Source organism: Sorex fumeus, unplaced genomic scaffold, assembly GCF_029834395.1.
Source record: "Sorex fumeus unplaced genomic scaffold, SorFum_2.1 ptg000003l, whole genome shotgun sequence".
Taxonomy (NCBI): Eukaryota; Metazoa; Chordata; class Mammalia; order Eulipotyphla; family Soricidae; genus Sorex; species Sorex fumeus.
Window position 1 is genome coordinate 19,770,225 of NW_026606060.1, and position 72,089 is coordinate 19,842,313.

A 72,089-nucleotide genomic window follows, 5' to 3' on the forward strand; every position below is an offset into this window, starting at 1 on the left:
ACATCCAAGGCAAGCACCTTGACCCATGTTTATCTTTCTCATCCCAAACAAACAGCAGTCATGAACACTGTTACTTAGAACTTATTGCTACTTCGTTAAAATTCCTGTAGTCACTATATTCAAGCTTGTTTGTAAACCACAAGTTTGGTATGAAAACAAAAAATAATTCTAATTTTATTATTTTTCAAAATCTCCAATCAATAATAATTCAGATGATTGAGGACACTAAATCTAGACTCTTCAAAGGTTGTTTTCACTGAGACTTAAATGAAACATTATTTGGCTGTACTGGGCTTCTAATGACCTTTTTTGGGTGAATGAATTGTGTTTATAAAAAATGTTTTACGGTATTGTAATATATTACTGCTTTCCTTTGCCTCCAAAGTGAGAGGTGAAAGTTTATGAAGTAACACACAAAAATAAATCCTATCATAGAAGATGGAAAATAAAATTATCCTTATGAAGTTGTCATATTTATTGATGCTCCCCCAGGGAAATGGAATTTAAATAATCCCACTCTGGAGACAAAAAGCAAGATAAGGCGATACTACTACCATTAAAAATCATTGAGATTTTTCTGGAGTGGGCTCAAGCTCCACCATCCAAATCATGTCCCAAACTGCATGGCAGCCTAATGTCACAGCCGGGACAAATGGCCGGTTCCAGGTCTCTGCTGCTTGTAAGAACCCCCCCCCCCACCCCAAAAAAAAAGCTCTTGAGATTGAGATGTCCTAGAAATAGGTTTTCGTGTTGGGGACAGTGTGGTGCGTGGGAACTGTCAGAGGTCTCAGGCACGAGCGCGTCTTCTGCCTGCGAAACCCCTGCGCACGGTCTGCGGCAGCCTAAGGACGACCCCGTTCCACTTTGCTGCTCGAAGCAAAGCCAAAAAAAAAAAAAAAAAAAAAAAAAAAACCACTCAGGGAAGTCACCAGAACGGTTTGCTGGTTTCAGTCCTCACAGCCAGGCGCCGCCCTGGGTTCTGAAACTACTGACTGCAGAGGGCGGGCGAGCACGGGTCGTTCCTCTTGTCCACAGAGCCGGGCGGGGGAGGCTCCACCAGCACCTCAGTGCCCTTCGGTTCCTTGTTAATGTCCTCGCGGGACGGACGGAGCGGGTCCGGGGGCCCCCAGCTCCGTGGCTCCCCAAAGCCCGTCCCCGAACTGCGGACCCAAATGCACTGAACTCTGGCATTTCTCTCTCCCCGTCCCGTTTTTCCTTCCCAACGCCCGATCGCCACCGCCGTCGGGACAGAGGGGCCTCCCCGCCGCGCCCAGCCAGGAGCCGGGACGACTAAAGCGGTGTCCGCCGCCGCTCCAGACCGGCTCGGGGCGGGTTCACTCCCGTCCCGGCTGGCCCAGTCGCTCGGCAGCGGCTGACACGAAGCGTCGCCCTCAGAAAAACATGGTGGGGGTGGGGGTGAATCGCTCCCAGACAAGCCCTCAGACCCTCACTCACGCTCCTGGCCCCCCTGGGACCCTGCCGCTTCCCTCTCTCCGCCGCCGACCCCCCCCCCCCACCCCGTCCGTCCTACCTCCCCTCGCCCTACGCCTCTGCGGGCCCCTCAGTCCCGGCCCGTGGCCATTCCTTCCGAGGCGGGGCCCCTCCGCCTCGTCCCTGCCCGCCCTGCCTCTCTCCGCAGCCGGCGCCTTCCTCCGGGCCGCTCCCCGCTCGCTCGCTCGGTCGCCCCCGGCCTCCTCGGCTCGCCGACTCAGCGCTCTTCCCGCGCCGTCCGCTGGGGCCCGGCGCGGGGCCGGGAGCGCCGGGCCGCCATGACACACTTCGGGGGCGCGCCCGGCAGGCGGGGAGCCGCGCGGGCCCGTCACTGGGCGGCGGAGCTGAGGGGCTGGAGTCCGGGGCCGCCCCCGCCGCCCGGGCGGGAACTCACCTTCTCTGAGGCAGGGGCGGGCGTCTACAACTACTGTTTCCCCCTCCCCGCCAACGCCGCCGGCCGCGAGAGAGGCCGAGGTGGAGGTGGCGGAGAGGCAGGGACAACCGCTGCCGCCGCCGCCGCCACCGAGCGGGCGGGGTGGGGGGTGGGGGGGGAGGAGGCGGAGACCGGGCTTCCTGAGGGGAAGTCTCGGCCGCCGCCGGGGGAGGACTGGACGGCGCCGGCGCCATGACGGCGAAAAGCGCGCCAATGCCCCGGCGCCGGCGCCGCTCGCCCCGCCCCTAGCCCGGCCCATCAGGCCCCGCCCGTCCGGCCCCGCCCCTTCGCCGTCTCCCCCGGAGCCTCGTCCACCCCGGTTCTAGCCTCTCTGCTGCTTGGGTGCTTACGCGCTGATCCCATATCTGAAACGTGCATCTCCAGCCTCATCTGTCTCTCTTTTGGTTAGGGTCTTTAATAGCAGGGTAGAGTGAGCAGTAACCCTGCGTCACGATAACACTGTTGTCATCAATACCTATGTGATCCAGGCTTCTCTTTATATATCTATTTATGCGTATCATTTTGTTTTTATTCTATTCTTGTTTTCTTCTCCTTTTTTTTTTTTGCTTTTTTTTTTGGGTCACAACCGGCAATGCACAGGGGTCACTCCTGACTCTGCACTCAGGAGTCACTCCTGGCGGTGCTCAGGGAACCATATGGGATACTGGGAATCGAACCTGGGTGGCCGCGTACAAGGCAAACGCCCTACCCACTGTGCTATCGCTCCAGCCCCTTTCTTCTTTTTAAAAGTTTATTTATTTATTTATTTAGTTAGTTTTTGCTTTTGGGGTCACACCCAGCAATGCACAGGGCTTACTCCTGGCTCATGCACTCAGGAATTACTCCTGGCGGTGCTCAGGGGACCACATGGGATTCTGGGAATCCAACCCAGGTTGGCCGCGTGCAAGGCAAACCCGCTATGCTATCACTTGAGCCCCTCATCATTTATTCTTTTTATGTTTGTTATCGCAGATATGTGAGGTTGGAAGAACTTTAAAATTGGTTTTGAATTTCATGAGATTTATAATTTTTTTCCTTTGTGGTGTTCTGGAATTTGTTCCAACATTTTCAGTTTCATACAAGCTGTTGCATTTAAGTGTTGCTTACCCAGTTGTCTTCTATATAATATCCCATCCATTTCCTGTTGATGGGCATGTCTCTGTGGTGCCCTATGCAAGAGTTCCCTGGAGTGCCCTCTATTTTTCTGCCTCTCTGCCATGATCCAATTTCATCATCATCTTTTGTCAGAATGCCTCACTGGTTAATCCTTCTGACACCTACCCTTCAATTAACTCTGCATGGCTGCCAATGGGTGTTGTCTCCCACTGAGTCATTGCTAACTCCTCATAGTCTACTGAAGAATGAAACTTTGTACACTTCCCTGAATGCATTATCTTCCTAGTTATCTTATCTCCCCACCCTGCTTTCATGTTAACATTTAATCACATTAAATCTTTGTTTGTTACTGTAAATACCAAGTTATAGCATGATCACTTATTTTATGAGGTGCTCCCTCTTCCTTGAATGCGTCTCCTTGCTTCCTTGTGAACTCCCCCCTTCCTCACAAGTAAATGCTGTCCTGAAGTCAGCTTTCATCATTCCATGCATTTCTTTATGTTTTTATTACACACACACATATATATATACACATATATATTCACAAATAACATGAAGTACTGTATTACTTGACTTAAAAAGTCACATAAATGTTATTGTATATGTACTGTTTCTTCTCTGCAATTTTCTGCTCACCATAATGAAGAAAAAACTCACATAGCTCTAACATATTTTATTGCTTGACTACAGCACGAACTATTTATTCTCTTATCTATGATATGGAGTTTATATCCCAATTACTTTTATAGAGAGCACTGGTTTAATGTTTCTGAGAAGTCTCTTTATGCACATACAAGTGTTTTTCCAGAATTTAGACTTTTTTTAAATTAAAAGGAAGTGTGTATTATAAAGATTTAGTGAAAACATATAAAGTAAATGTTTAAAATTTTTAAATTTAAATGTTTTAAATGTTTTAAATTTAAATTATATAATATTTTATATAAATAATATAAAATTAAAAATATAAAATATATAATATATAATATATATATATATATATATTGATGGGGTGTAACCCCATCAACGGCCAGGATCCAGAGACTACAAAACCAAACTCCCGGAAGTACTCAGCCACAAACTTCTTATTCTCTAGTTCTCGCTCTCAGAGAACCCAGCAGACTACTGAGAGTATCATGCCCGCATATATGCCTGACTGGGATCACCTGTAAAGGTGATTAGAGGCTGCTCCAAAAGCCTCCATCCCTGTGGGAGAACCCGGCAAGTTACCAAGAGTATCCTGCCCGCATGGCAGAGCCTGGCAAACTACCCGTGGCGTACTCAATATGCCAAAAACAGTAACAATGATGATCCTCATTCCCCTGACCCTGAAAGAGCCCCCAATATGTCTTCGGGCTACACTAGCACATGACAGGAACGAATGGAGATGTTACTGGTGCCCGCTCGAGCAAATCGATGAACAACAGGGTGATAGTGATAGTGATATAAAGTAATAATAGTAAAGTATAATTCCAAGCATTTATGTATGAAACACCAAGGCATAAATAGTCACATAATACTCCTGCCAAATCTATGATTTCAGGTTGTTATCTGCTGTTAACCTTATTTCAAAACTACTTTGTACAATAGGATGCTTTGAGAAAGAATTTACATAACTTTTATTGCAGCATATTGTTATGTTTTTTCTATTTTATCATTAGTCATTGTTGTTCATCTCTTCCCGTGCCTATTTTATAAATTAAACTTTATCATAGGCATGTATATATAAGAAGAATAAAAGATATATAGGAGCTATTACTGCTCACGGTTTCAGACATTCATTTGGGTCTTGGAGCATTTACCTCTAGGACTACTGTAATCTGGAAAACAGATTATGACTTTTGTGCTTTTGTAGTTCCTAACTGACCCTGTTTGTCTGCCCAGTCATGCTATTTATTCACTTCTGTATCTCTGGTCATGCTACCGTGCTCTTGACACTGAAGTGGTCTTTTCTACTTCTCCTCATCTGCCATTTCCTCAGCTGTCCTGGATACTGGATCCCCTTTGTTCCTGTGCTCTGTCATGATCTTTATATGCTCTTTCATCATGCTCTTTAAGCAATCAATGTTTTGGCGACAGGAACTTCATGCTTTCCAGCTTTATATCCATTGAATTTTATAACCTGATATATGTACAAATAAACGTGTGTGAAATGAATGAATTTAGGAATTCTTGGGAAGAAGGTTACTTTTAGCTGAAGATTTCTTTGGAGTCAGATCAAAAATAGCTAGAGTAGTGGGGAAGTCACTTGCTCTGCACATCACTGATCCAGTTTCAATCCCCCAGATCCTCTAGGAATTTTCCCTGAGTACAGAGCCAGGAGTAAGCCCTGAGCACTACCAGGTGTGCCCCTTACCCTAAATATGTTCTTTTAGTAAGAATACAGATATCAGAGAGAATCTGAAGTTTTGTTGATGATGTAATTATGCAGAATATAAAGGAATTTTACTGGGGAAGGGGATGAGGTGATACTTGACAGTGCTCAAGGGTTACTCAGGGTTCAGTGTTTCAGTGCTTGGAGAACCATGAGGTGCCAGAAATTGAACCCTGGGCTCTTACATGCTAGGCATGCACTCCAGTCCATTGAGTTATCTTCTTGCACTATCTGGGGGCTTTTAAGGAAAAAAAAAAACTTGCTCCTGTCATCCTGGAATGTGTGTGCTAGATGGATACAAGAACTTTTTCTTTGATCATGTCACTTGCAGTGATTATAAAATGAACGAATGAGTCAATCAGTGAATGCTCTTAGATGCAGTGAGTTCCTACTGGCCTATTTAACATTGTCAGGCAAGTTATTATTAGCCTAAAGCAGTGATTGGCAGATACTTTATACAAAGGGTCAGATAGTAAATGTTTTTAGTCTTGTGGAGTCTATGGTCTTTGCTGCAAACTTTACTATAGAGATGTAAATGCAATGGAAGAAAAAAGAGAGCATAGCTGCTTTTTGATAAAATTTTATTTAGGTCACTGGAGTTTGAATTTCATAAACTTTTAATGTATCAGAAAATATTCTTCTGATTTTTTCCAAGGTCATTTAAAAAGTCATACACTTTTCTTTATAAAAAGGTCTAAAGGAATCTTGCTGACACTGCATAAATGAACTTTAACTTTTAAATTTAAAATAAATTTTATGTATTAAACAAAATTTAATTAAAAAATTCACCTTTGCTTGAGGTGAAATCAAGCAACCAAGAACCATTCTTTTATAAATCAGCCCTTAGACGTAAAGGCCCTCCCGTTGATCGTCGATTTGCTCGAGCGGGCCCAGTAACGTCTCCATTGAAGACTTTGTTGTTACTGTGTCTGGCATATCGAATACTCTCGGTAGCTTGCCGGGCTCTCCGAGAGGGGCGGAGGAATCGAACTCGGGTCTGCCATGTTGGCCGCTTGTAAGGCGAACGCCCTACCGCTGTGCTATCACTCCATAAAATCTTGCCTTTCCCTTGATTTATCAATACATGGTGGTTCCTGAAGTCAGTGACTCAGGCAGTGGATCTTTCAAAGGAAGAAATTATTGGAGTTTTTCCAGAATATGATACATCAGTTACCACAGTATTAATACAGACCCATAAACTGTCCTAAATTCATCACAAATCATTAGTTTCATTTATTTCTGCACCTTTTCTTTCATGTACAAATTCTCTGAACTGCAAACATATTTTATAGAAAGGAACACAATCATGTTTTCAGAGACTCAAAGATGAGTCTCTGAAAGGTTCAGTACAATAATATGAAGCAAAGCAGTTTTTATTGCAGGAAACTTACTTAGAAAGATGTGACAAGAGACAAAGAGAGCAACTGTGTGTTCAAGAGAGAGCACAGAGTCTTCCAGAGTGGAAAAAGCAAGCAAGCAGTGATACACAGGGACAAGCAAACAAGATACGAGTTTAAGGGAGAACCCACTTGAAAAGCAAGCCTCAAGAACAATAATATGGAAACAGGTGATTCGCTAAAGATCTGGGACTTGCAATGTAGGATCTGAGATCAGACTCTACCTGAGATGCAGGTTAGCAAGTAGAGTTTACATTAATAAGATACTTGAAGCACGAGCCTATGTCTAGGTAGAGAGATAATTTTTTTGAAGGACCCCACTTTTGGCCTTGTGTCATCTTCTTAGTGAGATTCTCAGTGAGATTAAAGGAATTAGTAATTTCTGTTTTTAAAGTATGACCTAATAATTTATGGTATATGCTAGGGACCTGGCCTGACGTTGTTTAGCATATGCTAAAACAGCCATAGTGGTGCTCTTGGTGTGTGTATACCTGTGTGTTGAGATGGAGGGAAAAGAGCTGAAATAGAGCTAGACCAAAGCACAGTCTTATCATCTTTGTGCCTGGAATCTCCTAATTCAGATTTCTTTCTAGACCCAAGGTCCATTACCTTGAGTTGTCTCATTTTCCTCTCTTTAAAAAAAAATTTTTTTTTTATCTTATAAAGTAGTTCACACTATTTGATTACACTCAATATTCAAACACCAATCCCACCACCATTACACCTTTCCATCACCATATTTCGAATGTTTCCATCCGGAATCCCAATCCCTGCCCCAAAGCAGAACCGAAATATGTAATATTTCCCTCTAAGGTTGGTTGCCTTCTACTTTGAATCCCATCAAATGTGATTCGGTACTCTTGGACTATGGGTAGGGTGTGTCCTATGAAGTGTTGTGAGTCTGCAAATGTGGTCCAGGAAAAAGTTCACTGGTGGGTGAGGCTCGGCCCGAGCATGTGGAGATGGGCCATGAGCAGGGTGGGGGGTGGGTTCTGGAGGTTTTCAGCTGTTGGGGCTGGGTCCCTTGGGGCCGGGAGGGGTCTCACCCATCCCCCTCTGGGGCATCCTGAGTGAAACAGTCTGATGTGGGGTCTGGAGGCATGGTTATTCATTTTTTATCACTTTCATCTGCGCTTCTTCATCCAGAATTATAACAGAAAGACTGGATGGTTATTAACATTGGTACAATGGGTATTTAGGCTTCTTTCATTTTGGCCACACCTGGCAGTGCCTTCAGGGCTTATTCCTGGCTCTGTGCTCAGGAATCACTTCTGGTAGGTGGTTCCAGGTGTTGAACCCTGGTTGGCTGCATGCCAGACAAGCACCTTACCTGTTTTACTATCTCTTGGGCCCCTGCCCTGTCTCCTTTTCTTGAGGCAATGTTTATTTATGAGACATTTTGCTAAGTTTTCTCATCTACAGAGACATGATTGTGAAAATCTGTGGATGTAAGTCTCAATCTTAAACCCAGGCACAAAGTTATCACAAAGTTCTTTGTCCTTGTTATTAGTGTGATCTCTCTAGAAACATAGAATGGATATACTTCTATTTTCTTATGTATAACATTGATAAAATTTTTTGTGTTCTTTCTGCATCTTTTGTTCTCTGACCAAATATCTTCTTTAGGGCTAGTAAAAGATTCTTTCAAACCCCTGCATGTGGGCCAGAGTGATAGTATAGTGGGTAGGGTATTTGCCTTGTAGACGGCTGACCCGGCATTTCATATGGTGCCTTGAGCACCACCAGAAGTAATGCTCAGGAGAGTATTGCTGGGTATGACCCAAAAAGACAAAAACAAACAAATAAACAAAAAAGTTAAACATGCATTTCCTGCTTATCAGCAATTCTCAATGGAGACAACTCTACTGCTTAGGGCAATTTAGGAATGTGGAGGAAACTTTTGGTTGGCACAATGATTATGTAGTACTGCTGGCATATTGTAGCAGGGTCAGGATTAGCATAAAAGGTTTATATCCCAGTGGAGAAAGGGGGAAACTGGGGAAGGGGCAAATGGACAAAAGCTTGAAATAGGATTGTGTTGGTATGCAATGTAGCTAAGTGCCCCCCTTCTCCCCGTCACTAACCTGGTAACTGGTGCTGACATTCCATGTTTCATTGATTTTGGTCAGGGATACTGGCTGTTTTGGGAAACAAGGGGCAGCCTTGTATCTGAAGAATTTCTGCCCATCCTGTACAACCTAAGACATCAGATAATGCATTTCAGGTACATAAAACTGTGTTGATAATGATTTGAAGTTAGGATTGTTTTATACAGAACCATAGTTTTTGTACAGTCTTAGCTGCAATGTAGCTTCTTGCTAACTTTTTGGGTCATGACAGAGTTTGTTCCATGACCACATTTTTTTTTTTAGAAGTATCAATTTTTTAAATTTTTTTTGTTTAAATTTTTAATAGTGAAACATCATGAGGTACAGTTGCAGACTTACACATTTTTGTGCTTGGGTTTCAATTATACAATGATCAAATACCCATCCCTCCACCGGTGCCCATTTCCCACCACCACGGATCCCAGTATCCCTCCCCCCCATTCCCCCCATCCCACCCTGCCTCTGTGGCAGGGCATTCCCTTTTGTTCTCTCTCTCTTATTGGGTGTTTTGGTTTGAAAAAGAGGCAATGGGTGACAATCATGTTTAGTTTATAGTCTACTTTCCGCTTGCTACTCCCATCCTGGGAGGATCCTCCCAACACCTTTATTTGGTGTTCCCTTCTTTATCTTAGCTCCCCTTTCCCCCAGCATGTGTGGTTGGCCTCCAAGTCATGGAGTAAAATTCCTGGTACTAATCTAAGCCAATCTTGGGTGTTAGTTTCCTATTGTGTTACTTCATGTTCCCCAGATGAATGCAATCTTTCTATGTCTATCCCTTTCTTTCTGGGTCATTTCGCTTAACATGATACTTTTCATGTAGTACCACTTGTATGTAAATTTCGTGACTTCGTCTTTTCTAACAGCTACCTAGTACTCCATTGTGTAAATGTACCAAAGTTTCTTTAACCAGTCATCTGTTCTCGGGCACTCAGGTTTTTTCCAGATCCTGGCTACTGTAAAGAGTGCTGCAATAAACAGACAATTGCAGATGTCACTTTGACTATACTTTTTTGCCTCTCTAGGATATATTCCCAGGAGTGGTATTGCTGGGTCAAATGGGAGCTCAATTTCTAATTTTTTGAGAATCGTCCATACTGTTTTCCAAAAGGGCTGAACCAGTCGGCATTCCCACCAGCAGTGAAGAAATGTCCCTTTCTCACCACATCCGCACCAGCACTGGTTGCTTTTGTTCTTGTGGACATGGGCCAGTCTCTGTGGTGTAAAGTGATATCTCATTGTGGTTTTGATCTGCATCTCCCTGATGATTAATGATGTGGAGCATTTTCTTTTTCTTTTTTTTTCATTTTTTATAATTTTATTTATTGAATCACTGTGAGAGCAGTTACAAAGCTTTTGGGTCTAGGTCTCAGTCATACAATGAAACACCCGTACCTTCACCATTCTCCACCACCAAAAATCCCAGTATACCCTCATCCCACACTCTCCCCCTGCCTGAGGGGCAGATGATTTCCACATTACTCTCTCTACTTTGATCACATTCACTATTTCCACACCAGACCCACCATTATTTGAGATTTTACCCCAACACTCAGATCTGCTGAAAAGGCAACAATAGACAATTTGTGTTCTATTGCTGGTTATGAGTAACATATGATGTCATGTGGCTGCAGTAGGGCCATGCGGTTTTGAAATTCTGAAATTTTAACACTTAAATCTGGAAAGATTTCTGCCACGAGCCACTGGGTTTAGAGATCTGCTCCTGAGTCTCTGGAATCATGGCCGTTGAGCAGCTTGATGAGGAGCCAAAGAGGCCGTTCATGGGCGATGACTTGGGGTCTCATTAGGGTGGAGAGGACAGGCCCGGCTCCACCTCCACCCCCCATCCCGTGAGACCCAACGTTTCGTCACTGCGGGCCCAAGCCAGTTGGAGGGACAGCACCCATTCCCCCCTGGGGTGGCCCAGCGACAGTAACCTACTGCGGGGTCCGGACACATTTCTGACAAAAGCCGCTGGGTTTCGAGATTTGTTTCTGAGTCTCTGGGATCATGGCCGTTGAGCATGAGGAGCCAGAGAGGCCATTTGTGGGCGATGACTTGGGGTCTCATTAGGGTGGGGAGAACAGGCCCGGCTCCACCTCCCCCCCCATCCCATGAGACCCAACAAGTTTCGTCACTGCGGGATGACAGCCACCAAGTCGCCAAGAGGGAGCAGACGGAGGGACAGCACCCATTCCCCCCTGGGGTGGCCCGGTGACAGTAACCTACTGCGGGGTCCGGACACATTTCTGACAAGAGCCGCTGGGTTTCGAGATTTGTTTCTGAGTCTCTGGGATCATGGCCGTTGAGCAGCTTGATGAGGAGCCAGAGAGGCCATTCGTGGGCGATGACTTGGGGTCTCGTTGGGGTGGGGAGGTCAAGCCCGGCTCCACCCTCATCCCGTGAGGCCCTGTGTGTCTCATCACTGGGGGCCCAAATGTGACTATCCAGTGGCCTCAGACGGATGGCGGCCACTGGGCCGCCAGGAGGAACAGGCCAAGGCACGAAACCTATTCCCACCTGGATTGGCCCAGCACCAGTAACCTACTGCAGAGACCAGACGCATTTCTACCTAAAGCCACTGGGTTCTGAGATTCGTTTCTGAGTCTCTGGGATCATGTCTATTAAGCAGTTCAATCAGGAACCAAAGAGACCTTGCCTCTAATTATATAGCTGAGCTGGAGGTGGTTTGTGGGTGTGTTTCCCACATACCTAACTTTTGGCCGTTTACATTCTTGGTAAACTTTGCCCCAAGTTTTTGGGGTCTGGCCAAAGGCACAGCAGCAATTTTGGGGGTATCTGGAAGTCTGAAGGCGCCATGAGGCTGCTGATGCACTCGCTTCACAGGTACAGATTGACCTGCTGGCGGCACCATACCCCCGATGTGGAGCATTTTCTCATGTGCCTTTTAGCCATTCGGATTTCTTCTTTGTGAAAGTTTCTATTCATTTCATCTCCCCATTTTTTGATAGGGTTGAATGTTTTCTTTTTGTGGAGTTGAACCAGTACTTTGTATATCCTTGAAATTAACCCCTTATCAGATGTGTAGTTGGCAAATATCCTTTCCCTTTCTGTAGACTGTCTTTGTATTTTGGTCACTGTTTCTTTTGAGGGGCAGAAGCTTCTTAGTTTAAGATAGTCCCGTTTGTCTATCTCTATTTTCACTTGCTTGGCCAGTGGTGTGACATTTTTGAAGACACCATTAGCTTCTATGTCACGGTCACGGTCACGGTCCTCCCGATGTTCATCGATTTGCTCGAGCAGGTCCAGTAACATCTCCATTATGAGACTTGTTGTTACTGTGTTTGGCATATCGAATACATCACGGGTAGCTTGCCAGGCTCTGCCGTGCAGGCGAGATACTCTCAGTAGCTTGTGGGGCTCTCTGAGAGGGGCCGAGGAATCGAACTCGGGTTGGCCATGTTGACCACTTGTAAGGCAAACGCCCAACCACTGTGTTAGTGGCGCAATCGGTTAGCTTCTATGTCATGTAAGGTTTTGCCAACTTTTTCCTCAATGTACCTTATAGATTCCGGTCTGATGTTGAGGTCTTTAATCCACTTAGATCTTACTTTTGTACATGGAGTTAGGCAGAGATCTGAGCCCATTTTTTTTGCATGTAGCCGCATGACCACATTCTTAACTTATTATACTTATGGTGCTTTGCTTGTTCCCTTTGATGCCAGAGTAGCTCACAGCTTGCCTTGGGTGAATCCAGTTCCTTCGTTGGGACCTTCCTTTTGGGGGTGTTAGGAACTAAGGGCAACTGAGGCTTAAGTCAGGTAAATATGATGGATGCCCAGGAATAAATATTATTTGAAATCAATTAACTCCCATGTTACAAAGGCATAGCATCAACTGTCTTCCTGTATCTATAAAAAAAGGATATTGCTAAATCATGCAAATCACATAAGGGAAAGAGAAAAGCAATATAGGATTATTAGTACTTGATGGAATTGGGTGTGCCTCAGGGGCACTGTTTTGGGAGTAGCTCAATAAATCTAAACTCCCTGCGAGAGGAGCAAGGACAACCTAATGTTATCCAATAATTCACCATTTCAGAAAACTTTGTCCCATTTCTTGGTTTTGTTATACTTAAGAATGTTCATGGTGAACACATTGACATCTTTTGTTTATAGTGAAATTACTATTTTATTGTTAGTTAAAATTTATTTCTCTCTCTAGTTCTGAAAGTGGAGTTCTATACAGGACACCAACATAGTCAAAAGAAGGCCCTCTTTGGGGTTATAATTTTACCTTTACAAAGAAAAGGTCCCAAGGACCTCTCTGGACCTTCTTTATAAAATCTATTCATTGGGGTTCCGTGGTCATTACTTAAGGTCCTACTTACTACCACCTTTGGTGTAAAGATTTCAACATATAAAGGAATTAGCAATTCTTATTTTATGAATTTCATAACAGAAATTATTTATTTATTTACTTTGGGGGATATTTTTGGCTATACCCAAATGTGTTCAGGGCTCATTCCTGGCTCTGTGCTCAATGATCAATCTTGATGGTATTCAGGACACCATATGTGCTTCTGGGGATTAAACGAGGGTGATTCCTCTGGTCCAGGAATTGATAATTCAGACCCTAGGTAATAGTTATTGTATTTTAAATAGTATGCTAATTGTATGACTTTCACTTGAGAGTAGCAAAAGGGACATTGCATGTATTTATTATAATGAATATACTACTCATTTTAAAGTATACTACTTTGAGTATACTTATTATATATAATGTGTATACTACTCATTTTAAAGTATACTTATTTGAGTATACTCAGTATATATAATTAGTATACTACTCATTAGGTTTACTACTCTGTTAGTTCTCTCTTATAGCAAATTGCTACAAATACAGTAGCTTAAAATAAGACAATTTTATAACTTATGGTTTGACAGTCAGAAGCCATAAATAGAGCTTACTGGGCTGAAATCAAAGCGTAAAAGATCTCCCTTTCTCTAGGAGTCTGAGAGGAAGAAGCTGTTTCTTTACTTTTCCAGTTTTTTTTTAAATTCCTGCATTTCTTGCCACATGGTCTCTTCCTCCTCTTCAAAGCCAACAAGAAAACATCTTCAAATCACTCTCTGACTCCCCTCTTCCTTCTGTTGTCAATTCACTTCTCAGAGAGACATCAACACCATTGCCTTTAAAAGAATTTCAATGATTTTTCTTGCTTATAATCCAAGTTAATTTTCCCTTCTCAAAATGTTTAACCTAATCATATTTACTAAATCCCTTTTGCCATGTATTCACAGGGCCTTAGTACCAGTATATCTCTGGTGGCCTAATATTCTATCAACCACACTCTAAAAATGCAGTATCAAGGTGAGACCCACACTTATAATACAGCCAGGAAGACTGATGTTCCCACTTTCTGTTCTTAGGGCAGGTCGACTTCATCCTTGACCTTGACTTGGACTAAATCAGTGTCTGGAGAAGGTCATCTTAATCCTTGCCTGCTTGAGCCATGAGACCCTGAGGGAAGGCCCTGGTTGTTTCCAGGCCCAAGTTGCCAGGCAGCATGGGTATAGGCATTCATTTGAAGCTCTGCTGGAGAACTCTTTTTTAATCCTTCAAAAATTTTTAATTAATTAAATATTTTTGGCCTCACCCAGTAGTGCTCAGATCTTATGCTTGATTCTGTATTCTGGAGTCACACCTGGGGGGGCGGGGGGGGGGGTGTTTAGTGAGTGAACCATATGCAGTACTGGGAGAGAACGAACTCTGTGCAATTACTCTTTTATTTATTATTTTAATGAATCTAAGAGCTTTTGGTGCTTCCAAATTTGGATATGTTAAATTATTTTTCTCCTGGCATATACCAGAAGTTACTGAGATATTCCTTAGCTTCAGGTCTTAAGTTTTCTGATTTAAAAGAATCATGATGTATAGCCTGACAAAAGAAATTTGATCTGCTTCCAAAAGTCAAAGTAGCTTTAGGAGATGCTCTTTGGTTGAAGACAAAATTTCTAGCACATCTTGATTATTCAGGGAAATTGATGCAAGAATAAATAAAATTAGAGCTATAGAGATAGTACAGCAGGCAGAAGGTTTGCCTTGCATCTGACTAACCCATGTTCAAGTACTGGCGTTGCATATGGTCTCCCAAGCATCACCAGGAGTGATTCCTGAGTGCAGAGCCAGGAGTAAGCCCTGAGTACCACTTGGTGTGGCCCCCAAACAAAAAACAAAAGAATAAATAATATAGCTGTTTTTATAGAGAGGTATTTCTGAGGTGGCCAGCCTGTGCTATGACCTTTAGATATATTTATGATCTCATTTAACACTCACAACAATCCAATGAGGTAGAAATGATCTCTTGGTTTTATTGACATTCTCTCTTAAAGTCACAGTGGTAGACTCAGAATTCAAATACAGGTCTATAGGACTCTGAAACCAGTGGTTGCAAACTACAGTACTCACCGAGATATAGAGCCAGGGATTTTATAACTAGATGCATCTTGGAAATGAAAAACACAGTGGGAGGGAAGGTACAACCACGGCTCTGCAAGTGCCTCTCCCCCAACTTCAGTGAGCATTGGGTGGCTATCAAGAACAGAGGTATATGGTTCAGAGGGGATGTTAGGATTTCTCCTTTAGGATCTCACTCTCATGTGACAAGGACAGAGCATTTTCTTTTTTAAAAAAGTTATTTGGAGGCCATCCAGTGGTGCTCAGGGTGGGCTCCAAGGATCCTATGGGGTATTGAGCATCGAACCTGGGTCAGCCATGTGCAGAACAAATGCCCAACCTGCTGTATATTTCTCTAGCCCTGTATCTTGATATAATCTAGACAGAAGATGTGACTCTGAATAGAACAATAGAAATAAAGGATTTTATACTCGTTTTCATGGGTTTAGAATATTTTTAAAATGTCAATTTTTTGCTATCAATTTTTGCTTTATTTTTTGTTTTTTGTTTTTTTGATTTTTTTCTTCAGTTAAAATTGTTAATTGAGGGGTCAATGAGAAAGTTTAGGGACTAAGGTGCCTGCCTTGCAATCAAGTGACCCTGCGGTTTTTTTTTTTAAAGTAGAAAATTTTATTGGAAATCAGGAAAGAAAAGGAGCTCCCCAAGTGGGGAGGAACTTAGTATAGGACTAAGATTTTTATCCCCAGCAACACATATGCTCCCCTGAGCACATCCAAGAATGGTCCCTGAGCACAGAGCTGCGGGTGCCTTCTGCCAAACAAAGAGCCCCCCAAAACCCATTTGTTTATTGAATTATAACATTAGACATGTTTCTGGGGCATATCATAAGTCAACACTGCATATTCTACCTTTAAGATCCCCTCTTTAAGCACAGTATTTTCCTTGATCACACAATTGACAAATTTGAGTCCATTTTAAAAAAATTGTGTACTTGATTCACCTACTTCCTTCTCTTCTGGTAACAACTAGTTTGTGTTTACAGTCTAAAAGTTTGTTTTTGTTGTATTCATTCACTGAATATATGGTCTCCTGAGTCCTGCCAGGAGTGATCCCTGAACACAGAGTCTGGAGTAAGCCCTGAGTACCTCTGGTTGTGGACAAAAACAAAAACAAAAACGAAAATTCCTGCATTTTTCAGGGATCATTGATTAGAACTGACATTTTCAAGGCCTTCCCTCTCTATCCAGCTTGTATCCAGTTTTCCTACATGTTCAACCATGCACAGAGCAGAGAAGGCCCAGACTTTGGTGGGGGTGAGTGTGGGGGAGTGGGGACTCGTGGGTAGGTAATCAGAGAAGAGGGTCTCGCCCCCTGGAACCTAAATAGTAAGGCCATGTCTATGCCCAATGGGTCAGTTTAACTGCAGCTGCTTTCTAGAAACAGTCCGCCTATGGGGACAGTGTTAGGGGTGTAGTTTATTTGATGAAGGGCAGACCTGCCATTGAGGGGTCCCAGAACAGTAAGTATCTTCTCCTCTCTTCTCTCAGACCATTTCAGCTGTCTGCTTTGGATTGACAGAGGCATCTGGCTGCTAAAAATACACTACTGACCAACTGCTGCCCATTCCAGGGGAAGCTGAACAGGATTGCTGCGACTTCAAGGCTTAACTTTTTGCAGAGAAACGTTTCAAACATTTTCAGGCCCAATCCCAGAAGCACACCAGCCCATGGGCATTTTCTTTTCTGTCAGGTTTGCAGCTGACAGACGAACTGTCCTTTTGCGTGACCCATCTCCAATCCCAGTTAAAGAGGGGGAAGGGGAGGTGAGGGCCCTTTGGGGAGTGGGGGTAGGGAAGGGGAGGTGGCTTGTCCATTTATAGGCTTGCTCTTTGGGATACCGAAGGTGCTGAAATAGCAGCAAGGGACTTGGCTGGATATGTTAAATAGCTCTGCTTCTGCAGGCCTGAGATTACAGTAGGAAGAATGGAGAACGTGGAGGTCTTCACATCGGAGGGCAAAGGCAGGGGTCTGAAGGCCACGAAAGAGTTCTGGGCTTCGGATGTCATCTTTGCTGAGCGTGCCTATTCCGCAGTGGTTTTCGACAGGTATGAAATATGGAGAGCGGCCTCCTTTCCTTCTGTAGGATTGATTCCTGCCAGACTCTGAAATGCTTGGCTTTCATAATCATCAGGAAAAGGGCTTGGGTCCGTATGATAACTTCAAACTACTGAGACATTTGGGACATTATTATTATTATTTATTTGTTATTGTTATTATTATTATTATTTTCTGCAAAGAATTGTTGCCAGTGGGACTGGCGCTGGTCCACAGGAGGGTTATAAGACTTCTGAGCATTTTCTAATATGAACTTGGATGCGTGTGTGGTGAGTGGAAGGTGGGCGTGGTGCTATAGAAACATTTTCTTATGCAACGACCCCTGCTTTTCTTGTATGTTTTTCGATATAATACATACACTAGAAACTGAAATAGTTGCTAAAGCAATTATTTTAAATAGCTTATTTAAAAATAATTTTAAAATAACATTTTTAAATATAGCAATTATAATGCACAAGTAACATTTGAACCCATTTACTTTTGAGAAATTAGACTATCTCTAAGATAAGAATCTTTTACCTTTTCCACCTCCAATCACAACTCCCTCCCCTCCATTTTCTCAAGTAATTCTTGCTGTGATTTTAGTATATTCTTATAGATTGTTCTTGTTTTAGTATATGATATATATTTTTACTTATAAAAAATGTATAGCTTCAGTTTGTCCATTTAAAAAAATAGACATGGTATCATAATTCTGATATCATTCTAGAACTTGCTTTTTAACTAAATATGATTTTAATTTCTCTCATTATGGGGATTATAAATCTGTAAGTACTTCTCTTAAATTCTTGAAGATCTGTTTGTTTTTACCTACAATGGTTATCTATTAATGTCTATTCATAAGCTATAGGAATTACCAGTTTAACAGCTATAAATATTCTACCCTATAAATATGTGAAATTTTATTGATCCATCCCCCTATCAAGAGACATTTGATGGTTTACATAAAAATAACATTCTTGCAATTAAAACTGTTGGCATTGCTCAGTTGTTCAAGTGTGACAGTTTTCTAGGAGACAGAGATAGGGGAATCTCTGTGCCATGGCGCAGGCTGTTTCCCATCCTTGTAGGTTCTCCAAAGTGGTCCTCTTCAAATACGTTCCTATCTCTACACAACCCTGTTCATGCTTGCCCAGTAAAACTTTTAAATAGAACTTAATTTTTTAAAAAATGTTTTATTAGTGAAACACCATACAGTTGTAGATTTACAGATTTTTTTTTACAGATTTACAGGTACAGTTGTAGATTTACAGATTTTTGTGCTTGGGTTTCAGTTATACAATGATCAAGTACTTATCCCTCCACTAGTGCCCTTTCTCCACCACCACTAATCCCAGTATCCCTCCCACCCCCCCATCCCACCCTGCCTCTGTGGCAGGGCACTCCCTTTTGTTCTCTCTCTCCTTTTGGGTGTTGTGGTTTGCAAAAGAGGCATTGAGTGGCAATCCTGTTCAGTCTATAGTCTACTTTCAGCATGCTTCTCCCATCCTAGGAGGATCCTCCCAACACCCTTTATTTAGTGCTTCCTGCTCTATCTGAGCTCCCTTTTCCCCTAGCATGTGTGGCTGGCCTCCGAGCCATGGAGCAAACCTTCTGGTACTAATCTTGGCCACTCTTGGGTGTTCATCTCCTATTTTGCTACTTTATGTTCCCCAGATGAATGCAATCTTCCTATGTCTGTCCCTCTCTTTCTGACTCATTTCGCTTAGCATGATACTTTCCATGTAGTACCACTTGTATGTAAATTTTATGACATCATCCTTTCTAACAGCTACATAGTACTCCATTGTGTAGAAGTACCAAAGTTTCTTTAATCAGTCATCTTTTCTCGGGCATTCAGTTTTTTTCCAGATTCTAGCTATTGTAAACAGTGCTGCAACGAACAAACAAATGCAGATGTCACTTCGACTATACATTTTTGCCTCTCTAGGATATATTCCCAGGAGTGGTATTGCTGGGTCAAATGGGAGCTCAATTTATAATTTTTTGAGAATCGTCCATACTGGTTTCCAAAAGGGCTGAACCAGTTGGAATTCCCACCAGCAGTGAAGGAGTGTCCCTTTCTCACCACATCCGCACAGCACCGGTTGCTTTTGGTCTTTTGGATGTGGGCCAGTCTCTGTGGTGTGAAATGATAATCTCATTGTTGTTTTGATCTGCATCTCCCTGATGATTAATGATGTAGAGCATTTTCTCATGTGCCTTTTAGCCATTCGGATTTCTTCTTTGAGAAAGTTTCTGTTCATTTCATTGCCCCATTTTTTGATGGGGTTGGATGTTTTCTTCTTGTGGAGTTCAACCAGTACCTTATATATCCTTGATATCAACCCCTTGTCGGATGTGTATTCGGTGAATATACTTTCCCATTCTGTAGACTGTCTTTGTATTTTGGTCACTGTTTCTTTTGAGGCGCAAAAGCTTCTTAGTTTAAGATAGTCCCGTTTGTCTATCTCTGTTTTCACTTGCTTGGCCAGTGGCGTGACAATTTCAATAAAGGGAAGAATAGATCACTTGAATGCTGATCCAAAGATGTCTAAGAAGCAATGTCCTTCTCACTGAGTGCAGAGAGAGTGTATCTCCAGATTAGCAGAGGCCATTTGGATTCAGAACATACAGTTTCAGATGGGTCATTCCAACTATGGGCTTAGAGAAAATGGTCATGATTTCATTACAATGTAGTGTTTCTACTGAAATCTAAGATTAAGTGCTATTCGCCACATAACCCATTTACTACCTTTTCCCTGACAATTTCTTTTTTTTATTTTTTAATTTTTATTAGTGAAACACCATAAGGTACAGTTGTAGACTTACAAATTTTTGTGCTTGGGTTTCAATTATACAATGATCAAATACCCATCCCTCCACCAGTGCCCATTATCTACCACCACTAATCCCAGTATCCCTCCCACCCCCATTCCCCCTCATCCCACCCTGCCTCTGTGGCAGGGCACTCCCTTTTGTTCTCTCTCTCCTTTTGGGTGTTGTGTTTTGCAAAAGAGGCATTGAGTGGCAATCCTGTTCAGCCTATAGTCTACTTTCAGCACGCTTCTGCTTCTCCCATCCTATTTACTCCAATCTGTTCATTCATTCATGTATGGGTCTGAGTTTACCTGTGGCTTTTAATCTCTTTAGAGATTTATTTAGGGGTCTCTGAGGCAAGGCCAATAATAGAGTTTACAGGGTGGCACTGGAGTTGTTTCATGGGGATGACTGCCAGTGCATCCATGTGTATTGGGAAGTGGGAGAGGTAGCCCATCCTAACTCTGAGTGAGCTTGTATAGCTGAGTCGTGGGTGTGACTCCCACAAATCTAACTTTTGACCGTTTAATTTCTTGGTAAACTTGTTCCCAAGTTGTTGGGGTCTGACCAGAGGTACAGCAGCAATTTTGGGGTATCAGGAATCTTGAAGGCAACATCAGGCTGCTGATGCAGGTACAGGTTGGTGGCACCATACCCCCATCCACTCCCATTTCAGAGTTGGAAGTAACCACTGAGAATTTCCAGGTGTGGTCCCTAAACCAAAGAAAACAAAAATCTAAAAAACAAAAATACCCAAAATACAAAATGAGGCTTGTGACAGGCCCAGGTTTAAGCACTTCTGGGTATGCTTTCCTCCTCAGCCAAATAATTAATTTAAAAAGATGTTTTGAAAAGGCGATCTACCCAAGTCTGTCATTGCAGAGATCAGAGGCTGTGCTTTCTTAAGGAGTACCTGAGTCTGAGAAGTATCAAAGTTCATTCTCCTTTCATTTTCATATTAACTTCCTACTGAGATTGAGTCACATAGATTCAAAACCTGACTGGGGAGGTAGGGCTGAGTCACCCACAAAAGCCACTTTATTAAAGAGAAACATTTTAATCCATGTCAGTGCATTGCAAAACAGGCTTTCTGTCCTGTTCTTAAAACACATGAGGAAATATTTTATTTTTAGTCAAGCATTGTATTAAATGGAAAGTAATTATTTCAGGGAACCATCTGTGATTCAGGGATTTGAACTGGGCTTGACAGCATGCAAGACAAGAATGTCACCCCCTGTACTATCTCTCTGGTGTCTGGATATGTATATTTAGAAGCATAGCGGTAATAGCTATAATTGCATTCTGGTGAAGCTACTATCTATCCAATCTAACTAGAAAATTTCATTTCTATTTCCCCCAATTTTCCCTATCCTGCTCTGTGCCTGCCCCCAGGGACTTTCCTGGATCTCCCCATTCTCTTCATTGCTTTTTATTCTTGCTGTGATGACCATAGTCATGCATGCCTAGCTGTGATGCTCAGACATTGGTTAGGTGTGGTGCTCACAGGGACCATCAGTCATTTGTGGGCACCAGGGATGACAGACAGCAGAGTCATCAGGCTCTAGCAGTTGAGTGGCTAGGATTGCACTCTACCAAAATGGAGGCACTGAGTTTGAATTCAATACCTGAATGCTATAAGCCACTCAATTATCTTCTGGATCCCTAAATTTTGTAATCTAGTCCTCAGAATTTTTTATTTTGTTTTTGGACCACACTCAATGGTGTGAGGGGTCTATTTCTGACTTTTTCTCCCTTTTTTAAATTAATTTTTAAAAATTAAAATTGCTCGTAAAGGTAAAGGCCCTCCCGTTGATCGTCGATTTGCTCTAGCGGGCCCAGTAACGTCTCCATTGGAGACTTTGTTGTTACTGTGTTTGGCATATCGAATACATCACGGGGAGCTCGAGTGATAGCACAGCGGTAGGGCGTTCGCCTTACAAGCGGCCAACATGGCCAACCCGAGTTCGATTCCTCCGCCCCTCTTGGAGAGCCCGGCAAGCTACCGAGAGTATCTCGCCCGCACGGCAGAGCCTGGCAAGCTCCCCATGACGTATTCGATATGCCAAACACAGTAACAACAAAGTCTCCAATGGAGACGTTACTGGGCCCGCTCGAGCAAATCGACGATCAACGGGAGGGCCTTTACCTTACCTTACCTTAAAATTGCTCGAGCTCGAGCGGGCCCAGTAACGTCTCCATTGGAGATTTTGTCGTTACTGTGTTTGGCATATCGAATACATCACGAGTGGCTTGCCAGGGCGAGATACTCTCGGTAGCTTGCCGGGCTCTCCAAGAGGGGTGGAGGAATCGAACTCGGGTCGACCATGTTGGCTGTGTGCAAGGCAAACGCCCTACTGCTGTGTTATCGCTCCAGCCCCAAATTTATTTTATTTTATTTTTAATTAGTGAAACACCATGAGGTACAGTTGTAGACTTACAAACTTTTGTGCTTGGGTTTCAGTTATACAATGATCGAGTACCTATTCCTCCACCAGTGCTCATTCTCCACCACCAATCATCCCAGTTACCCTCCCACCTCCCACCCTATCCCCCCACTACGCCCCGCCTCTGTGGCAGAGCATTCCCTTTCACTCTCTCTTTCCTTTAGGGTGTTGAGGTTTCCAATAGAGGTATTGAATGGCCATCAGGAGTGACTCTTGGTCGTGCTCAAAGGGACCATATGAATACCAGGGGTTGAATAGGGGTCAGCTGCATGTAAGGCAAATATCTTAACCCCTGTACTATTTCTCCAGACCTGCCTTAAAGAAAAGAGTCTCATTTATGAATGAATGTTTTATTTCATAGAGCCTGGCAAGCTCCCATGGCATATTCGATATGCCAAAAACAGTAACAATGATGTGTCTCATTCCAGTGACCCCGAAAGAGCCTCCAATGTGGCACTGTTGGAAAGGATGAGTAAGGAGAGGCTGCTAAAATATCAGTTCTAGGACGAATGCAGACATTACTAGTGACCACTTGAGTAGATCGATGAATAACGGGATAACAGTGATACAGTGATACAGTTTTATTACATACATTCATATTCCTAAACCACATGATATATATCAGTTTAATAAGTACTATATTTTGGGTATCAAGATTAATTCTTATTCTTTCTTTTCTACTAGATATTTCCACACAGCTGTTGTTTATTAAGCATAAACACCTAGAAGTATATATGTTTGATTCAAAGGGCCTTTTGTTTTCTTTTTAAAATTTAAATATTTAAAATTCTTTTAAAATAATATAAAATCACTCCTACATATATTGTACATATTGATATCATAACAAATAGACAAGTTACACAATTCTTCTTGTTTAAGAGAATTATTTTTTGAAAAATGCATGAAACATTATGTACTAAACCCAACCCTAACTTCTAATGACCTCTCAGGAGGCTACATGTAAAAAGTTCCATAATCTATAGTAATTGATTAAAAATTAAATTTAAGAACTCAACAGCAACGGGGTCATTAAGGCTATCAGACTAATATAAAATTCAGCCACATTTGCATTCTTATGTACTAAATAATGTGGCATTCTAAGCAAAAGTGACTGATGAGGTGAATTTACTGAGAGAATCTTAGAAGTATGGAATCTTCAATCTTCAATTCAATTCAATTCAAATAGGCTGATGTTGGTTAACTTCCAGGAAGGACAAGAATTGCCAAGGGAAGATCACTTTTGAATTTTGCAAGATTGTTATCGGTAATAGTTTAAAGTGGTGGCTCCAAATAATGAGCTGGAAACAGAACATTTCAAAGCATTTTCCCAGTGACTCCATTATGCATTGTATTATAGTGGATATTATAGTGGAAATCACTTCATTGGAGGAAGACTCTATCTTAATCCCACACCTGGTAATGAGGTAATTAAACTCATACACCTCTTCCATTTTGTTGATTACAGGGAGTCAATATCCCGAAACACTTCATCAGAATGTAAAAAAGTAATCTTGACTAAGAAGAGTTGGTTCAACTACAGCCCAGAGTATTGAGAGTATTACTTTAAATAAGAGTAAATTTGAGCAAGACATTGAGTCTTTCTCAGTAAAAGCCAAAATCATTGAAACCCAAGCACAAAAATTTTTAAGTCTATAACTGTATCTCATGGTGTTTCACTAATAATAATAATAAAAAAGCCAAAACCATGCATAGAAGAGGATGGCAACACCACAAAATTCTTCATAATGTCAGTTCCAATCAATAACTCCCTGAACAATACAGGGAATTTCAATTTCTGTTTTTGTTTTTGTCCATACCCAGAAGTGTTCAGGACTTACTCCTGACTCTGTGCTCAGGGATCACTCCTGGGAGGGATTAGGGGACCATAAATGATATCAGAGTTTCAAACTAGGGTCTGAAGCATGCAAGGCAATACCTTAACTCCTGTACAATTTCTCTAATCCAGTGGAAAAGTTCTTATAAGAAATTTATTCGTTTCTACTATTGTTGTAACAAGTCACAAGAAATTTATTCGTTTCTACTATTGTTGTAACAAGTGGCTTAAAGCAGCATTCTTCAACCACCGGATGGTGGCCTGGTGTCAATCTGCAAGTGCAGAAAGTCTATAAACCACTGGTTTACCATGCTGGTTATAACTGCTAGCTTGTGGACCAGTATACGGGACAGATGCTGGTCAACGGGTTTAAAAAGTTTAAACGATGCTGGTTTAAAGAACACAATTGTTAGGGCTGGAATGATAGTATAGCAGATATGGTATTTGTATTGCATGCAGCCAACCTGAGCTCAATTCCTGGCACTGCATATGGTCCCTTAACCTTTTCAAGAATGATTTCTGAGCACTGCTGGATGTGCTCAAAAACAAAGAAAGAAACAAACAGAAAACCATAGATACATATTTTACACTTTTGGAGATAAGAGATCTAAAATGGGATCCATAGGGATTATGTTTCCCAGAGCTTTTAAGTTTTAAACAATTTCTTCCTTCCCTTCATCTTCATTACATTCATTCATATGGAAGTCTCACACCTTCTTTTGATGCTTCATCACAGAAGATGCTGAGAAAGCCAGAGTGATAACACAATGGATAACAAAATGGCACATGCTTTGAGATCAAAGGCCCCTGAGTTCTACTCCCATCACTGTATGGTTCCCAGAATACTGCCAGAAGCAACCCTGAGCCTGAGAGCCACTGTGTGTGGTCCCTGAGCACTTCTGGTTGACTGAAAAACAAAAGAGTAAAACAATAACTAAAAATATGTTAAGAGGGAACAGGATAGTGGGTTTTCTTTTTAGCTCTCTAAATGAAAAATCAGTTCTCTAAATAAAAAACCAGTTCTCTAAAACCAGTTCCTAAATGGTTCTGTTTAAGGAGTTGAAATTCTTTAAGAGATTATCTATATATATATATATATATATATATATATGAGTAGGGAAAAACAAAGTTGAGAAAGTGAGACAAGTAGAGTATCTAGAGAGAAATTATCATCAGTCAGAGCCTTTTGAAATTCAAACTTCCTCAGCTCATAACTGAGGAAGACAGTTGGACTCCTAGCTAGTAAAATTTTATAGGGAATGCCAAGATTAGCCAGGGCATATGCATCTTCCCATGTGTGACCTTTAATCTCATAACAGCTGCAGGCAGAAGGGGGTGAAGGACATATGATGCTATAAATGGAAATAATTTAATAAACAGAATGGAGAACTTCCTAAATGATTAGTGCAGAAAATGAGTGACATTTGGTTAAACTATTCCTGTTACTGTGTGAAATGTTTGCTGCATGTGATGCTGAGGAAAACTGGTGGATTTAGGAATTTTCCTTTCACACCTTGGCTGTGAAGGCAGGACATGATGGTTGCGGCCCTTGACTTGCTTTGAGCTCTATTGATGGATAAATTTTACTAAGTAAACCTCAAATTCAGAAGTCTGGCAATTATTCTTTTAAACACCTATAAGATCAAAATGCTAGCCCCTTCCACTCCCAAAATTGCTGCGTTCCTTCCATTTCAAGATGTGTTTTAAGCATAGCATGAGGGGTGTGGCTGCAGTTAGAATGAGGGGGAGTTTGAGCTTCATTTCCTGTGAAGTTGGGACTTGGAAAATATTGAAAATTGCTATTTTTATTATCCTTAGCACACTTCCTTTCTCTCTGCTGATGTTGTGATGATTGGGGGGTCACATGCATACTTGACTGTGGGGTTCACAATCTTGGCCATAGCTCATGCTGGGTGGAAGTGTGTTTGTTAAACTCCTTTCATTGTGTTTTGCATGTGTGAACACTCTTTCTGGGCTGGGGGTGGGGGGGGGTGCTTTTAATCAGTGCTTAAGAGGCCTGGGACCCTTCTGATTATTCTTACCAACCAGGTTGGTGGTTCAATGCAAGAGACAAAGGATACAATTCTACTTGGGTTCTGTGGTGCTAGGAATGCCTGGGCCATCCCAGGAGTGCTGGAAGCTTCTAAGGCCACACTGTTTTAATTTTCTCTCTTTTTTGACCACCAAAGTTTGGAAGGAGAGAGTTGGTGTGTTTTTTTTGTTTTCTTTTGTAGAACCAGGGATTGAACCCAGGACCTCACACATGCAGGGTATCCCACACCCTACCATTAATTAATTTTTTTTTAACTTAAAGAGGAGTCTTTAGGTCTGGAGCGATAGCACAGTAGGGTAGGGCGTTTGCCTTGCACGCGGCCGACCTGGGTTCTATTCTCAGCAACCCATATGGTCCCCTGAGCACTGCCAGGAGTAATTCCTGAGTGCAGAGCTGGGACTAACCCCTGTGTATCGCTGGGTGTAACCCAAAAAAGAAAAAAAAAAGGAGTCTTTATGTTTATCCCTATCCGATTGCTTTCAGAGTAACATTCCGAACTATCAAAATCATTTTGAGATGTTATCGTCAACAGGTATATCAGTACGTTAGGCTTTGAGACCTTACAAATAAGAGGGCACTTCTGAGGCTGGAAAAGGAAAGGAGGAGCAGATGCCCATTTTGGGGGTATCAGGACCCAGATGAGGAGCAAAAACCAGAGTGAGCAGCCAGGAAATGGGCTCTAGAGGGAAACAGAAGGGGAGAAACACAGTCAAGTTGTTACTTGGAGCTTCCTGTCCATCTGCTCCAGGGACCCAGCAGAGAATAGCACCACACTGGGACTACACTAATATTTTATACTCAATTTGATATTTTAGCACAGCGGGTAGGGCGTTCGCCTTACAAGCGGCCAACATGGCCAACCCGAGTTCGATTCCTCCGCCCCTCTCGGAGAGCCCGGCAAGCTGCCGAGAGTATTCGATATGCCAGACACAGTAACAACAAAGTCTCCAATGGAGACGTTACTGGGCCCGCTCGAGCAAATCGACGATCAACGGGAGGGCCTTTATCTTTTGGGCTGGAGTGATAGCACAGCGGTAGGGCGTTCGCCTTACAAGCGGCCAACATGGCCGACCCGAGTTTGATTCCTCCGCCCCTCTCGGAGAGCCCGGCAAGCTGCTGAGAGTATTCAATATGCCAGACACAGTAACAACAAAGTCTCCAATGGAGACGTTACTGGGCCCGCTCGAGCAAATCGACGATCAACGGGAGGGCCTTTACCTTTACCTTTACCTTTGATATTTTAGAATATTCTAGTATTTTTCATAGAATAATTCATATTTTTATTTATAGACAGATATTCACACTCAGGTACAAATTTTCTGTGCAAACTGAAATTGTCATCTACCAAACAAAAAGATCACATTCTACAGCCTCACACTGTCTCTCGGTTTCAAGGTCTGAATACAAATAAAAACTCCAGCTATCTCCTGGAATGGCACAAGTACTGCCTCTTCTTCTTTATAATCATATCTTCTTTATAATTGATTTAAACAGTAGGACTATGTGGTGCCCCTGGGATCGGAGGCATGGACTGTGGCTAGTGTGAGCCAAGACAATCCTGAACCTGAAAGCTACTCAGAAAGCCCTCAGATTAACTTCCAGATAGAACACAGTTTCCTAAGGTTTAAAATGTGCTCATTTGAAATTTATGTAACAGCAAATGTATAGAACATGAAACAACAAAGTTTGTTAGTTTTTTTAAAGTTTTATCAGTATTTTTATCCTTGACATTATTTAGAATTGTTGATGCATGATAATAGTGAAAGCCAGATAGTGAAAACAAAGGTTAGAGCACATGCCTTGTATGCACCTGGCATCATAAGGGTCCTTATAGCATGTATCCTCAGGTTCTCACATTAAACTGCCAACAAGGGGACTGGAGTGATAGTACAGTGGGTAGGGTGTTTGCCTTGCACATGGCTGATACAGATTCAATTCATAGTACCTAATATGGTCCCCCGAGCATCACCGGAAGTCATCTCTGAATGTAGAGCCAGGAGTTATCACTGAGCACAGCTGATTGTGACCTTCAAACAAACAAAAATAGAAAATAAATAAGGAAGAAGGAAAGAAGGAAGGAAGGAAGGAAGGAAGGAAGGAAGGAAGGAAGGAAGGTGAAGGAGAGAAATAAAGTTTAAAGGAAGGAAGGAAAAAAGGAAGGAAAGAAAAAAAGAGAAAGAGAGAAAGAGAAAGAAGGAAGGAAGGAAGGAAGGATGGAAGGAAGGAGGGAAAGGAAGGGAAGGGAAGGGAAGGGAAGGGAAGGGAAGGGAAGGGAAGTGAAGGGAAGGGAAGGGAAGGGAAAAAGGAAAAGAAAAAACCCCTAGAAGCCAGAGTAATCATATAGTTGGGAAGGCAACTTACCTTGTATCCGGCTGGCCCAGGTTTGATCCCTGGTTTCCCAAGCTCTGCTAGGAGTGATCCCTGATTTCAGAACCAGGAATAAACCTTGAACACCACCTGGAATAGCCCAAGAAACAAAACAAAACAAACCTCTCCAATAAAAGCAAAAAAATGAATAAATAAACTGTCTACATACTGTCCAAGAATTATTGGGAGTGGCCTGCAGGGGAGGAGGACTGGGCACTGCTTGGGAGGCTTCTCCCCTACCCCCAAGAAAACCTCACACTTATAGCCAATTTTGATCTGAAACTACTAGCAATCTTTCATTACCCACCAACAAGTTTCTTCTTTGGGAGGAGACATTTTGGAAAGTGATGCATATATACAGTATCTTGATTGTGGCAGTGCTTTCACAAGTATATGTATAAGTAAGAGTCTATTAAATGAATCATTTTATTTATTTATTTATTTATTTATGCTTTTTTGGTTACACCTGGCAATGCACAGGGGTTACTCCTGGCTCTGCACTCAGGAATTACTCCTGGTGATGCTCAGGGGACTATATGGGATGCTGGGGATCAAGAACACGTCAGCTGTGTGCGTGGCAAACACCCTACCCCACTATCACTCCGGTCCCTAGATGAAACATTTTAAATAGGTGAAGCCTTTAATGCATGTCAATTACACCTCAATAAATTTATTTTTAAATACAAAGCCATGTGGACAAATGAAGGGAAACTCTGACATGCTTATAGCAATACCTTTGCAAAAGTTTTGAAGTTATTGCAACTAAGCTTGCAATTTGGCCTTAAATAAATGTGATTTTTTTTGTTAAAAAAGTTAATTGATTCATGATGTCTAGATCCAGGAATCATGTACAGCAGTATACTTAAATATTATACTCTAGCCTGGGCACCGTATTTTTTAAAGTGTGGTGACCAAGGGTACCACTTTAGACTGGTCAAAAGACAGATTTGGAGCCTTAGTGGGATCCTTATGACTTGGGTTCTTTAATCACATTCAGTGAAATCCCTGGTAGAGTGTGCAATCCCCACTTGTGACAAATGTGAGAGATTTATAGCTCCCCATCTCCAGGGGATTGGCAGTTCCGCTAAATGGTCAGGATCCCCTGTGCATTCTGTTCGGCTAAGCCATGACCTTCTCAGCAGGGCATGTTTTCTGTGGCATAGTAATGACCGGATGGGGCTCTGTGCAGTGTTGTGTATGCTGGTGCAATCCTACTTGACTCATTGGGAAATCTCAAGAGAAAGCAAGGAAGTGAAGAAGTCATTATTATGAGTATTACTTTGCTTTTTTTGGAGGGGGGGTCACACCTGGAGATGCTCAGGGGTTACTCCTGGCTCTGCACTCACTGCACTCAGGAATTACCCCTGGCGGTGCTCACAGGACCATATGGGATGCTGGGAATCGAACCCAGGTTGGCCGCGTGCAAGGCAAACGCCCTATCCATTGTGCTATTGCTCCAGCTCCTATGAGAATAACTTTGAATCTGCTCTAATTTATACACAAATCTACTACTGTAAGCTTGAACTTGGGTCCCTGGAACCCAGGCAATTTTCAACCTCCAAGTGACCAGCTCAACACAATTCTCTGTTTCCATTGGCAGAGAAGTGCAGTGTTGATAATTTGTTAATATCATGAAGGGGTCAGAGAGATAGTACAGGGGTTAAGGCATTTGCCTTGCATGTGGCTCACTTTGGTTCGTTTCCTGGCACCATATTGTCCCCTGAGAACCACAACATACAGGTTTTGAGGCTCCTGAACACTGCCAAGGTTATCCAGTAATCCCAGGCAGTACAGGACCCAAGCAGCACTCTCTCTCTCTCTCTCTCTCTCTCTCTCTCTCTCTAGCACAGCGGGTAGGGCGTCTGCCTTGCACGCAGCCAACATGGCCGACCCAAGTTCGATTCCTCCGCCCCTCTCGGAGAGCCCGGCAAGCTACCGAGAGTATTCGATATGCCAGACACAGTAACAACAAAGTCTCCAATGGAGACGTTACTGGGCCCGCTCGAGCATATATATATATATATGTATATTTTCAGTTGTATCATTTTTAAAATTATTATTAGTTTTTTATTATTTTTAATTTTTATTAGGTACAGTTGTAGACTTACAAATTTTTGTGCTTGGGTTCAGTTATACAATGATCGAGTACCCATCCCTCCACCAGTGCCCATTCTCCACCACCATTAATCCTGGTGTCCCTCCCACCCCCCCATCCCCCCATCCCACCCTGCCTCTGTGGCAGGGCATTCCCTTTTGTTCTCTCTCTCCTTTTGTGAAGCAGCACTATATATTTAGGTGCTCAATTGAACCCCCTTAAGATAATAATCATAAAGCGTTCAAGAACCCTTCACGATATTAACAAATTATCAACATTGCACTTCTCTGCCAATGGGAACAGAGAATTGTGTTGAGTTGGTCACTTGGAGGTTGAAAATTGCCTGGGTTCCAGGGAGCCAAGTTCAAGCTTACAGTAGCAGCCCAGGTAGAACCCTCAGCTTGACTGTCTTCCCATCTCCAGCCACCATCCTGACACCACAGGAATTAACCTGGGGGATCTTGTCACTGACTTCTAGCTTAGGTCACTGGATCTCACTTGACTGTCCCTTTATACCTACCTTCCTTTCATTGCCTAAAACTTCCTTTGACATCAGAAGTCACCAGAAAGGTGTGAGATTTCTAGAAATGATGTGGTGCAAGGAAAGATTGAAGGGGCTGGGAGCATTTAGCTTGGAGAAGGAAAGTGAAGGAGAAGGATGATAGTGGTCTTCAAAGTCTTGAAAAACTAACTTGGCTAGGCCTGTTTCATTGGACGAGGATCCAGAGGATCAAATTAGGTTATAGGAGTGTTTTTCTAAGAAAGACAAGGTCAAGCTTAACATGAGTCAGCTTCAACTGGGATTGACCAGTGATGGGATACATGCTCTCAGAAGCAGTGGGCATTTTTGATGATGGGAACTAGAAAGTGTATGGTCAGGAGCAGATCCAATGGTTTCTGAGCTTATTGTTTAATAAAAAAAAATCTTCCTTCAGATTCTCAAATTCTGACTCTAAAAGCCCCTGTTCCTTTGTAGTTTTGAGGCCCCTGTTTAGATTGTTAGCTCCAGAGCTGAAGGGGAAGCTCAACAGGTTGGAGGCAGGAGAACCCAGGTTCAATCCCTTAGCACTGCTTAGTACTTGAAGTACTGCTGGACGAGACTCAGAGTGCAGCAGGGAATATCCTCTGAGAGCCTTGGGTTGTGACTCTTAAAATTCCCAAACAAACAAATTTAAAGCTCATATTTGAGATTTTATATTTTTCTTTCCCCAGGGGAAAAGAAAGAACTTTTTTTATTTTATAAAGTAGTTCACAATATTTGATTACATTTAATATTCAAACACCAATCCCACCACCATTATACCTTCCCACCACCATGTTTTGGATATTTCCATCCCTAACCCCAATCCCTGCCCCACAGAGGAACTGAAATAATATCTTTTGTATGGTTTGTTATGAAAATGCTGAAAATGCTACAAAATGTATCCTTAAAGGAAAGAGTGTGAAGATTGTTGTATTTCACCCAGGGGCCATTAAGCCCTTCTATAAGAGATCACTACCATGTTGTTAAAGGTTAAGCCTTGTGCTTTCATATATATATATATATATATATGCATATATATATATATATATCTGTAAAAAAAGTATGTCCCTCTTAGATTGGTTACCTCCTACTTTGAATCCTATCAAATGTAGTGCAGTACTCTTGGGAGTTGGGGTAGCATGCGTCCTATGAAGTGTTGTGTGGCCATGGCCACATGGTTCAGGAATAGGTTCACTTATAGATGAGGCTCTGCCTGAGCGTGTGGAGAGCGACCATGAGCATGGTGGTGGTTGAATTCTGGAGATTTTCAGTTTCCTTGGGGTAGGGAGGGGTCTCACCCGCTCCCCTCTGGGGCGCCCCTAGTGAAACAGCCTGGCGTGGGGTCTTGGTGGATTGGTTATGGCGAGTGTCATGTTATGCTCCCTTCCAGGAGAGAAGGACATGTGATCTCAGGAAAAGGAAGAACTTTTGGAGCTTACTTGCATATTCCTCTTTTTTCCATCATTTCTCAGAGACCCTGTGGCCAGGTTTGCTGTTTCTTACTTCAATCACTCTGGGTGTTCGGCTCTGTCTTGAAATACTTCATGGTAAACTTTGCATTTTTGTTTGAGTGATGGGTTTAGCATGGGGAGACATAGGTGTACAGGGAGTCTGGATGAAAAGGGGCATAAATTTCATCTTTCTGCACCTCTACCTCACTCATCAAATGGACATGGATTCATTATCCACCCCCACTGTCATCACTTGCACTTTTTCTCTGAGTCAGGAGAGCAGATCAGCACATCATTATAGAAAGGCATTGTGTAATATTTACTGTTGCAAAACACAGAACAAAGACATTTATCATAACATGTAGACTGATTTTGTGTAAAATGTGACATATTTTATGTTGCATCATAGAGTCACTGTACTTTGGTCTTTGGGGAAGAGAACTATATGTTTCAATAATGATAAGGACATGATGTAAAGAATGGCCTTCCTACACCATGGGACCCCTGACCTGTGACCTTTGGCAAACAGAGACCTAGACCTAGAACACTGCTTTTAACTGGGGCCCACACGGCCCTTCTGTGGACCCCCAAGATATTCTAAAGGGCCACAGGTAAAAATTGCATAAATATGAAGCTATGGTATGAGACTAGAGACCAGCCTGTAAGACAGGACCACAGGAAGGAAACAAGATCAGAAAGGAGCAAAGTCTGGAAAAAGTTTGAGAAATAAAGGCCTAGAGGACTCCCCCAGCCCCAAGTTCCTCAAGGGTCTTCTCTAAAGTGTCTCAGGTTTACCCTGCACTACCCATCACTTCATGATGATGAGAAGTTCAGCTGTTCTCAGGGCAATAGTGACCACACCTCATATATTTATCCACCCAGCATTAGGTTGTTTCCATATTTCAGCTGTTGTAAATGGTACAATGAGTGTGAGAAAGTAGATACTGCTTTGATGCCTTCCTTAGTCTTTGAGACCCAAAGGAAGTGCTCCCTTCTGTGAGGAGGAGTTCACTCTCTTCTTCTGCACAGTTTCAGGTCAGTAGCTCCTTCTGATGCTGATGTGAAATGTGTCACCCATCAGTCATTACACATACAGTTCATAAATCTATAATCACATTAAATTAAAGGAAATACATATGTGTATACAGAATCCAGTAGTGTCTCCTATGTTGGCTTCAGTTAAAAAAGTTTACAAGAGGGAACTTTCCAGCTGGAAGACACCTTGGGAAGGCCAAACCTGAGAAAGACAGCCTGGTTCACAGAGCCAGTGAACACTGATGATCCCCATCACCTTCCCATGTGTCCCCTGACATATTTCATCCCTCCACTTGCAGTCTCGTTAATGTTGTGTGCCACACATGCTTCAAGCGACAAGAGAAGCTCCATCGCTGCGGGCAGTGCAAGTTTGCCCATTACTGTGACCGCACCTGCCAGAAAGATGCCTGGTTGAATCACAAGAATGAGTGTTCAGCCATCAAGAGATCCGGGAAAGTGCCCAATGAGAACATCAGGTATGAGCTGGGCCCTAGGTGGCAGGCAGAGAAGTGGGTAGTGGTGGCAGCAGGGACAATGCCTCAACCCTGAGACATCCTCCTGAGGGCAGATAAAGAAAGCGCTCAGAAGGGATGGATTCAATTACTTCTTCCATGCACACTTTTGGGACTGGGACCTGTCTCAGAGGGGAAACTGAGGTTGGGGGGAGGGCCTACAATAATGGTTTCAAACTGTAACTGCTGGCTGTGGCTGACAGCACATTTTTTCTACATGGTTCCCCTGTGTTTTATTTTTTTTTAAAAAAGGGTTTGATAATATTTAAAATTTGGGAAGTTGCACATTCAAAAACTATTAGGGTTTGTGGACTGGAGTGATGGTACAGTGAGTAGGGTGTTTGCCTGGCATTTGTCTGACCTGGATTTGATCCCTAGCACCTGATATTGTCCTGGGACCTCACCAGAAGTTATTCCTGAAAGTAGATACAGGACTAAGGCCTGAGTAATGATGCCGGGTGTGATCCCCCCAAAACAAAACAACTGAAGATTTGGCAAAAAAATGTTAAGAGTTTTTAAAAGTATTTTTGAGGTAGTTTTTTTTTTTTTAACAAAATTTGCTCGAGCAGACCCAGTAACGTCTCCATTGGAGACTTTGTTGTTACTGTGTCTGGCATATCGAATACTCTCGGTAGCTTGCCGGGCTCTCCGAGAGGGGTGGAGGAATCGAACTTGGGTCGGCCATGTTGACCGCTTGTAAGGCGAACGCCCTACCCGCTGTGCTATCGCTCCAACAAAATTTACTTTAAAAGATGTGGGGGAGAGAAAGAGAAGAATACATGTTCGTGAGAGAACATGGACTTCTCCAGAGTGGAAAATGCAGAGAGAGAGAGAGAGAGAGAGAGAGAGAGAGAGAGAGAGAGAGAGAGATACATGTTTAAGAGAGAATACAGGTTTGAAGACCAAGCAAATGAGCTTTCTGTTAGTAACAACGCCCCCCGGCCCCCCCCCCCCCATAAATACAGTGCTTTGCAAGTCACTGCTACCCCATTATTCCTGGCCGTCCTATACCTGCAGCCCTCTGCACTTGCTCCACCTCAAAGGCATTTGCAGCAATGCATAGCTATAGCTAAATATTCTCGAGGTTGGAGCTGGAAAAAATAGTATAACTGGTAGGGCTCTTCCCTTGCACATGGTCAACCCTGGTTCAGTCCCCAGTAATCCATGAGGTCCCCGAGCATTGCCAGGAGTAATTCCTGAGTGAAAACCCAGGAACAATCTCTGAGCATTGCCAGGCTGGGTGTAGGTCCTCCCACAACTCCCCCTCCCACCCCCCAAAATCTCAAGGTCAATAGTTGGGAAGCCAGAGCACAGTCTGAGACCAGGTTGCAGGTGGGTGCTTCTGAATCAGGCAGTGAAGAGCAAAGAAGGGGAAGTCAGGAGCATTCTCACTAAGTGTTGGGGGTGGGGGTCAGATGGGGGTGAGATTCAAGTGCATAATGAAGTGTTCCTATCTTGAGACTTTGTAGGTCACTACAAATAAAATGGTTCAGTCAGCTGCCTTATCCCACCTAGTTCATCTAGTCAAGTCCTTTATTTTTTTGCAATTTGACATGCACTTCTATTAATAAACTTTAGCATCATTGAACAGTAATTAGCACATCAAATAGTAAGAAAGCATATTCACAGTGATTCCATATAACAATATTTTGTGCAAGGATTCTCTCCAAGTAATTAAGTGGAATACTATTATTTCAATTTTTAAAAAATATTTTTTATTAGTGAAACACCATGAGATACAGTTATAGACTTAAAATTTTTTGTGCTTGGGCTTCAGTTATACAATGATCAAGTACTTGACCATTATTTCAATTTTTTAATCTTTTTATGTGTGAGGAAAATTTTGTTTTACTCTCTTGCAAGTTTCAATTATATGTTATCAACTACAGTTACCATATTTTACATTAGATCCCCAGGCATTATTCATCTTATACCTGAATATTTGTAAGAACCTCTTCATATTTTCTCCATTGCCCAATCACCTTTTTACTTTATTTCTATGAGTTTGACTATCTATCTATCTATCTATCTATCTAAATTTTTGGTCCATAGCCAGCTGTGCTCAGGGGTTACTCATGGCTCTGCAGTCAGGTATAAGTACTGAGGTTCTCAGGGGACCATATGGCATGCCAGGGATTAAACCCAGGTTGACTGTGTGCAGTGCAAGCACCCTACCCACTGTACAATCATTCTGGCTCTTCATGAATGTAGATTCCACTTATAAATGATACCATGCTGTATGTATCTTTCTCTATTTGTTTATATCAGTAAAATTTCCTACAGGTAAGGTCTGTCCATATTCTTAAAAATGGTAGTATTTCCTTCTTGTTCATGACTAAAAAGTATTCCATTGTGTATATGCATATGTTGTATACATGTTCATGTGTATGTACATGTATACAATCTCTCCTTTTAATTTTTTTCCTTTTTGGTGGGCCATAGATCAAACCTAGAGCCTTACACATGCAAGGAAGGTGTTCTATTACCAAGCTACATCCTTGCCCTTACCATATCTTCTTTATCCATCTAGCACTTAGGCTGTTTTCTTCTCTTGGCTATTGAAATGCTGCAATGAGCATGAGAAAGCAGGACCTCTTTTATACCTTCTTTAGTCTTTAAGGTCCAAAGTAACTGCTCCCTCTTTTGAGGAAAAGTTCGCTCTCTCTCCCTGCATAGTTCTGGTCAGTAGTTCCTTCTGACATCAATGTGAAATGTATTCCCTGTTGGTCTCAACTCTCTGAGCTGTGTGACTACTTGGAGGAGTGCCAGTGTTTGGAGGAAGCAGATCCCAGCCTAAGTCTGATTCTTCCCATTTCTGTCCTGGACTCCACCTGAGCCACCTTCTCTGGCACCTCTGGTCTCCAGCTGACCCAAACAAGAGGAAAAAAGGGCCTATGTTTTGCCACAGTGATTTCTCTTGAGGTCAGAGTCTTCATAGGCCACTAGTCAAAGGCTTATCTTGCAGGTAGAAGCTGCTTAATAGTCATCAAAGGGGTCCTCAGGTAAAGTACATCTTTGTCTCACAATCAAAACCTCATGCTTGTAAGGACCCACGTGTTCCCTTTGCCTTCTTTCCACCTTCAGACCCTCTGCTTTAGTCAGGCATGCTCTTGGCCTCCTTCTTGTATATGCCATGCCTAAGACTGACCACCCCCCCCTCCACAGGCCTGTTTTTACTGCTTCTTTTCTTTCTATTTAATCATTTAAAAAGTAAATAAATAAAGAGGGAGGAACCAGAAAGATAGTACAGATAGGGTGGCTCTTACCTTGCACATAGCTGACCCTGATTTAAACACCAGTAAGTTCATATGATTTATGAACATTAAGAGTACCTAGGCGATAGCACAGCGGTAGGGCGTTTGCCTTGCCACACAGCAGGCCTGGGTGAGCCAGGTTCAGAGAGCCCAGCAAGCTACTGAGAATATCTCACCTGCACGGCAAAGCCTGGCAAGCTACCCGTGACGTATTCGATATGCCAAAAACAGTAACATCAAGTCTCACAATGGGGACATTACTGGGCCCGCTTGAGCAAATCGATGAACAACAGGAGGACAGTGCTACAGGATCGTGACCGTGACCGTGAAGAGTACCTATAAGTTCATACACTATGTGGAAGTCCATTACTTCACCTTGACTTCCAAATACTTCTGGAGCAAGGTGGAGAGAGAGAGCTCAATGGACTGAGCTCTCCAAAAGTACAGGTTTGATCCCCAGCACTGCATGGTCCCCCAAACATCTCTGAAGTTTAGCATGCCAGGGATTGTATGTTATCCTCACGTTAATTTGACCTTCCTAGGGTCAAATAATAAGACATACGTAGATTTGAACCGAAGTTGTTTGCTTCCTTCTCTAGTGCCCTTCTCAGCCCCACTGCTGGAAAAGACTGAGGCTGCCTTATTTATTGTGTCCTTGGGCCTCTTATTTGGCTTCCTAGTCCCCAGGTGATCTGGTTCCTGCCCACTTTTTTTAGCTCCCATTTCCAATTCCCAGCGCCCTAACCACCTTGCTCTTCTTGCTGTCTCTCCTTTGTGTAGCTCATTCATTCTTTACAAACTGTGCTCCCTGTGCTTTCCTCAGCTGACAGACCTGGCTTCTTCTGTTCATTGCACTTCTAGCTTAAATGCTTCTCCCTTGTGCAACTACCATGATTTCCTCAGTTTCCACTCCCTAACTACTCTCAGCTAGGGTGCTTAACTTATTTTCTGCACTTAACACTAGTTTAAATCATCCTTTAACCTACATTTTCCCCTCTATAAGAAGCTTCAAAATAGAAGTTCTATCCATTAAATTAAGAACCCTGTCTTGGGCTCAACACTGTGACTGACACTCACTGTGTGCTGAATGAAAGAATGAGATGTGGCCTCCATCACCCTCTGCTCTCCACAGGCTGGCTGCACGCATCATGTGGCGCGTGGAGAGAGAGGGCACTGGGCTCACAGAAGGCTGCCTGGTTTCCGTGGATGATCTGCAGAACCATGTGGAACACTTTGGGGAGGAGGAGCAGAAGGAGCTACGAGTAGACGTGGATGCTTTCTTGCAGTACTGGCCACCCCAGAGCCAACAGTTCAGCATGCAGTATATATCACACATCTTTGGAGTGGTAGGATAACTCCTAAACTCTATGTGTGTGTGTGTGAGAATGGATGCAGGGGTAGGGGTACATGTGGCAGGGGAGGGAGGTTGCAAAACTGGTGTGCCAACTAAGAAGTTTTAGTCCAGAGTGAGGACTAGAGGAGGGGACAGAGGTTCAAAATGAAGAATCATCATCCCATTCTCTTTCTTACTGGTTTTGTTTATTGTGAGATCATTTCAGCTGCCACTGGGAATTGGCTTTCCCCAGAGACCCTGTTTTTAATTTTTTTGTATTTTTATATGTTTTGCCAATTGGGTCACATGTGGCAATGCTCAAAGATAAGTCCTGACTTCACTCTCAGGAATTACTTCTGGTGGACTTGGGGGACCATGTGGGCCACCGGGGAATCAAACCCTCGTCAGCCATCTACAAGAAAAATGCTACTCTCTGGACTATCACCCCCCACACCCTATTCTTATCCCTCAGTGGTAGTAAGGTAGTAAATACCTTCTTGTTTACCTGTGACTTCTGAACTTTTTTTCCGTGTTAAAAACGAAAACCATATCACTATGCCTTCTGCTCACTGGTTACTTTAGAAATAAGGCTCTCCCTTTCCCCAGATGTGGTAGGCTGGATAACAGAGTCTGGAGTAGAGAGCGGGTAGTCAGGGAGAGGAGATTAAAGACTTTTTGGCGGATGCTGCCATTGGTCCACAAAGTCAGACCACTCCTGACCAGGAGAGTTCAGGAGGTGGAAGTAGGAGCCTGGTGGAACCGCAGGCTCAGGCATAAGGTTGAGTAGTCTCAGCCACCTAATGGTGAGTGGTCTGTATGGAGGGTTATTGTCATGATGACTTTGGCACTAATATGCTCAACAGCTCTCAAATCCTCACCATGTGCAAGTGATTTTGTAATAGTGTAAAAATTACAAAATAGTGATTTCTTAATTTTGTAATAGTGATTTTGTAACACTAGTAGAATGTATGTGTATCTCTATCTCTACCTAGCTAGACAGACAGGGAGACAGGCTTATTAGTTGACAGATTTAACAAATTGGTTTTTAATATTGTGAAGAAACGTTAATTCCAAAATCTTCCCAGACACTAGAGACTGATGGTAGTTTTAGTTTAAGTTCAAAGGCTATCTGCAAAATTCTTTGTTGCTTAGAAGAGGTCGGTTTCTATTAAGACCTTCAGCTATTGGAGAGACCCACGACATTATGAAAACAAATCTAATTTACTTAAAAACCACTCATTTAAATGTTAATCTCACACACACATAAAACTGTCACAAAAACATAAATAATAATACTGCCACATATCTGGGCACTGCAACTCTGCCAAACTGATACACAAAATTGACTATTATTAACTTCCCATGGAATATTTGACACATCCTTTACAAGATGAAGCTTATATTATTTAACGTTTCTACTGACAGAGTCAAAACATTCCTTTATAAAAAGGCAGTCTATCAGAGAAGTTCTGTCATTTCTGAAGGACATACTGTGAGCTGGTGTCTGTGGAAGGATCAGAAACGTTCTGTCTGGTACCTGAGTTGCTCTTCTAAGGAGTTATGTTTTGGGGGCTAGAGGGATTGTACAGTGTGTATTGTGCTTGCCTTGCATGCGACCGACCTGTGCTTGACTCATGGCATTTCATTTGGTTCATCAAACTCTGCCAGGACTTAAATCCTGAGCGTAGAACAAGAACTCCTGAGCATTGCTAGATATGGGCCCAAAACAAAACCCCATGTTTCAGACTTAGGGTGAATGGGTGTCATAGACCAATCCTGAGTATCCCTTACGAGTCCTGGGGATTGCAGTTACACAAAGCTTATTCAACTTATTCAACAAAGCATTGAGTTGAAAGGACTATTTAAGCACCACCTAAGTCAAGTTACCAAACTACAAATAGGAAAACCAGGCCTCAGAGAAAGAATTTGTTCAAGGCACCCCAGCATGTTAGTGATAGGGGCAGGCATAACTTGCTGAGTGGCTGATGAGATTGAATGGAAAATGTTACCCCTCTAGAATCTTTAACAAATAGCGCCCCCCCTTTTTATTGAATAACCATGAGATCACAAACAAATCACAAATCATACTGTTATTCGTCGATTGCCTCGAGCAGGCCCCAGTAACGTCTCCTTCATTCATCCTAGCCCTGAGATTATATTCAAGGCTCTTTAGGAGAATGAGACCCATCATTGTTACTGGTATTTGGCATATTGGGTACACCACAGGGAGTTTGCCAGACTCTGTCTTGTGGGCAGTCTACATTCGGTAGCCTGCAAGTTGTCAAAGTAGGAATGAGATGTCCTGATAAGATGTCGCGCGGCCGCATTTGCAGCCACGCGGTTCCAGGAGCTGGTTTTTATAGTCTCTGAGTCTTGGCCGCTGATGGGATTACACGGTGCCAGGGGGCCAGTTGGTGGGTGTGACCCCCGCCTACTGGAATTTGGAGGATCTGGGTGGAGGATGCTCGACCCCAATCTGAGTAGGCTTGGAGATCTCGGCCCCGGAACCCACGTGGCTTTGTCCCTCTGCTGGTACCTTCAGGTGTGCGGAGAGTGGTCTCAGCATGGTGGTGACTGGTCCTGGAGGTCTTCGGCTGCCAGGGCCCTGGTCAGGGCGGGGAGGAAAGCTCAACCCGCTCCCCTCCAAGGGGCCCCGGTGAGGAATAGCCAGGCACGGGGGCAGGAGACTGCACTGTTCTCCTCCGGGAGCAGCCAAAGACCTCCAGGACCAGCCACCACCATGCTGAGACCACTCTCCACACACCTGAAGGTACCGGCAGAGGGACAAAGTCACGTGGGTTCCGGGGCCGAGATCTCCAAGCCTACTCGGATTGGAGTTGAGCATCCTCCACCCAGATCCTCCAAATTCCAGTAGGCGGGGGTCACACCCATCAACTGGCCCCCTGGCGCTGTGTAATCCCATCAGCGGCCAAGACTCAGAGACTATAAAAACCAGTTCCCGGAGGAGAACAGTGCAGTCTCCTGCCCCCGCGCCTGGCTATTCCTCGCTGGGGCCCCTTGGAGGGGAGCGGATTGAGCTTTCCTCCCCAGCCTGCCCAGGGCCCTGGCAGCCGAAGACTGAAAACCATGAGATAGTTACAAAGATTTCATGATTGAATTTCAGTCATACAATGATCGAACACCCGTCCCTCTACCAGTATACATTTCCCAGCACCAATGTCCCCAGTATCCCTCCTACCACCCCAACAAATAACCCTTTGAATGTATGCATATAAAATTTCAAAGTAAAATTGCAGTTTTTGCAAATATGTGACTCTCTCATGGTATGCTCATCTCATGTCAGAAATAAAGAATGAATTATTTTGTTAACTAACTCTAAATATTGCTAAAATGAGGAGTCTTCAATTGATATTATTTTGAACTTTCTGTAACTAGTATTGTATTTTGTCCTTAGATAAAGTCTCTTAGCTGATTCTTTTCTTTTTTCCCTGTGAGCAGATTAACTGCAATGGTTTCACCCTCAGTGACCAGAGAGGCCTGCAGGCAGTGGGTGTGGGCATCTTCCCCAACTTGGGTCTGGTGAACCACGACTGTTGGCCCAACTGCACTGTCATATTTAACAATGGCAAGTAAGTATGTCTTTAACCAAAGGTGGTGTGATGTGATGGGGAGACACAGTCTTTTCTACCCTTGACTTAAACCAAAGACTGTCTGCCAAAACTGAACTGGCATGGATTTCACATGAGCGGCATGGATTTCGCATGAGCAGCAAATATAAATCATTCTAGATTACTTATAGATGGGAGAAAGGTAGTGATGAAGATGACAATGAATTCCATGTGAATAATTTCTGAGCATGTTATTGAGTCTGACAAATATGGTACATAAACAACATCTACAAATATTGTAGATAAACCTTTAATTACCCTGTATACAATTGAAACCCTGGGATTATTAATCTAGAGATCATTATAGAACATCATGAGTTGAGAAGGTACTGGGAAGAAGTATATAGAATTCAAGACTACAGCAGAAATAAGAAGAATAATTCAGGGTTTACCAGAAGAGAATTTAATAGAAGGACAACTTCCAGTAGTAACAAAACCACAATCACCTCTAGACCTAGAGGAGCATGTGGAAAATTTACTATTTTTAAAAATCACTGTTAACTACAGTTACAAAACTTTCATGTTTGAGTTTCAGTCATAGAATGATTGAACGCCCGTCCCTCCACCAGTGTGCATCTTCTACCACCAATGTCCCCAGTATCCCTCCCCCCCTCATCCCACCCCTCCAAAAGTTACTATTCTTGAAGCTTAGCGAGCTAGAACCATGGCAGGGGAACCTTCCCTTCACCACACTCAACAGAATGACTGTGTCTATAGCAAAATAAACCTCTGCTAGAACCATTAGATGAAATTTCCCAGCCTCTCTACTTCTAAGTTCTGATTTTTCTCCCACTGGCCAAACTCCAACCCAAAGCAATACAGCAAAAGAACCTGGGTGATGAAGACCTGAGATGTCAGTTCCCCATCCCTCCTTGATAGGTCCTGATCAGGTAAATGATGGGTATTGGGGGTGGTACGGTAGATTGAGAAAAGTTAGCAAACAGGTTGAGCTTCTTGTCTTGAGTTTGGCTGGGGTTTAGGGAGATGAGGCATAGCAATACCATTTCTTTTACTCTTGGAGATGAGCTCTTATGACAGATGCAAGTTAATTCTGAGTTATAAGAAATCTGCATGTTTAGAGAGCCTGGAGATGGCTTAGTGGCTACAGCACCTGGCTTGCAAGCATGATGCTGCAAGTTCTACTCCTAGTGCTGCTGCACATATCCAGTGAAGCCCAGGCAGCTCTGCTCTCTGATGATTGGCATCATGAGGTGTGTGTGAGTGAGCATCACAATTAAAAAAAAATGACGAGTCAACCAGGAGTGGGAGCCCATGTCCAGTGATCAGGTGTGTGGGCAACACATTAGCCCCCAGTGAGCACCAAGTGTATGTGTAAATCCCAGTCATTGCGACATCATTGGGAGAGGAACGGAAGGGGACAAGCATTAAAAAAGTTAAAACAATGAGCAAGTTCACCCATATTGCCTTATAATTTTCAGCCAAGAATAATATGATGGAGGACTTTTCCTTCCTATTTTTGGAAGCAAGGGTTTGTTTGAAACTAAGTTCTTAAACAACCAAAGAATCAATCAAGATAGAGTTTTTGGGGGGCCTTAATAGTTTTCCCTCACCATTTGTATTTCCCTTCCTAAGCCTCTAGGGATTCACTGTTCTGAGCCTTATGTCCCCTTATCAGAGGGGTGATAATCCGGAGTTGACAGAGGAGATCAAATTCAGTCACGTATGGGGGCTGGTCTTTCTAGATAACACTCTCCTGAGCAGTGGTAATCTTCTTATCTCTTCTTTTAATAGCAACCTGGGAAGATCATGTCTGCTCATCTCTGGTGTTTCTTCTGGCTACTTTGTACCCACTAATTTTGAGCAGCCATGTTTTAGCCAGGCTTCTTGGATGTCATGCAAGTCAGGGTGACTTTGCAGTCACCATTCAGCTGTCTTCCACAGTGTAAAAATCACTGGATATGATGTTGAGAGCCCAACTCTAACCCTGACATTTATATACTTACCTTTGTGACCTAACTAGCCTCCAGAAATCATTCACTCTCTCTCCAAGACTGACATCAAAGCAGACCATATTTATTTGTCCAAGATGCTTGTGAGTGAGATAAAATGGCAGCCACATAGTTTTTAATGCTCACTTTTATGGGGGTTGTATGTGTATATTCTCCATGCCAAATCCAAGGCTTTATATGTGTAAACTGAGTCACATCTCTGACTTTGGCACTCTGCTTTTTAATGTGCTATCATGACACCTGATTACCAAGTTACAGATGAGAACCTTGAGGCCTAGGAAAGGGAAATACCTTCTACCAGTTTGCGTATCTTTGAACCTAGAACTTCTCATTCCAAATACAATGCACTTCCTACTCAGCCAGGCTGTGTCTTGGCTTTGAGCACAGAGGGAGAAGGGCTGGGGTCAAAGTGGTTGTGATGACCAAAGTTTTGCTTACATTATCTGGATGTTGGGCGATGATTCTCATTTGGGTGTCTGTTTTGTCTTTCAGTCATGAGGCAGTGAAAACCATGTTTCACACCCAGATGAGGTGGGTCAGACCTTTCAAGTATTCCTATTTCTCTGGCCCATCTCACTTGCCTGGTTTGCTGGGGTCATCCCTTTCCAAGAATTCTTGGCTGCTGTCTATCCATAAAATTCTTCTATGCCTCTAAGATTCATCTTTGCTGAATACTATTTTTTAATGCTTTTCAATTAATTGTTTTGTATCTCACTCATCCCATGTGCCATGTCTTTGCTTTCTTTCTTCCACTCCTTCTTCCTCTTGTTCAATTTCATGCATGACATTCTTTCTAGATGGTAAGTTTTTTTCTTAGCAAAACCTACATCATCTCTCTGAACCCTGACTTTGTACCCACTAATTTTGAGCAGCCGTATTTTAAACAGGCTTTTGACTGTCATGCAAGTCAAGGTGAATGGAATGAAGACTGATCAACTAATATTATTAACCCTTTAAAGAACTGTTTCTGGGACTGGAGTGATAGCACAGCGGGTAGGGCATTTGCCTTGCACGTGGCCGACCTGGGTTAGATTCCCATCATCCCATATGGTTCCCCAAGCACTGCCAGGAGTAATTCCTGAGTGAAGAGCCAGGAGTATCCTCTGTGATTCGCCGGGTATGACCCAAAAAGCAAAAAAAAAATAGTTTCTATTCCCAATTTCTATACAGATTGAGTTATGAAAACAGCTTTCTCAATGGTTGCATTTATTTTTATAAAAATTAATTTGTAATATCCTATTTACTACTTCTGACCAACTATGAATTAGTGGTTTAGGTCATGCTTTAGAATTTTATTAGTAACAATCAAATTAATAGGCTGGTATTTTTCTTGGGTTGGGTTTGAAAGCCCTTATAATGCTCTTTGGATTAAAAACAGAATGGTAGAAGTCATTGGCACAGTCTGTCTTGGGTGAATGCATATGCCTTTATTCATATTATCTCCTGATCATTTAATTCAAAGCCTGTGGGAGTGGGGTCCTAGATAAAAATATCGTTAGGGACCTTCTTTGTTCTAGATTTATGTGGCTCTGACTTCTGTCCTTGATCCAGAAACACTTAATCAAGTTGTATATTTAGGGCTCACCGGACATATAGAATTGCAGTATAAGGGATGGAAGAAGAGGTCTGAAGTTCAGAATGGAGTGGTGGTTATATTTATCCTGATTCTCTATTTCAACTTAGGTAAAATGGGGCATTCACATATGCATTTTTATATTAAAAATACAATAAATTTTTTTAAAGTTTTAAACACTGGACTGGAGCGATAGTACAGAGGGTAAGGCTCTTGTGTTGCATACACCAACCTGGGTTCCACCCCAGACATTCTGTGTGGTTTCCCGCATCCCACTAGGAGTGATCCCTGAGCCCAAAGCCATGAGTAAGCCCTAAGTATTGCAGTGTGTGGCCCAAAAACAACAAAAAAATTATAAAATAAGGAAAAAAATTTCTAACACTATTGAAATAATTGAAGATATTTTGAGACCTTGATGTTGGGAAGCTTAGTTACTGGGAATTCTAACTCAAATGGCTTTTATTGAATGAGGAGATATATGTCACTGTAGTGATGTTAGTCACTCTAGTTGTCACTTTAGAAAAGGATTTAATGAGGTCAAATTTGCTTACTTACTCCATCAGGACCTAGCAAAAGAGACCCACACTCAATACTAACCCAAGAGTTGCTCACATAAGCTATTTAGGACTGTATGTTTGAGTTCTAAAATCAAGGACTTCAATGCATTGGTATTCTTACACATCATTAGTCATGGAGGATCTGGAAGACAATTAGGGGAGGCTAGTATATAGGTGACATAGGAATGCCCTGTTAAGTCTTAATCTTAACTTTGTCTCCAAAGTGGGATCTTGGAAGTACTTGTCAGCATCCTCATTATGGAGCAAAGAGGTTTATCCACTGAGAGTAGAACATATTAGGATTCTAAGCAGAACTCTGAGTTAATCACAGGTCCTCCACCCTCTCTTGTGTTTTGTCACTTCAAGAATAGCTACTTCTCAAAATTGGGGTGTCTAAGATGTCTCATGGACACATGGATGGAAATTAAATTTTAGAAGACTCCATATGAGTTGTTTTTATTTTTTATTAATTTTTAAAAAATATAGGAGTACTGTTATTTATTCAGTCATTAAGCTGATTGAAGTGGGCATAAACTCTACATTACTTTAAAAATTTTAATTTAATATTCGTGAGATAGACCATTATAAAGCTGTTCATAACTGAGTTTCAGCCATACAATGACCCAGCACGCATCCCTCCATCAGTGTACATTTCCCACCACCATGTTTCTCTAATACCATCCCCCAACACCCCACCCACATTCTCTCTCTATATAGGAGGCACTTTCCTTCTTGCTCTGTCTATCTCCTTTTCCTTTTGTGCATTATGGTTTGCAATACATGTGCTAAGAGGTCATGGTGTTTGTCCAGGTTATTCAGTATTTTTATCAGGATGGTTAAGACTGGAGTAGCTTTTCAACTGGGTGGGGGTGAGGATGTGACTGCCAAGGCTTCCAGAAGAACAGGGAGGTGGGGGGAGGTAGCCTATCCTGACCCCGAGACCCGGAGAAAACCTGGAGATTTCAGTCGCAAAACCTGCATACCAGAATTTTCAGCAGATTGTGTCTTGGTGAGATACATCCTAATATGGTGGAGTCATACTGGGGGTATGGTAGCTATTTTGGATTGTTAGGGCAAGAGGCTGCTGGGGGCTCTGCTTGGGCGGACACAGACCAGCCCGCACCCACTCCAATTTACCCTAGTCGGTTCAGCCATATGCAAGTTCGAGATTTACTGTGGCTTTTGATCTCTTTCAAGATTTATTTATCAGTCTCTGAAGCAAGAACGGTAGTAGAGCCTACATGGTAGTGCTGGAGTTGGTTTGTCGGGGTGACTACAAATGCTTCCAGGAGAATTGGGAAGTTGCAGGAGGTAGCCCATTCCAACTCTGAGAAAGCCTGGAGAAAGTCACAAAACCCGCATACCCAAATTTTCAGCAAATTATATCTTGATGAGGTCTGTCCTGAGACAGTGGAGTCAGGCCGGAGGTATGACAGCGATTTTGGATTGTGGAAGCAAGTGGCCACTGGGGGCTCTGTTTGGGAGGGCTACAGGCTGACCCACCCCCTCTAGTTTACCCTGGTCTGTTCAGCCATGCCCAGGTCTGAGATTAGTTGCGGCTTTTGATCTCTTTTCGAGATTTATTTATGGGTCTCTGAAATAAGGCCCATAAATGAGTTTGTATAGCTGAACCAGAGGTGATTTTTGGGGAAGGCTCCTACACACCTAACTTTTGGCTCTTTAATTTCTTGGTAAACTTGGTTCCAAGTTGTTGGGGTCTGTCCAAAGGCATAGCAGCAATTTTGGGGTATCAGGAAGCCTGAAGGCACCATAAGACTGCTGATAATTGCCCCACAAGTACAGGTGAACTGCTGGTGGCACCATACCCCTTGAGTTGTTATTTTTAATCTCTACCTATATTATCATAATTATTGAAACAGTGGAGGGAACTGCTTTTCACTGGATCCATTCTGCAGTTCTGGAATTGTGTCCTCTTTCCACACAGTGTCTCATTCAGGCTCTTGAAAGGTAAGAGAAACAGCCACAGGCCATTCTGCAGATGCTTGCGCCCTACCTCTGCCATTCCTCCATGTGATGGGTTCCTACTCATCCTGGGCCAATGCAGAAGCACAGTTTATAATCCATCTTGTAGGGCTTACCACTTCCCTGTCACTTCTGGCCCCATGGATGAAGGATGCATGGCTAAGAGGCCTACAGGCTGGTCACCACTTGTTGGTTAAGTGGAATGTCAGTTCTACAGTAGAATTTTGTCTTCAGCACAATCTGAATATATTTTATGACAGGGTGTGTAGTGCAGTAAGTAGAGAGTCAGGTTCTAACCTGCAATATATCATCTGTTGCTAACTACATTCTATCTAAATGTCATGCCCCCCAATAAATTAAAAAATGAACAATGGAGCTAACAAAATCAGCCTTTGTTTATTCCTCCTCAATAATCACCAGGCCCACATCTCCTCATATATTGTGTCAACTATTGAGCCAAAGGTTAAGGTGAGAGGGAAATTACCTGGGATTGGGATTGCGGGTAACTGAATGTATATTTCTTATTGAACAATCTGTGAACTCCCACAAATGCTAGTGAATCTTTTCTAGAGTTTTTGACTCATTTTCTCTCTCTTCCTTTGTTCCAAGTCAGCAGCTAAATGTATAGGAGTAATTATAGGTACAGAAGTTATGGATGATTTGATGATTAAAACTAGCCCCCAGAGGCAGCTCAGATAGAGAAGGGAACACCAAATAAAGGGTGTTTGGTGGTCCCTCCCAGGAGGGAGGGGAGATGCATGTCGAAAGTGGACTATGGACTGAACATGTTTGCCACTCAATGCCTCTTTTGCAGACCACAACACCCAAAAGGAGAGAGAGAACACAGGGGATTGCCCTGCCACAGAGGCAGGGGGGGATGGGGGGATGGGGGTGGGGGGGACGTTATCCATGGTGGTGGAAAATGGGCACTGGTGGGGGGATAGGTATCTGATCATTGTATAATTGAAACCTAAGCACAAAAATTGTAAATCTACAACTGTACCTCATGGTGTTTCACTAATAAAAAAATAAATAAATAAATAAAAAAGTAAAAAAAAAAGTTACTAATAAAATATATCAATTTTCTTATTTTACAAAAAAAAAAAAAACTAGCCCCCAGAGACTATTAAAGTTTATTACTGGGTAATTTTCTGAGAAAGTAGATTTGATTACTATAATAAGTAAAGCAAAAGTATTCAGAAAGCTGTTCTTTGGGTCACAGTTCCCCTTTCAGGGAGCAGAATAGGAGCTTTTTTCAGGGTTCTAGTGAAATCGTTGATTGAGGGTCAACTTCTCTTTGAGACCTTGAAGAACACAAATCCCACCTGATAGAAAATATGTTAGCAAATTTTGACTCTTATTTTTATTCTGCTCCAGAATTGAGCTCCGGGCCTTAGGCAAGATCTCAGAAGGAGAGGAACTGACAGTGTCATATATTGACTTCCTTAATGTCAGCGAGGAACGCAAGAAGCAGCTAAAGAAGCAATACTACTTTGACTGCACATGTGAGCACTGCCAGAAAGGACTGAAGGATGACCTTTTCCTGGGGGTAAAAGATGACCCTAAGGTACCTGAAACCCTGTGGGGTATTTGTGGCTCTTTTTCCCCAGGAGCCAGTCAAGGGTCATGTCACAATGAATCAACACACCATGGTCATTGGTTCCCAAAGGATCAATCTGTAATTCTTTGGAAGAGTTTGGGGTTGTGGACTGAGCCCTACTGTTATATCCCCCACAGAGTTTGAGGAAATTAGTACAATTTCTCAGCTGCAAAATAGATATGATTGTGCCCACTACAAGGGGTTGCTAGGAATGAAAGATAACTATATAAGTAAAGGGAGCTGCATATAGGGTAATCACTTGGTAAAATTTAGATCCTTTACTAGGTTCTTTCCATATTAATTAATTATTAAAGTTGCATATACCAAGAATAAATGTGCAATAAAATTTATTGCCTGGTTATCACAAATATATTCCAAGTCCCATGAAATTGGATAATGTGGTGATTGGGCATTGTTTACACTGGTTGATAAGCTTAACACCTGAGTTGCTATTGCCTTGTTGATAAGACCACTGAGAAGTGGAAATTTCATTGAGCAAGGAAAAGAAGCTGAGGTGCCAATGTCAAAGGAACTGATCAAAAGCAATGTCAAAGGAACGGATCCTAAGCCTAAATTGGTCAAGCATTTAATTTCATCTAAAATTGTCTAAGTAAGAAGCTAAAACTGGATCAAGTATTGACTCCCCTGTTGTATTTCCTGGGTGCAGTGATGCGAGATAAGGTGGATCAAAACATGAGTTGATCCTATGGTAGCTTAAAGCAAGTTACAGGGGTGACTTTGATGGGGGAAAGATTCTTTGATCAGAGTGAAGAAAAGGTTTTTCAGTTTCTGCCTTTTCCCACATTAAAACGGCCTTGGCAAAAGTTCCTAAAGAAGATTTGAGTTCAAGGTTTTAAATAAAGAGATCTAGGAACAAAGAAATGTAGGCTAGAATGAAACCTTGCAAAGTGCATGACCAGACAGGGGGCCTCAGAGTCCATGACTGCAACTCCTTCACAGAACTACCACGCCTTGGCTGGCATAAACCCAGCTTGCCAGGTTGTTCTTTATAATTGCTGAAGGCCAGTCTGGAAAATCATGTGTGAGTTATCAACCTGAACATTTTGGGGTGACTTACTGAGCGTTCTGTATTCCTTACCAGTGCATTTAAGATACAAATATACACATTACCTTAACTTCTGCTTCTTGCATATGGGCAGAATGTGTCTCTTTTTTGAACAAATACCATAAGCAAAATTGACTTCTTAGTGATGGGATCCCTGTCAATCACTTCATTACTCAGTGTCAGTGCTAATGTTCAGATTACATGATTTCCCACTAAATGCATCTTTCTCTTTCAACCCTTGACTATTTTGTTTTGGGCTTTTGGGCCATATATGGCTGTGCTCAGGTCTTACTCCTGGTTCTGTGTTCAGGGGGCCATTCCAAGTGCCAGGGATTGAATGTGTGATGCAAAGCAAGTGTCCTACTCTCTGTACTATTGTTCCTGCCCCTCAATCCTTGGCTATTCTATATGTATGAATTTTTTTTTGTCAAGCCCTCAGCAACTATTTTCTGTTTATATCCCTATTTGAGCCAGTATTTAAATCAATGCCCTGGGTGAAGTGAAAAATGCAAAGAAACAAGTGTAGTTGACTTAATGTAAAAAGGGAGAATAGTAACTAATTTTGTTGTTGGCATGAAACTCCAAAATGACAGAAAACACAGATGTCAAATTAAGCACAGGATGGGAGGACATAGCTGGTTCTGGGGTTTGGTCAATGAAAAATGCAACTTGAGTCAGAAACATCATGAGGGAGCTGGAAAGTTAGGATTTGTGAGCAAAGTGTTAATCTTACACAACTTTGAATATCAAATATGATAGTTGTTCAAAGATGGAACCAGGAGGAATCTCCAGCTCAGTGTTCTCTTCCTCAGCCCTCTCAGGATGTGGTGAAGGAGATGATACAATTCTCTAAGGATACATTGGAAAAAATTGACAAAGCTCGCTCTGAGGGTTTGTACCATGAGGTGAGATTTCATTTTGTTATAGGGCATGGGGGTTGGTAGGAGGGTGGAGAGAGAGAGAGAGATAAAAGGATAAGGGTGAGGAGATTGCTAAGCTGACTTTTTTTTCTAGAAAATGTCCTTTGAGTAAGACCATGACTCTTTTTCCCTTATACATTTAGCATTTCTTAAGGGTGTGTTTATTGTTTATTTTTTATTATGATTTTTCTTTTTGGGTCATACCCGGTGATGCTGAGTGGTTACTCCTGGCTCTGCACTCAGGAATTACTCCTGGTTGTGCTTGGGAGACCATATGGTATGCTGGGGGTCGAACCTGGGTCAGCCACATGCAAGGCTAATGCACTCCTCACTGTATTATTGCTTCCGCCCCTTAAAAGTGTGTTTAGAATGAGTCATCATCCCTCTGATTTCTCACCTCTGCAATTCTCCTCTTCTACATTAAAACTTGTCAGGGTCAGGTATCAGACTAGACACTGTGCTGTGGGTTTAAAGGTATCAGCTTTAGGGTGGTTTATTGCCACTCCTCCTGCTACACCCACATTCAGTTGCCTCTGAGAGGGTCTCAGAGAAAATTTCCATTGTTTGTTTCCATTCATATGAAATGGAAAGAATTATGCGATATTTCTTCCATTAGCGCAATAAGGAAAGAAGAGAAATATTGAACAGTTTAGAACCTTGTCTAATGTGTAGCCACCTAAGCCTGTGCCTACACATGAGACAGTTGTAAAAAAACTGTTTCCAAGCTAATAGAGGTCAAGCCCATATATTCCTCCCCAGGGCCAATGTGGTGTCCTCCTTTGTGCATGTGTGTGTGTGTGTGTGTGTGTGTGTGTGTGTGCGTGTGTGCATAAAGTTGGGGTTGGAGGGAGTGTCCAGCCCACTGGGAGCCTCCTTCTCTGCCTATCTAGCTTGTACTCTACAATCTCACTGTGCATAAAGACTTCCCAGGGGCATATGCAAACTATAGGTGCCAGGATCTTTCCTCTACTTGATTTCAGTTGGTCTGGGATATGGCCTAGATGTCAGTTTCTCTTCCAAAACACAACCGGGGTGGAAAGGGAGTAGTGGTTATGGTAGGTACACCTATTCCTGAACTCATACCTATATCTCCTCATATGGCCACATATATTTATGTAGATAGCTTTTGTAAGTTCCTGCCACCTACTGACCTATATGAAAACTCCTTGTCCTGCTCTAGCAGCTATTAACTCCCATGGTTGGTTACCTTTTCCACCCCCACATCTTAGCTAGAGAAGACCATTTTGCTTCTCAAACCATGACAGTTGCTTTCTCACTGCTGTCTGCAAGCTCCCCACCTGTAAGATCATGAGTGTCCAGTGTCATGAAGTAGATACAAGCTGCCATGGTAATGGGTGATTTGGCTCCCCTAGGTTGTGAAACTGTGCCGGGAGTGCCTGGAGAAGCAGGAGCCAGTGTTTGCTGATACCAACCTCTACATGCTACGGATGCTGAGCATTGTTTCTGAGGTCCTCTCCTACCTCCAAGCCTTTGATGAGGCCTCGTACTACGCCAGAAGGATGGTGGATGGTTATATGTAGGTAGAGACCCTGGGTCTCAGTCGGCTGGAAATTTGTGTTTAGCAATGATGACCAATAGGTGGCATTTATGCTGCTACCCTGCTAGGGCACCAAAAGGAGGGCTCTCTCACCCCTGGTGGTGCTCTAACTGAGCCATTTTACCATGGTGCTCCAAGCAGCACTGACCAAATAATCAGAGTTGATTACTGACCTTTGGCCAACTGTCCAAGATGAAAGCTGTTTGTCATTTCTGGTCTTTTCCAAATCCTTGAGTTCATCTATTCCTTGGCAGCATCTTCTGCTTTTGATTTCCTTAAGACTAATTCCACCTTAATTTTAAATGCTTGAGAAAAGTTTATCTTTTTAACAATCAGCCCAGGTAATTCTACAAGCTTTATTTTCTCATTTTGTTTTTTAAAAGGTGTTAGTCATTCTTGGTTTTAGGGTCACACCCAGCTATGCTCAGCGGTACTCCTGGCTCTGCACTCAGATATTGCTCCTGGTAGTGCCTGGGGGACCATATGGGGTGCTGGAGATTGAATCCAGGTTGGCTGGATGCAATGCAAGCTCTTTACCCACTGTCCTATCTCTCCAGGCCCGGTATTGGCCATTCTTGCTTAAAAGTTGTAAAATGAAGTTCCCTTGTCTTCCTCCTGCCTATATTCTTTCTTGCCTTGTTTGTCCACAATGGATGTGAATTTGTACTTCTGACCAAAGGAACAAGTTGGCTTAAGAAGGTTAAGTTTTTGGAGAGGATGTTACTTGCAAACTAAATGGAGGAAAACTGTATAAAGTGCAAGAAGGAAGTCTTGTTCGGACATGAAAAGCTGGTGAAAATATAGTTCTATTCCAGTTGGGACATTCATGTTATTTTTATTCCATGAACATCCTGTTCCTTTCCAGGCAAAGGAGGGGGATGCTCCTAGTTTCCTGTCTTCAAATTCAGAAAACTGTCCTAATTCTTTTCCTTTGAGGACAGGATTCATTCAATAGTTGAGGCCTCAGTTTGAAGTCTAGGTTCCGAGTCCACCAGTATAGCTTGATCTTTCAAATACAATTCTGAAAATACTTCAAGAACAGGCCAAAGCTCTCAGAGAATGAGAACTGAACAGGACTCACAGTCACACTCACCCCTCTTCCCGCACTTTAGTCCTCCAATGCAACTGCCTATGTCACTGTGGTTAAGGGAGGAAGAGGTAAATTTTATCACTGAGGGCACATTATATGTTGTCAAGTGCTACACAGCTAAAAGAAAGTTAGAATTATAATGAGATTATTTACTCTGCTCCACAGGAAACTCTACCACCCTAATAATGCCCAGTTAGGCATGGCAGTGATGCGGGCAGGACTGACCAACTGGCATGCTGGGAATATTGAGGCAGGGCATGGGATGATCTGCAAAGCCTATGCTATTCTCCTGGTTACACATGGACCTTCACACCCAATCACCAAGGACTTAGAGGCAAGTAACGTCTTGGGACTGGGCTGCCCTGCTTGATCTGAGCTCTCTGAGAATGAGAACTGAACTTGATTTACACCTAGTGACTAAGCTAGAATCAAAAGCAGAATGTTTGCTGTATCCTTAGGCCCTCAATGTGCCTGTCCTTGATAAATATTTCTGGTGGAAGAAGAGGATTTCCCTTCCCACTTCCCCCTACCCCATATTTGCCACACTTTCATCTTTTAGGCCTATTTTATTTTGGAGAGAGGGATACACCCCATTGTGTTCAGGGCTTACTTCTGGCTCTGCACTCAGGTATCACTCTTGGAAGGGTTCAGGGGACCATATGGGGTGCCAAAGATCAAACCTGGGTTGGCTATGTACAAGACAAGCGCCCTATCCACTGCACTATCACTCTAGTCCCCTTTACAATACATCCTATTGTAAAGGATGACAGAATATCACCAACATGTCATGGAGGCTTGGCATTCATGACCTTTCCTTTGTATCCCACAGGCCATGCGGGTGCAGACAGAAATGGAGCTGCGCATGTTTCGCCAGAATGAGTTCATGTACCACAAGATGCGTGAGGCTGCCCTGAATAACCAGCCTATGCAGGTTTTGGCTGAGCCCAACAATGAACCAGCTCCAGCTCTGTTCCATAAGAAGCAATAAGGACCTGCATGATGGGGGGAGAGGCAGCATCGCTGGGAAGCTGGGGAGAGATAGCGAAGGTAGCAGGTTTCTTGATGAGGACTTCAAGGGAACCCTCAGTCATGTTGCATTGAGAGTCTACAGCTCTGTGTCATTTTATTTCATTTCAACTCAGTTTTGTTTAACTGAACTCCATACCAGTCCAGCTCAGATGATCTCTAATTGTTTATTGGATGACAAGCTCCAGGGATAAAGACGCTCATTACATAAGTGGGATGGCAAACTGAAGAAATAAAGCCCAGTGGAATAATTAATGTGCTGCTAAACTCTAAGCAGAACCAGATACAGAGACGAGCATATGTCTGGTGTGTGATGTGTGTGTGTATGTGTTCAGGGATGGGGTGTCATGGAGGAGAGGACAGCTGTGTTAGGCGAAGGTGCTTGGAGGCTTAGGTGGTCACTCACCTTATATGAGATGCAGATGTCGCTGGAGCTTTGGTCTCACCAATGATCTGAAATACTCAGGGGGGTGACTGGTTAGAATAGGCTATCCAGTCTCCTAGGTTAGCTACAGTTCGGGTTGTGGAGATTCTACTCACAGAATGAAATCCTTCCAAAGTTTAATTTGCCAAAATGTCAGGCTTTGGGCTAGAGCGATAGCACAGCGGGTAGGGTGTTTGCCTTGCATGCGACTGACCCGGGTTCAATTCCCAGCATTCCATATGGTTCCCTGAGCACCACCAGGAGTAATTCCTGAGTGCAGAGCCAGGAGTAAACCCCTGTGCATTGCCGGGTGTGACCCAAAAAGAAAAAAAAAAAGCCGGGCTTTACCCAAATAGTTGAGTAGTTGAGGCCTCAGTTTTAAGTCTAAGTTCCAAGTCCTCCAGACCAGCTTGGTCTTTCAAATAAAATTCTGAAAGTACTTCTAGAACACAGAGAGAATCTCTCACATTCTGATCTCATAAACCTTGTGATGCAATATCTGAGATTCTTTTGGTTCTGTAGGATTGAAGAAGTCTTATTGGGGTGTGGCTGAGAGGGAAACTTAGTACACATATATCTGATAGCCACAGTACAACTGGATTGACCTGGGGTTTAAAAAATTATTACATATGCCTGGTTATCTTTCTGAGTTGGATTTCATTAGTGAATCTATATCCTTAGTAATAGATAATTACTTCCCTTGCTTAATTTCTTACCCTGTCCATTCTCTTGGGCCTCTGCTCTTCCTCTCAAAAATAACTTAATAATAGAACTTCTAATATGAGCTCTGCACCCCTAGGTTGGGACTTGCTATGGTGATATGGCCATTTTACCCCCATGTAATAGTACACTACTGAGGTTCCCAGCCAAGAGCAAGGGCCTTGGTGATCAATTAGGCTAGTTATCTTGTTGCCTCCCTGTCTTCTAGAATGCCAAACTCCTCACCAATATTCCAGCAGATCCTGGAGAAGAGATTTTCATTTTGGGGTGTCACAAATCCTTATCTCCTAGTTCAGTGCTTCACCCCAAAGTCCTAGCTAATATTTGGAAGTCAAGTGGTCCCATCATATTATTTCTCTCCTCCCAAATGTTATTTCATTCATCCCCACCCTTTCGTCTTCAGAGTAACTCATTGTCTACATTTTTTTCTTTTTGGATTTTACCCAGTGATGTTCAGTGGTTACTCCTGGCTCTGCATTTAGGAATTACTCCTAGCAGTGCTCAGGGGACCATATGGGATGCTGAGGATCGAAATCGCGTATGTGCAAGGCAAACACTCTACTCACTGTTACTATCACTCTGGTTGCCCTCATTATCTACTTCTAAATCCCATCAAATGGCTCAAAATTCTGCAAATATGCCATGTACACAGGGTTTTCTTTGAGAAAATTACTTTCCCTAGAAGTTTTACAGAAAGTCTGATGATTCTTCCATGTCCCCACACCACAGGCTTAGAAATATCACCAGCATTCTTTCAGGGAACCAGTTGGCATGTTCAAGTGATGACTCTTCTATTTCTTATCTACTTTGAGCTCCCACTTGGTCACTCTACACAACACCACACCAGTCCCAAATGACATGTTCTCTTTACTTTCTCCCCTCCTCTGTATTGACTACTCCTCAGCATAGCACCCCAGAACACCTGAATTCTGTTACAATCACATCCCTACTCTCTGCTACACCCTATTATTCACTCAGACCCACTCACTAAAGGTCCCTGGGAAACTTATTTTTCCATGCTGCCTTTCAGTTTTGAAAGTTGTCCAATTCCTGTTCATCTTTTTACACTAAGTTTGAATCACCTTCCACCCCAGAAGCCTTCCCTAATGCCCAAGATTCAGTAGTGTTTTGTCAAACTCACTCTTTTTTTTTTTTATTTTTGGATCATACTCAGTGTTGTTCAGGAGTTACTCCTGACTCTACACTCAGAAATCACTCCTGTCAGGACTCAGGAGATGATAGGGATGCTGGGGATAGAACCTGAGTCAGCCGCAGGTAAGGCAAACCCCTATCCACTGTACTATTTCTTTGGCCCATCAAACTCATATTATTTCTAAGGACACTTATCATAACCCTCCCTTCATGGAGTTATAATTGAATTTTTCTCCTCCATTGGATTGTGAGCTCCGGGGAGGTAGAGGGGGTGCTAAGGATCCCTGTTCCCTTATTTATATTTGTATGCTCAAAATCTAAGATAGGCCCTGGAACATTGTAGGTGCTCAGTTGTGGGTGTGGAATAAATGAATAAGAGGATAAAGTTGTTTATCTCAGAGTAGAAATAACACGAAATGGTGTACTTGTTTTTCTGTTACTGAAGTTAACAAAGGCCATTAAATCCTCTGTGGTTTCAAGAATATGTGTGCAATCTCATTCTTGCTGATAATCTTTTTTAGAAGTGCATTGTCTAGCAGAATTTATGAGATGATGGAAATACATATGCACTGTTCAGAGTAGCAACCACTAGTGTCAAGTGACTATAAAGCACTTAGAGGTGACAAGGATTCTTGAGGAACCAAAATTTTAATTTTATTTAAAAATTGTCAATGTTGATAGAGGATATATATCAGTGCAGTTTTGGAGAAAAGCTTCAGCATAGTTCTTAAGATTATGGACATTGAGGCAAAGTAAATTCAGATCCCAGCATTCCCAATATGTATGAACCAGCATTCTTAATATGACCCAAAATTTCTATTATGACCCAATTATCACCCATTCCTACATGACCCAGGCTGAATATTTCACTGATGCCACAAATTCCTCATTTCTTTCCATCACATAGATGTGAATTTTATTCATATATGAAACAACTTTAATGTAAAGTCATTAGATGAATATCTGACCATCGCCAGAGCTGCATAAGTTTTAAATCCTGAGTTTGTTGGGTGCCTCTTTCCCTGTTTGGAAAGAGTAGGGAAAGGGTATACATAAGCAATGGTTTTCTGAAACACCTCCTACCATATCCTGAGATCTGTTCCCAATGCTTCATGTATCACATTAGTGGCAACTGACTTGGGTCTGGGCAGGATCATTCATTCAGTCATTGGCTTACATTTGGGAGAGCACATTAATATGTAGGTCTATTACCCTAGAAGAACAGGGTTTGTTACATGATATTGTACAATGAATAGTCAAACAAGGAGACCATTTTAAAGTTTTAGCTCAATGGAAAGAAGATCAGCTCTGCATTCTGAAACACCCCACCCCCAGGGGCTTTCCCAAACAAGTCTTCAATCTTCCATTACTCTCCTTCCATAACCACCCAACCGAAGCACCTTCAATGTATCGACAGACATGTTTGAAGGATGAGAAATAGTCACTACTTGGGTGAACTTCTCAGGATTTAGTTGAATTAAGAAGTGCAGGAGGGAATCAATATGGCTACTGTCTGGGCAGAAACCATGTACATTTCTGAGATGGTAGGAGGTGCAAGATCTTGGAACAAGGTGGCTATTCATCCCCATGTGTGAAGCACATGGTTTTTCTGGAAGCTGCCTTGCTCTTCCTAGCCCAGTAGTCTACACCCATTACCCTCTCTCACCTGGGCCAGCACCTCAGCAGTGACACAGAATCCAATAAACAGCAGAACCACAGGCCACTGTAGGAGTCCCCTATAGTAAAATCTGACAAAGATTCAGGCCTCATATATCATCTTTGTCCCCCACCCTCCACACCCAGTTTGCATGTCTTAGTCTGAGGAGTTTGCTTGAAACACAGGGCCTCAGTTACTCAGTTACTTGTAGAAGTTTTGTCTCCTATTGTTGTTAACCCGCTGTGCTATTGCTCCAGCCAGCGATAATACAGTAGGTAGGATGTTTGCCGTGCACGCGGCCAACCCAGGTTCGATTCCTCCTTCCCTCTCGGAGAGCCCAGCAAGCTACCGAGAGTATCCCGCTCGCATGGCAGAGCCTGGCAAGCTCCCCGTGGTGTATTTGATGTGCTAAAAACAGTCACAAGTCTCACAACGGAGACATTACTGGTGCCCGCTTGAGCAAATCGATGAACAATGGGAGGACAGTGTTACAGTGCTATTGTTGTTAACAAATCACCATAAAGGTAGTGAATTAAAACAACTTAGATTGAACTCCAGGATGTGCTTTAGTAATAGAGCTTTCATGTAGGAATTCACTCAGGGATCACTCCTGGTGAGTTCAGGCACTCAACATCTCTGGCTTGTATTATTGTCACAATGTCTCAATGGTTTCTTTGTTTCAAGTCTTTACCCTTATCATCCACCCTCAACATAATGGACATAATAATATACTACAATGCATTTACCATCAGGTAACACAGATAGCTGAAAGCCCTGTAATAACTGCCCATCTCTCCAGAATGAAGTCTAAACTCCTTACCAGAGAAAAAGATATTCATGACTAAAAAATGGTTTCCCTTCTCTTCTCTGCCTCAAGAGAAGACAGATATGGTCAGAAGGGAAAAGGAATCAAAGTAAAAATAGCTGATGCCATCAACAGCTGGGCAGTAGGTTTATTTAAAGCAGACCTCAGACCCCATGTTCTCTGGGCATTCGTACAATATTCAAAATCAGCATCTGAAATTAATTTACCCTTTCAGACAAAATCAAAAACATTCACTGAAAATCCCAGACTTATAGAAAGCCCAATCAGGAGAGTGGGAACTATCAGATCCTGGGAGCTGTGCTGTGAACCTTGTTTCACTGCTCTCCTCAGTTAAGTTGAGTCAAAGAAAGGACCTCAGTCCAACCAGTGTTAGCCGCTGGTCCTGAGCAAACTTCTTCGTGGCTGCTCACAAAGGTAAATTTCTTGAGCACAACTGGGCTTCTGCTAATGTTGTGTATGTCCAACCCAACTAAAGTTCCCAGGAATCCTAGTGGAAGCAATGACTTGTTGTGGGAAGCAGCTGGATCTGACTGGGAAGAACCAAAAGCTCACTCACCAAGCCTTAGAAACAGAATGTATTCACACTGCAGATCAAATTGACTTATTGCTTTAGAGACTGGGCCCAGAACAACAGTAAGAGATCAGTTTTATAGACTACCTGTCAGGACATGGGACATTTGCAGGCATCATGAGGGAGAGTACAAAAACAGAATTCCTGAGCATGTTACCTGCAATGCAGGGTGAGCATGATTTCGAGGACACTCCGTGCACATTCTGCAGTTCTAAGAAGCAGTTCCTGGTTTCATTAACACTCTGTATTACTTTCTTTTTTAAAAATTTTTATTGGTGAAACACAAAGAGGTACAGTTGTAGACTTACACATTTTTGTGCTTGCGTTTAGATTATACAATGATCAAATACGCATCCCTCCACCAGTGCCCATTTTCCATCACCATGAATTCCAGTATCCCTCTCACCCACATCCCCCCCATCCCACCCTGCCTCTGTGACAGGGCATTCCCCTTTGTTCTCTCTCTCCTTTTGGGTGTTGTGATCTGCAAAAGAGGCATTGAGTGGCAATCATGTTCGGTCTATAGTCTACTTTCAACATGCATCTCCCATCCTGGGAGGATCCTCCAAACACTCTTTATTTGGTGCTCCCTTCTCTATCTGAGCTCCCTTTTGCCCTAGCATGCCCGGATGGCCTCTAAGGCATGGAGTAATCCTCCTGGTATACTTATCTCAGCTATTCTTGGGTATTAATCTCCTATTTTGTTACTTTATGTACCCCAGATGAATGCAATATTTTTATGTCTTTCTCTTTCTGACTCATTCACTTAGCATGATAGTTTCCATGTAGTACCACTTGTATGTAAATTTCATAACTTCATCTTTTCTAACAGCTACACAGTACACCATTGTGCAGATGTACCAAAGTTTCTTTAACCAGTCTTCTGTTCTTGGGCACTCAGGTTTTTTTCCAGATTCTGGCTATTGTAAAAAGTGCTGCAATGAACAAACAAGTGCAGATGTCACTTTGACTATACTTTTTTTGACTCTCTGGGATATATTCCCAGGAGTGGTATTGCTGGGTCAAATGGGAGCTCAATTTCTAATTTTTTGAGAATCGTCCATACTGTTTTCCAAAAGGGCTGAACCAGTCAGCATTCCCACCAGCAGTGAAGGAGGGTCTCTTTCTCGCCACATCCGCACCAGCACTGGTTGCTTTTGTTCTTTTGGATGTGGGCCAGTCTCTGAGGTGTGAGATGGTATCTCATTGTGGTTTTGATCTGCATCTCCCTGATGATTAATGATGTAGAGCATTTTCTCATGTGCCTTTTTACCATTCGGATTTCTTCTTTGAGAAAGTTTCTGTTCATTTAGTTGCCCCATTTTTTATGGGGTTGGGTGTTTTCTTCTTGTGGAGTTCAACCAGTACTTTATATATCCTTGATATGAACCCCTTGTCAGATGTGTATTCGGCGAATATCCTTTCCCATTCTGTAGACTGTCTTTGTATTTTGGTCACTGTTTCTTTTGAGGTGCAGAAACTTCTTAGTTTAAGATAGTTCCATTTATCTATCTCTGTTTTCACTTACTCAGCCAGTGGCGTGACATCTTGAAGATACCATTAGCTTCAATGTGATGGAGGGTTTTGCCAACTTTGTCTTCAATGTACCATATGGATTCCGGTCTGATGTTGAGGTCTTTGATCCATTTTGATCTTACTTTTGTACATGGTATTAGGCAGAGATCTGAGCCCATTTTTTTGCATGCAGCCCTCTAGTTTTGCCAGCACAATTTGTTAAAGAGGCTTTCCTTACTCCACTTCACTTTCTTGCTCCTTTATCAAAGATTAGATGATCATATGATTGAGGGGAGATGTCAGTATATTCAACCCTGTTCCATTGGTCTGCAGGTCTGCCGTTGTCCCAGTACCATGCTGTTTTAATTATTACTGCTTTGTTGTAGAGTTTGAAGTTAGGGAAGTTGATTCCTCCCATTTTCTTTTTCCCAAGAATTGCTTTAGCTATTCGTGGGGGCTTATTAAAGTAAAAGTAAGTAAAAGCCCTCCCGTTGATCTTTGATTTGCTCAAGTGGGCCCAGTAACGTCTCTATTGGAGACTTTGTTGTTACTGTGTTTGACATATCGAATACATCACGGGGAGCTTGCCAGGCTCTGCCCCACGGGTGAGATACTCTCGGTAGCTTGCCAGGCTCTCCGAGAGGGGTGGAGGAATCAAACTCGGGTCGGCCATGTTGGCTGCATGCAAAGCAAATGCCCTACCACTGTGCTATCGTTCCAACAGCCTATTTATTATTTTCTTCATCCTGTTCGGGTTGTGCTTCTTTTGCTGGTCCTTCTCCAAGCTCTTAAGCTGTGAGGTTAGGTTATATATGTGTGCTCACTCCTCCTTCCTGAGGAATGCTTGTAGAGCTTTAAACTTTCCTCTTAACACAGCTTTAGCTGTGTCCCATAAGTTTTGGTAACTCGTGTCCTCACTTTCATTTGTTTCTAGGAATCTTTTGATTTCCTCTTTGATTTCCTTTCTAAGCCACTCGTTGTTCAATAGCACACTGTTTAATTTGAATATGGAATAATAAGCTCCCACTGTGCTATCGCTCCAACACTGTTTAATTTCCAGGTGTTTGATTTAGTTTTCTATTTTTGTGTGTGATTTACTTCTAATTTCAGTGCATTATGGTCTGAGAAGATTGTTGATACAATCTCTATCTTCTTAGTTTTGTGGAGGTATGTTTTGTGGCTCAGCATGTGGTCTATCTTGGAGAATGTTCCATGCACGCTTGAGAAGAATGTGTATTCAGCTTTTTGAGGATGAAGTGTCCTGTATATATCTACTAAGTCCCTTTCTTCCATTGTTTCCCTCAGATGAAGTATGTCCTTGCTAAGCTTGAGTTTGGTTGATCTATCAAGAGGTGATAAAGCGGTGTTGAAGTCTCCCACTAGTATTGTGTTGCTATTGATGTCTTTCTCCAAGTCTATGAGTAGTTGTTTTAAGAACTTTGCTGGTCCCTTATTAGGTACATATACATTTAGTATTGTAAATTCTTCCTGTTGTACAGATCCTTTGATCAATAAGAAATGGCCTTCACTGTCTCTTATGACCTTTACTCTGAAATTGATGTGGTCTGATATTAGGATGGCTACCCCAGCCTTTTTATGGGAGCTGTTTGCCTGGAGGATTGTTTTCCAGCCTTTGACTCTGAGCCTGTGTTTGCTTCGACTATTGAGATGTTTTCTTGCAGGCAGCAGAATGTTGGGTCCAATTTTCTAATACATCCTACCACTCTGTGTCTTTTAATTGGTGCGTTTAGCCCATTGACATTGAGAGAGATTATTGTTATGGGGTTTTGTCCCATTTTTCTGTTGAAATTTGGTGTATTTGAGGGGCTTGTCTTACCTTAAAGTAACCCAGTTAGTTGTTCTTGTAACATGATTTTGAGTCTATAAAGTTCCTGAGCTGTTGTGTTTCTGTGAAACTGTGTGTTGTTCCTTCTATTATGAATGAGAGTCTCGCTGGGTAAAGTATTTTTGGTGAGGAATTTATTTCATTGAGTTTTTTCACTATATCCCTCCACTGTTTTCGGGGCATGAGGGTTTCATCAGACAAATCAGCTGTGAATTTTAAGGATGCTCCTTTGTAGGAAATTTTTTTCTTTGATCTTGCTGCTTTCAGAATTTTGTCTCTATATAAGGTTTTGGTCATTTTGATCAGGATGTGTCTTGGGGTATTTTTATTCGGATTTCTTCTAGGTGGTACCCTTTGGGCCTTCTGAATGTGGTCACAAGTTTTCTTCAGCTCTGGAAACGTTGTAGCAATGATGTTTTTGACAGTTTCTTCTTTATCAGGGTTTTCTTCCTGTCCTTCTGGGACTCCAATAATTCTTATGTTACCCCTCTTGGCTTCATCACGATCTTCTCTTCTTGCCATCTGTTCCTGAATTGTGAGTCTCTTTTCCATTTTCTGCTCTTTTCTGGAGGTAAGGTAAAGGTAAAGGCCCTCCCGTTGATCGTCGATTTGCTCGAGCGGGCCCAGTAACGTCTCCATTGGAGACTTTGTTGTTACTGTGTCTGGCATATCGAATACTCTCGGTAGCTTGCCGGGCTCTCCGAGAGGGGCGGAGGAATCGAACTCGGGTCGGCCATGTTGGCCGCGTGTAAGGCAAATGCCCTACCCGCTGTGCTATCGCTGGAGAGTCTCTGAAATTCATTTTCGAGCTCACTGATTCTGTTCTCAGCAGCTGTTACCCTGCTGCAGAGGCTTTCCACTGAGTTTTTCAATTCGCCTACCAGGTTTTTCAGGTCTGACATTTCCGTTTGCATTTTCCTCATTTCTGCCTTCAAATCTCTTGTCTTTTATTGGCATTGCTTTTCACTGTTTCTTTCAGCTCCCTAAGCATCCTCAGTAGCTCCCTTCTAAATTCCTTGTCAGAGAGGTTGTCTAACACTACAGTACTGTTGTTGTCTTCTGGGATAGCCTCTTCAATAAGAAAGTTTGGTGGGCTTTTGCGTTGATTTACCATTGTGACCAGTGTGGTTTAGACCTTCACGTTCACTGTTACTATTCTGCTTGAGATGCAGAATGAATTGAGATGGGCTTAATGAATTATTGGCTAATGTGTTTCTAGTGGTTGAACTAACCTAGAGAAGTTTCCATCTAAGAGGGTAGGTAACTTATGGTTCCTATGGGATATGTAGTGAGAGAATAATTGGTGGCCGCTCCGGAAAGGGTCCCTGACCCTGGGCGCTGGGCGACGGGCAGTACCTGTTTGAATGAGGAGAGAATGCCTGGAGCGGTTCAGCTTTGTTTCTGCGTGGTGGGCCTCAGTTCCCGTCCCGCACAGATCAAGGGTGAAAACCGGCTGTACTAGGGGACCAAGTTAGCTGTGCCTGTCCAGAAAGGGTCCCTGGCGCCGGGCGCCAGGCAGTACCTGTTTGAATGAGGAGAGGATGCTCAGAACAGTACAGCTTTGTTTCCGCGTGGTGTGCCTCAGTTGTATTGCTTTCTTTATTTATATATTATTGATTCTTCTCTAATTTTTAAAATGTATATGTATATATATTTTATTGAATCACTGCGAGATAGACTTTTACAAAGCTGTTCATGACTAGGTTTCAGTCATACAGTGTTCCAAAGCCCACCCCTCCATCAGTATATATTTCCCAGCACCAGTGTCCTCAGTTCCCTCCCATCACCAGCCCCTCCACTCCTCACCCCTCAGCCTACATCTATGACAAGTGCTTTTCCTCTCTCTCTCTCTCTCTCTCTCTCTCTCTCTCTCTCTCTCTCTCTCTCTCTCTCTTTCCCTTTTAGGCATTGTGGTTTGCATTACAAATACTGAAAGGTTATCAGAAATATCCCTTTACCTACATTTATTTATTTATTTATTATCAGTGAAACACCATGAGGTACAGTTACAGACTTACCAATTTTTGGTGCTCCCTTCTCTATCTGAGCTCCCTTTTCCCCTAGCATGGGTGGCTGGCCTCCAAGCCATGGAGCAAAATTCCTGGTACTAATCTTGGCCACTATTGGGTGTTAGTCTCCTATTTTGTTACTTTATGTTCCTCAGATAAATGAAATCTTTCTGTGTCTATCCTGCTCTTTCTGACTTATTTCACTTAACATGATAGTTTCCATGTAGTACCACTTGTATGTAAATTTCATGACTTCATCCTTTCTAACAGCTACATAGTACTCCATTGTGTAAATGTACCAAAGTTTCTGTAACCAGTCATCTGTTCTAGGGCACTCAGGTTTTTTCCAGATTCTGGCTATTGTAAAGAGTGCTGCAATGAACAAACAAGTGCAGATGTCACTTACACTATGCTTTTTTTTTGACTCTCTGGGAAATATTCCCAGAAGTGGTATTGCTGGGTCAAATGGGAGCTCAATTTCTGATTTTTTGAGAAATGTCCATACTGTTTTCCAAAAGGGATGAACCAGTTCAGCATTCCCGCCAGCATTGAAGAAAAGTCCCTTTCTCCCCACATTCGTGCCAACACCATTTGTTTTTGTTCTTTTGGATGTGTGCCAGCCTGTGGTGTGAGATGGTATCTCATGGTTGTTTTAATCTGCATCTCCCTGGTGATTAGTGATGCAGAGCATTTTTTCATGTGCCTTTTGGCCATTTGAATTTCTTTTTTGAGAATTTTTTTTCCATTTTCTGATGGGGTTGGATGTTTTTTTCTTGTAGAATTCAACTAGTGCCTTGTATATCTTTGATATTAATCCCTTTTCAGAAGGGTATTGGTGAATATCCTTTCTCACTCCATAGGCTGTCTTTGTATCCTGGTCACTGTTTCTTTTGAGGTCAGAATCTTTTTAGTCCCATTTGTTTATCTTTGCTTCCACTTGCTTGGTCAATGGCATTAAATTTTTGAAGATACCTCTAGCTTCAGCTTTGTGGAGGGTTTTGCTGACCTTTTTCTTCTAAGTACTTTATGGATTATGGTCTGATGTTGAGGTCTTTAATCCACTTTGATCTGACTTTTGTGCATAGTGTTAGATAACAGCCTGAGCCCTTTTTTCCCCATGTAGCTGTCTAGTTTTGCCAGCACAACTTGTTAAATAGGCTTTCCTTGCTTCACTTCATATTTCTTACTCCATTATCAAAGATTAAATGATCATATATTTGAGGGTGTGTGTCAAGATATTCGACTCTATTCCATTGGTCTGCAGGTCTGTCTTTATTCCAATACCATGCTGTTTTAATTACTACTGCTTTTGTAATATAGTTTAAAGTCGGGAAAGGTTGTGCCTCCCATCTTTTTTCCAAGAATTGCTTTAGATATTCCTGGGGGGTTATTGTTCCATATAAATTTCAGGAGTGTTTGATTTCTTTGAAAACTGTTACTGGTGTCCTTATACTGAATCTATATACTGAATATATCTATTCAGTTTCTACACTGAATCTATATACTGCTTTGGGGGGTATTGCCATTTTGACAATGTTAATTCTCCCAATCCATGAGCAGAGGATGTGTCTCAATTTCCTTACATTTTCTTTTATTTATTTAAGTAGCTTTTTGAAGTTTTATTCATATAGGTCCTTTACCTCCTTAGTGAAGCTGATTCTGAGGTACTTGATTTTCTGAGGCATGATTGTGAATGGGATTGTGTTTTTCATATCACTTTCTTCTCTTTCATTATTTACATGTAGGAAAGCCATGGACTTTTGAGTATTGATTTTGTATCCTACCACTTTACTATACAAATCTTCCAGGAGCTTCTTGGTAGAGGCATTAGGATTCTCTAAGTATAGCATTATGTCATCTGCAAATAGTGTCTAATTTTTAAAAATTCCCTTCCTTGTACTGCTTTTGGGATTCATTTTTTGTTCTTTCTACTTGTGTTTAACATGTGTGTTTAGGTTGTTAATTTGAACTTTTTCTTCTCTTCTAATGTAGGATCGTACTCCTATTAATTTGCCCCCTTAGTATAGATTTTGCGATTTCCCGTTGATTCTGATAATTTTTATTTCTTCATTCTCATTAGTTTCCAGGAATATTTTAATTTTCTCCTTGATTTCCTCTCTGAACAAGTTGTTATGTGGCAGTGTCTTGTTCAGCTTCCACTTGTTGCAGTTTTTCCAATCTTTTTTTTCATGATTGATTTCTACCTTTATGACATTGCAATTTGAGAGTATGCTTGATCTGATTTCTATCACAGTATCACTGTCCTCCCGTTGTTCATCGATTTGCTCGAGTGGGCCCAGTAACATTGTGAGACTTGGTACTGTGTTTGGCATATCGAATACATCACGGGTAGCTTGCCAGGCTTTGCCGTGTGGGCGAGATACTCTCGGTAGCTTGCCGAGCTCTCCGAGAGGGGCGGAGGAATCCAACTCAGGTCGGCTATGTTGGCTGTATGCAAGGCAAACGCCCTACCCACTGTGCTATCGCTCCAGCCCATGATTTCTATGTTCTTAAATTTATGTATGCTTGGGTTATGTGATACTGGGATCATTGGTGGTGGAGAATGGGCACTGATGGAGCGATGGGTACTCGTTCATTGTATAACTGAATCTGAAGCACAAAAATTTGTAAGTCTACAACTGTACCTCATGGTGTTTCACTAATAAAAATTAAAAAAAAGAAACTGTAGGTGAAAATCAAAGCAACAATTAGCTATCATCTCACACCAATGAATCTGGCACACATCACAAAGAACAAAAGCAACCAGTATTGGTGGGGATGTGGGAAAAAAGGGACCATCATCCACTGCTGACAGAAATATTGGCTGGTTCACCTTTTTGGAAAACAATATGAATACTTTTCAAAAAACTAGGAATCTATCTTTATTTTATTTATTTTAAAATTATCTATTTATTTATTTATTTTGTGCAAAGCTAATGTGCTAGCTGCTGTACCATCACTCAGGCCTCCAACTCAACAACTTTTGTGTTACCTTTCAAGGAGCTTGTGAACTCATTATGTATATAAAACAGTGACTTCTGAAACAGTGTCACTATATAAAGATGATACTTGTTTAGGGTCAGAGAACAAGGACTTAAATGTGGTGTACAACAGGGCTGGAGCGATAGTACAATGGGTAGGGTGTTTGCTCTGCACGTGGCTGACCGGGGTTTGATTCTTTGTCCCTCTCAGAGAGCTCAGAAAGCTACCAAGAGTATCCCACATTCACAGCAAAGCCTGGCAAGCTCCCCGTGGCGTATTCAATATGCCCAAAACAGTAACGACAAGCCTCACAATGGAGACAGATGTTACTGGTGCCCACTTGAGCAAATCGATGAGCCATGGGAGGACAGTGCAACAGTGCTATTTTAAACATTTTATTGATTCACCATGAGATAGTTACAAGTTTTTATGTCTGAGTTACAATTACTTGATCACTTGATCACTTGATATCTCGTTACTCATCAATTTGCTCGAGTGGGCACCAGTAATGCCCATTTGTCCCTGTTACGTGCTAGTGTAGTTCAATGGCTCCTGCTTGCTCCAAAAATATGAAGAGCCTAAAACCAATCATTCAGGATCTTTTTTTTTCTTTTTGGGTCATACCTGGCAATGCACAGGGGTTACTCCTGGCTCATGCACTCAGGAATTACTCCTGGTGGTGCTCAGGGGACCATATGGGATGCTGGGGATAAAACTTAGGCCAGCCATATGCAAGGCAAATGCCCTACCCGCTGTGCTATTGCTCCAGCCTAATCATTCAGGATCTTGATGAAGAAGTCTGACTATCTTGTAGGTGGGTGGCCACACGTTCTTTTGATGTCATGTGGAATCCAGTCCGTAACAGCTCTAGTCCAGTGGTCATCTGCAAATCTCATTACGTGTCCAGCCCATCTGATTTTCGATGCCTTGGCAAAGGAGACAGCGTCCCTGATTCTCGATCGTCGACAGAGGTTGGAACTCCGAATGCCTTCTCTCACTTTAGTGAAGTGTGATACTCCAAGCATAGCTCTCTCGATTCCTCTTTGGTTGACCTGAATAGCGTTCTCATCCTGTTTTCGTAGGGTCCAGGTTCTCTCAGGTGTATGTTAGTGCAGGGAGAATGGTGGATTCGAAGACATCCTTGGAGACAGAGGTTCTTCGTCCTTTTAGCTATTTCTTCGATGCTCTTAAAGGCCTTCTAAGCTGCTCTCTTCCTCCTGAGCAGCTCAGGTCCAGGTTGATCATCATGTTGAGTTCTCGATCTAGGTACACATAACTGCTGCATTTTGGAGATATTCATTCAGTTGAGAGCAAATGGAATGTCAGGAACTAGTCTGTTTTTCATAAACATTGTCTTCGTGAGTTTCAGCTGAAGTCCAATCTTTCCACACTAATGGTTGAAGTAGGCCAGCATTTGTGGCACTTGGTTAATGTTTGGTGTATTAGAACGATGTCACCAGCGAAGCTGAGGTGGTGTAGTTGCCCACCATCTATCTTCACTCCCATTCCTTCCCATTCCAGTTGTCACTAGTGTTCCATTGGGATGTTCTTGAGGGTGGCGCTGAAGAGTTTTGGTGAAATGGTATCACCCTGCCAAACCCCTCTCTTTACGTCGATGATCACTTCCTTGTAGAATGGTGAGATCCTAGTGGTGAATCCATAATACAGCTCGAGGAGGATCCTGATGTACTGAGTTTGAACGCCTTGTTTGGCTAGGGTTTTGATGAGTGCTTTAGTCTCAACAGAATCAAAGACCTTCTTTAAATCAATGAACATTAGACATAACGGCATCTTGAACTCCTGAGAAACCTCAATGAGTTTGGTTACCGTGTGGATATGGTCGATCATGCTGAGTCCTTTTCGGAACCCAGCTTGCTCATAGGGTTGTCCTTCATTTAGTGTTCTGCCAATCCTATTCAGGATGACTCGAGTGAATAGCTTGTAGACGACGGAAAACAGGCAGATCGGGCGATAGTTGCCAATGTCATGGATAATGTCTCCCCTCTTGTACAGTAGAAAGATCCTGCTAGTTTTCCATTGGGATGGAATCTTGCATTCAGACAGATAGTGTGTGAAGAGCCGAGCCAGTGTATTGACGAGTACTGATGGCAGATTCTTCAGGTGTTCGGGTCCGACCTTGTCTGGGCCAGGTGCTGTTTGCTTCTTTACCAATGAAATGGCATGTCAGATTTCAGAAGGTAGAACATTGAGAACAACAAATCCATCCTGCAAAATTTGGTACGTGGGCAGGTGGACGTGCCATCGAAGAGATCTGAGTAGAAGTCATGGATAATCTTCTCCTGCCCT

At 42.5% G+C, this 72,089-nt stretch overlaps 2 protein-coding genes across 2 annotated transcripts in view; one reads left to right on the forward strand and one right to left on the reverse strand.

Moving 5' to 3' along the window:
• The window catches only part of KRCC1 (lysine rich coiled-coil 1), a 19,559-nt gene extending 17,495 nt beyond the window's left edge, over positions 1-2,064 (reverse strand). Inside the window, exon 1 of the mRNA XM_056117728.1 lies at positions 1,886-2,064. The gene's annotated coding sequence lies outside the window, so the exon portion shown is untranslated. The remainder of the gene's footprint in view (positions 1-1,885) is intronic.
• A 15,203-nt stretch (positions 2,065-17,267) lies between these two features.
• On the forward strand, positions 17,268-58,852 carry SMYD1 (SET and MYND domain containing 1). Its single transcript, XM_056117383.1, has 10 exons — positions 17,268-17,398; positions 34,309-34,485; positions 38,908-39,121; positions 42,568-42,698; positions 45,200-45,238; positions 50,198-50,387; positions 52,299-52,391; positions 53,780-53,943; positions 55,220-55,388; positions 55,884-58,852. Exons 1-10 carry the CDS (start codon positions 17,277-17,279, stop codon positions 56,040-56,042), a joined length of 1,458 nt encoding a protein of 485 aa, XP_055973358.1. The 5' UTR covers positions 17,268-17,276; the 3' UTR covers positions 56,043-58,852.
• Positions 58,853-72,089: the final 13,237 nt, after the last annotated feature.

Excerpts from the sequence above, each read along its gene's own strand:
- SMYD1 (XM_056117383.1), top strand. The coding sequence starts at position 17,277 with ATGGAGAACGTGGAGGTCTTCACATCGGAGGGCAAAGGCAGGGGTCTG. Across the intron at positions 34,486-38,907 it reads GTGCCCAATGAGAACATCAG|GCTGGCTGCACGCATCATGT; the intron begins GTATGAGCTGGG and ends TGCTCTCCACAG. Across the intron at positions 50,388-52,298 it reads GGGTAAAAGATGACCCTAAG|CCCTCTCAGGATGTGGTGAA; the intron begins GTACCTGAAACC and ends TCTCTTCCTCAG.